The sequence below is a fragment of the Mytilus trossulus genome, chromosome 3 (genome assembly GCF_036588685.1).
Source record: "Mytilus trossulus isolate FHL-02 chromosome 3, PNRI_Mtr1.1.1.hap1, whole genome shotgun sequence".
NCBI lineage: Eukaryota > Metazoa > Mollusca > Bivalvia > Mytilida > Mytilidae > Mytilus > Mytilus trossulus.
The window spans coordinates 71478827-71539774 of record NC_086375.1 but is presented as its reverse complement, the minus strand read 5'-3'; the positions used below and the strand labels follow the sequence as shown (position 1 = coordinate 71539774).

At 31.2% G+C, this 60948-nt stretch overlaps 3 protein-coding genes across 4 annotated transcripts in view; 2 read left to right on the top strand and 1 right to left on the bottom strand.

Moving 5' to 3' along the window:
* Positions 1 to 16706: 16706 nt before the first annotated feature.
* On the top strand, positions 16707 to 20146 carry LOC134709691 (putative ankyrin repeat protein RF_0381). Of its 2 annotated transcripts, none has more exons than XM_063569840.1 (4): positions 16707 to 16859; positions 17855 to 18425; positions 18812 to 19124; positions 19687 to 20146. In XM_063569840.1, exons 2-4 carry the CDS (start codon positions 17871 to 17873, stop codon positions 20124 to 20126), a joined length of 1308 nt encoding a protein of 435 aa, XP_063425910.1. In that variant the 5' UTR covers positions 16707 to 16859; positions 17855 to 17870; the 3' UTR covers positions 20127 to 20146. The 2 variants fall into 2 exon arrangements, with proteins under 2 accessions (XP_063425910.1, XP_063425911.1); XM_063569841.1 differs by lacking the exon at positions 16707 to 16859 and adding an exon at positions 16955 to 17017.
* Positions 20147 to 21773: 1627 nt separating this feature from the next.
* On the top strand, positions 21774 to 38907 carry LOC134712300 (oxalate:formate antiporter-like). Its single transcript, XM_063573713.1, has 11 exons — positions 21774 to 21915; positions 23275 to 23464; positions 30986 to 31112; positions 31778 to 31917; positions 32217 to 32337; positions 32949 to 33004; positions 33614 to 33734; positions 34339 to 34461; positions 35928 to 36137; positions 36887 to 36986; positions 38776 to 38907. The coding sequence occupies exons 1-11, from the start codon at positions 21834 to 21836 to the stop codon at positions 38829 to 38831; spliced, it is 1326 nt and encodes a 441-aa protein (XP_063429783.1). The 5' UTR covers positions 21774 to 21833; the 3' UTR covers positions 38832 to 38907.
* Positions 38908 to 54912: 16005 nt separating this feature from the next.
* Positions 54913 to 60948, bottom strand: part of LOC134712299 (very long-chain specific acyl-CoA dehydrogenase, mitochondrial-like) — an 18799-nt gene continuing 12763 nt past the window's right edge. Inside the window, exons 15-20 of the mRNA XM_063573711.1 lie at positions 60363 to 60464; positions 59854 to 59951; positions 58931 to 59003; positions 58350 to 58422; positions 57346 to 57494; positions 54913 to 56991 (exon numbers count right to left, since the gene is read on the bottom strand). Coding sequence (XP_063429781.1) covers positions 56854 to 56991; positions 57346 to 57494; positions 58350 to 58422; positions 58931 to 59003; positions 59854 to 59951; positions 60363 to 60464 — 633 coding nt within the window. The 3' untranslated portion in view covers positions 54913 to 56853. The remainder of the gene's footprint in view (positions 56992 to 57345; positions 57495 to 58349; positions 58423 to 58930; positions 59004 to 59853; positions 59952 to 60362; positions 60465 to 60948) is intronic.

Here is a 60948-nt window from a genome sequence, read left to right as displayed (position 1 = left end):
ATCGCAGGTGCTAGAGTATAGAATCATAAAAGTAAAACAATTGGAACATCAAACTCAAAATCAAGCAAGACCCAATGTGTCGACTTGCAAATTCATATTACATATCAAGCATGTCCTGGCACACAACAATGACTCAATGATAAAGAGTTGGTTCTATTTTTAGTGAATGTTGGGTTACCCATTTCGGCAAATAATTTGTTACTACATGGTATGGTTTATTAGTGTTGTTTCTACTTGTATTTTTGATATCCATTTGATCAGGACTTTCCTGTACGAATTTTCCGCGTATTTTCTCATATGTCCCTTTTGACTACTGATGGACTTTGAAAGATTAATTAAAATTGAGAATGGAAATGGGGAATGTGTCAAAGAGACAACAACCCGACCAAATAAAAAACAACAGCAGAAGGTCACCAACAGGTCTTCAATGTAGCGAGAAATTCCCGCACCCGGAGGCGTCCTTCAGCTGGTCCCTTAACAAATATATACTAGTTCAGTGATAATGAACGCCATACTAATTTCCAAATTGTACACAAGAAACTAATATAAAAATAATACAAGACTAACAAAGGCCAGAGGCTCCTGACTTGGGACAGGCGCAAAAATGCGGCGGGGTTAAACATGTTTGTGAGATCTCAACCCTCCCCCTATACCTCTAACCAATGTAGAAAAATAAACGCATAACAATACGCACATTAAAATTCAGTTCAAGAGAAGTCCGAGTCTGATGTCAGAAGATGTAACTAAAGAAAATAAACAAAATGACCATAATACATAAATAACAACAGACTACTAGCAGTTAACTGACATGCCAGCTCCAGACTGTTTAAATTATTAAGCTTAAGTCCACCACCTGTTGTCCAGGCAGTCTCTTGAAAGTCAGAAGCATCGTCAGTTGGCTTTTTTCTAATCATCTTCATTTCACGTGTTGTTTTTTATTTATTTATCTGAAAGACTTTACTTCATTCATATTTTTGGATTGATGTTGATATTGGACCAAATTTTGGTTCTAGACTATAAGCAGACGTTTATCTCAGCAGTTTTGATTTTGTCATCTATAAGAAATAGGTGGTCATGTCAACATGGAAATCCTACAGGCACCCGTCTCTGGACCATGACTCATTTTATTTTTAAAGTATATAGGAACAAAGATTTCAAGAATAAGCGCCTAAGGTAAATCATAAAGGTAGACGCATGTACCTGACAGTCTGTGATACTGTTAATTTTATGTTAAGATTGAAAGACAGACCTTTTGAAAATGTCCCTGGTGTGAAAAACATCGAGGGCAATTGGTTCATTATATTATGCTTTTAATATTCATAAAAATGTAGCCTTTGTATTCACACATGAATATATCAAATAGATACAGTAACGATAGCACATCATAACATATAGATTGTGTTAATCCTATGCTTACCTTTGAATCACATTCTTTTGAAGGATGTTTAATAGTTGTAACAAAATAGTGGCGCATACATCTGTTTTCTCGTTTTACAGTTTCAACTGTTACAAATCCAATGTAAAACATAGTCCATACAAATATTAGTCCATTTTCCATCTGGCGATATACCATGATATGTCATCTGCATAAATAAAAATATATGTTTAATGACAATTGTGTGTAAATATTCGTGGTCATTTGAAAAATTCCACACCACGTGAAATATTTATCTTAATAGTTTGCATGAAAGTTTTAGATAAATTGACAAAAATGTTTTAAATGCTAGAATTTGTTTAATCTATTAGTGGGGAGTTGAATTAACCATTTATTATAATACAACAAGTGTTTTACCGTGTGAAATACTTGTTGCTGATAAGGTTAACATTGTTTACAGAAATTTGTAGCTGACAGGTATATAAATTAATAATTCTTAAAACACATTAGCGACGGATAGAACACTTAAAATGTGTCAGAACTATGACAATTCTAAATATTATGTTATCGATAACTTCAAACTTTCACTGATCAAAAACTTTGTTGAAAAACTACTAAATGATGTAACGAAATATTTGACGTTTCAATTACCCCTTTGAATAAGCTACTGTACAGCTCGAGAATACGGTTGACTTATTTTTCGCGGAATCAATGCCCTTGGACGAAAATAATACTGTCCATTTTTTTTTAAAGTGCCTTACGATCTGCATTATTTTGGTTCAATGGGGGTATAATGATGACTTACACATGTTACAGGTCATGTTTGCGGTTCGCTCTGGCTGACCGATATTTATGGAATTTCGTTTTTGTGAATTAACATTGTTCAGAAAATCAACTTTAGCCTTCAAGTTTTTTTTCTAGAAACTATATATCCTTGACAAGACTTTTTAACAACTAACTAATATGTAGAAATATTGTTATCAATGGACTTCTCTCGACAATTAAACCCTTAGGGAGATAACTCTTGAAATCAGCAAATTTACATGTGTAAAAGACAAGTTTTTATTAGCTCACCTGGCCTAAAAGGCCATGTGAGCTTTTCTCATCACTTGGCGTCCGTCGTCGTCGTCGTCGTCGTCATCGTCTGTCGTCGTTAACAATTTTTCAAACATCTTCTCCTCTGAAAATACTGAATGGATTTGAATGAAACTTAGCATGATTGTTCCTTAGTATATCCTGCACAAAGTGTGCGCTTCGATTTTTGATCCGTCAAAAAACATGGCTGCCGTTACTTAAAATAGAACATAGGGATCAAATGCAGTTTTTGGCTTATATCTAAAAAACGAAAGCATTTAGAGCAAATCTGACATAGATTAAAAATGTTCATTACATCAAGATCTATCAGCCCTGAAATTTTCAGATGAATCAAACAAACCATTGTTGGGTTGCTGCCACTTAATTGGTAATTTTAAGGAAATTTTTCAGTTTTTGGTCATTATCTTGAATATTATTATAGATAAAGATAAACTGTAAACAGCAAAAATGATCAGCAAAGTAAGATCTACAAATAAGTTAACATGACCAAAATTGTCAATTGACCCCTTAAGGGGTTATTGTCCTTTAATGACAATTTTTCACAATTTGTTCATCATATTTGCTAACTTTAAAAAATCTTCTCCTCTGAAACTACTGAATGGATTTGAATGAAACTTAGCATGATTGTTCCTTAGTATATCCTGCACAAAGTGTGCGTTTCGATTTTTGATCCGTCAAAAAACATGGCCGCCGTTACTTAAAATAGAACATAGGGGTCAAATGCAGTTTTTGGCTTATATCTCAAAAACGAAAGCATTTAGAGCAAATCTGACAAAGATTAAAAATGTTTATTAGATCAAGATGTATCAGCCCTGAAATTTTCAGATGAATCAAACAAACCATTGTTGGGTTGCTGCCACTTAATTGGTAATTTTAAGGAAATTTTGCAGTTTTTGGTCATTATCTTTAATATTATTATAGATAAAGATAAACTGTAAACAGCAAAAATGATCAGCAAAGTAAGATCTACAAATAAGTTAAATGACCAAAATTGTCAATTGACCCCTTAAGGGGTTATTGTCCTTTAATGACAATTTTTCACAATTTGTTCATCATATTTGCTAACTTTAAAAAAATCTTCTCCTCTGAAACTACTGAATGGATTTGGTTGAAACTTAGCATGATTGTTCCTTAGATTATCCTGCACAAAGTATGTGCTTCGATTTTTGATCCGTCAAAAAACATGGCCGCCGTTACTTAAAATAGAACATAGGGGTCAAATGCAGTTTTTGGCTTATATCTCAAAAACAAAAGCATTTAGATTGAATCTGACATGGGGTAAAAATGTTCATTAGGTCAATATCTATCAGCCCTGAAATTTTCAGATGAATCAAACAACCCATTGTTGGGTTGCTGCCACTTAATTGGTAATTTAAAGGAAATTTTGCAGTTTTTGGTCATTATCTTGAATATTATTATAGATACAATTAAACTGTTAAAGCAAAAATGTTAAGCAAAGTTAGATCTACAAATAAGTTAATTTGACCAAAATTGTCAATTAACCTCTTAAGGAGTTATTGCCCTTTAAAGATTTTTTTCACAATTTGTTCATCATGTTGACTTACTTTAAAAAATCTTCTCCTTTGAAACTGCTGTATCAATTTCAGCCAAACTTGAGCAAGGCTAAACGAGATTCAGAGTTTCAGAGTATCTAGTATAAATTTTATATTTCATTTCCTTGTATGTCAAGAAACATAGCTCCTATGGCTAAAATAGAACATAGGAGAAAATGATTTTTTTTTTGCTTTTGAAGAAAATAGGACGATTCAAAGAACATTTAAATAAATTGAAAAGCCAAAATAATCATTGATGAGAGATTAAACCAAAAAAATTCAGGTGAGCGATTCAGGCTCTTGAGAGCCTCTTGTTTTGGGAAGCAGGGCCGACAGATGGTATAAAAATTAAGCTAGCTAAAGTAGTCGACTCGTGGTTGTTAGTCAATGTCTGACAGCTTAATCCACAAGTGAACATCAGTTTCTTGTTTCAATGTCTCGTGTTGTGTGTTGTGGACTGTTATTTGCTTCTTTGTCTTCCTTACGTCTTGTCTGTCATTCATCGTGTTATTTTTTTGTGAGTGCCCTTGATATCGATATTAATGCTTTTTATGACATCTATAAAGTCCATATCTTTCAAACTATGTCTGATATATTATCGTTTTAAAGGACTTCTTGACAAATTCGAAATAACCAATATCAAAATAAATTTGTAAGCGCACAATATTTATATTATTCGGCTACATGAATAGGAAAATATCTTTCTTTTAAACATGTTTCAATTATCTGATGCTTTATTAAGTTTGGTGCACTAATTTTACTTCAAGACGATATTGGAATTATGTATGTAATATATTCACACGGATTAATACCTGACAATCTACAGATAGCCACTTGACAACTTAATCCACTACACTTGATAAACAGTCAACTGTGGTTTAAACAAAATTACCCTATGTACGTAAGCATGTGTTAAAAGTTAACTTAAATTGCTTTAGAAGAAAAACATTGGACATTCTCTCTTTTGTATTCATCATTTATACATTATTAAAAGTCGTAACGTCCAATGACCGGTATCACAGATAGTTTAATTATATATACCTGGATAAAAAAAAACTTCAAATATCGGCCACTTTAAATATAACCGACTGATAAATTTGCTCAATAGTTCATGTTGAAGTTGAAACATTACTATAGTATTGCATCCCCTTTCATTTACATATCATAATTTGGGTAGAAACTTTGGTCACTTATGACTAGGCACAGAATATTCATTTTAAAATCAAGAACAACAAAATTAAATTAAAGATTCACTTTAGTATACGGTAAACATCATTCGTTTATTCCCTTCTGCACTCTTTGAATGTCTATGCAATAATAAGTCACGCTCAAGCGTATACTAACTTCTGTCCCCCAGAGAGAAGGCCAGTGCTTTCATGTAGGCTTGTTCCTATGGTTAAGTATATACAAAACAAAATATAAATTTACATACCAGAAACTATAGAACCTCTTCTTTAAAATAAGTTTCCTAAAATGTAAATCCTTTCCCTTTTTTCTCGAATTCATTTCTTTTGTAAAATTATAAACCTGTTTAATTTCACTTTTTTAATTCTATAAATTGAAAATCATGGTATATCAGTATGGCAACTATTTTTCTTCGCAAGTCACTAAAATTATATTCTGTTGCAAACTAAATGCTAATTATATTCGTCTTTTAAGAAAGATTAAGTGAGTTAAGCCGTATATTTATCTTGCTATTTAAAATAATTCTACTAAATTTATCTTTTTTCTATTAGATTTATATTGGGAATCTTATTACTTTTGTCGTCACATGACTGATAGAGATTCAACCACTTCTCAACCAGTTAAATTTGCCGTGGTAATTGCAAAACACATGCAGTGCTTTACGCCTTTAATTTCTCTTCACAGCACGCGCATCAAAAGGATTTATCATGACCTCACGCATCAAGAGTATTTTTGTTTTTCACGGAAAATATAATAATTTATTAATGAACTCCAATGAAGTCTAGACAACGTCGAATTACAGCGAAATAAATTCAATAATGAATTTAACAAACTTTTATAAGACCTGCAAATTCTAATGATTTGGCTCGTTAATGATGTTACATCAAAAGATTATACAGATCTTGTAGACTTTCTGCTTCTCAAAAATATCATACCTATAAATTAACAAAATTGCAAGAGTCATCGGAAATCTGAAGACGCCTTCTTATTCTGTAATCGTGTAACCTCAATAATACAGATTACAGCCGATTGCATTGAGTGTGTGGGCAAAGTTAATATCATTGGTAAGCTTGCTTTCTAGCTGAACCGTGAAGTCATTATTAGGTAAGGTAAAGTACCCTCCATTAAGAGTGATTGGTTCAAAAGATTTATACAATTTATCTGTCTGTTGGACTAAGCTACTTCGAAAGGAGGGTAGCATACTTGACATATTAATGACTTCACGGTTCAGCTAGCAAGCAAGCTAACCAAATATACAACATTTGCATACACACTCGTTGAAATCGGCTGTAACTGCTTAAATTATTTAATGACATCGTTTTATTGTCTAGCTTGACGGAGTCAAAAAGCGAGACAGGTATGCTGTTTCCGACGTCGAGACGACGACGGCGGCGTCAACAATGTATAAGTTTGTTATTAGGTCTTGTGTATGGTAAACCACTAATGGTAGGTCCATGGTATTTGGTATGCAGTTGTATTAGTTTTGGCACATTTCATTACCATGGAGATTATTTGGCCCCGCCCTTTAGTTATGGTGTATTGACTTTGAAACTTTTGCTTAGTTTTCATGTATTGGTTTGTGATAAGGTCTAGTTTATGGTGAACCGCTAGTGGTAGGTCAATGATATTTGGTTTGCAGTTGTATTAGTACTGGCACATTTCATTACCATGGAAATTATTTGGCCCTGCCCCCTCAGTTATGGTTTATTAACTTTGAAACTTTTACTTAGTTTTCATGTATTCATTTGTGATTAGGTCGAGTTTATGATGAACCACTAGTGGTAGGTCAATGTTATTTGGTATGCAGTTTGGTTACATCTTCTGACATCAGACTCGAACTTCTCTTGAAATGAATTTTAATTTGCGTATTGTTATGCATTTACTTTTCTACATTGGCTAGAGGTATAGGGGGAGGGTTACAAACATGTTTAACCCCGCCGCATTTTTGCGCCTGTCCCAAGTCAGGAGCCTCTGGCCTTTGTTAGTCTTGTATTATTTTATTTTAGTTCCTTGTGTACAATTTGGAAATTAGTATGGCGTTCATTATCACTGAACTAGTATACATTTGTTTAGGGGCCAGCTGAAGGACGCCTCCGGGTGCGGGAATTTCTCGCTACATCGAAGACCTGTTGGTGACCTTCTGCTGTTTTTTTTTTCTATTGTTGGGTTGTTGTCTCTTTGACATATTCCCCATTTCAATTCACAATTTTAGTTGTATTAGTACGGGGCGCCGAATGGAACTCTTGTGGTTTTGTACAAAATTCAATTATGTCATAACAGAATCATTTTTGTCTTACAAAACTATGTGATACAGATTTGTTTTAAGAGAACTTCAAGTTTGTGATGACAAAATTCATTTTTGTTATGACAAAATTGATTTTTGTCATGAATAGGTATGCATATATAAACTTACTTGAATACAAAATTTACTTTTGTGTTGAATTTTCACTTCTGTTTTAACAAAACGCAATTTTGTCTACACAAAAAATAAACAAAAACATGAATTTTGTCTACAAAAATTAATTTTGTGTCACAAAAGTCAATTTTGTAAACATAAAAACTAAACAAAAAATTGAATTATGTGTTTATTTTTGTGTAGTCAAAATTGACTTTTGTGAAAAAATATCAGTTTTGTATGCAAATTAGTTAACAGAATCCAAACTAAACTAATTTGCATACAAAATTGACTTTTGTCGCCCAATTTTCAAATTTGGTAACAATAGTCAAGTCTATGTAACAAAAATGAATTTTGTTATGTGACAAACTGACTTTTGTCCACTGAAAGATAATTTTGCATGACAAAATTTTAAATTTGTAGTATGCTAAAAATTTTGTTAAACTGAACTCATTTTTGTTGACCAAAAGTCACTTTTGTCCGTACAAAATTGAATTTCGAGTACAAAACCACAAGAGTCCCATTCGGCGCACCGTACTACCGTTGTCATATTTTAAATATTAAACCAGCTCAGATCGGTCAGAACTTTTTATTGGGACTGTATTTCCACGCATTTGTTTAACATCTCAACTGTCACCAACTTTTGTGAATTTAATTCCTATTTTTATTTTGGCATATCTTTGTAGTCTTTGTGCCGTGTTCGGGAATTTTAAAATTGCACCAGCGTTCTCTTAAATTGTATGAATTTCAAGATTTTGATAGTCTTAATTTGAATTGACATGATTCATTTGACATCGTGCAATTACCGAGGAAGGATATCTGTTATCCGAAATATCTAACATATTGTTCGTTTTATAGTGTTTTTTGGTGATGTTGTACCCTTTAAGACTTGTTAATGAAATGTTGATCGGAGTTCAGTATTTTTGTGATTTTTTATAGCCTATCATGAATTCTGTGAAAGACTGTTGCTGCACTCAAGAAATCTTTTAAACAAAGACAAAGGTGTTTTAATCAGACAGAGAGTAACAAAGGGAGGAATTTCAAAATAAATGAATTAAATGAAAGAATATGAGAATAACACATTGATAGTATAAAAGGTTGATTCTATATTATGTTAATACAAGAATACAAAAAATTGTTATTGTAAATTATGATGCCCGATAATTTGAGCAGTACATTTAAGTTTAATTTCATACAAGTGATTACATATTGATTATACTATGATTATTTAACCATTGAACAAAATCAAAGCAGAATAATCTCAACAGGAATCGTATGTATAGTTGTACAATATAATGTAGATGGACAATCTGCCGGTGACTAAATTGCTTCTAGAATTAAATTTCTCTCTTTGAATGAGTTAACAATATTAAACTTTTTTTTAAATATAACTCCTCAGATTAACCATATTAATTTTGATTTATTTACGAGGCTTTTAAAGTTTCTGTTAACTTCATTTAAGTAATTTACATATTCAGATCTTTTATTTTTTAAAACAAGGCAGCGAAGAAGAAAATGAATTTCATCTCCAACTTCAGTGTTGCATAATTAACATATTCTATCCTCCACCTAAAGCCCCACATATCTGCCTCTTTCAATTTCTAATTTATGTGCAATGACTCTGAACTTAGTGAGCAGTCGTCTTTCATCCTCATCGGAAATTAGTAAGTATTTTTTAACATAACATACAAGTCTGCAGTTACAGTTTTTAAAACATCGATTAGATTTATTACTATGATCCTGGATTTTACCAAATTTGGACAGAAGCTTCTTACAATAAAAAAATAGTATCGAGAGGAATGTATTCATTTTCCCCCTCATTTCAAGTAATAAAATGGAGTTATCCCTGCGAAAGTTTTAAAGTTTTAAAACGACGTGGTTTTACTGGCTTGTTCACTGTCATGCATATACAATATGTGCCCAGGAAAAACATGCATCAATTGTCAAAACACGCTCTTATCAGCGATATCATCAAACGAGACTTGTCACCATATTTGTATTTACCATAAAGACCATTGCGGATACCAATAGCACGGTGGGTATGGTTGTCCTGCGAGAGAACGTACTGTGCTGGTGATTCGGTCCTGACGGGTGCTGGTGGGTTCTGATTCTGTGCTGGTGGGTTCGTTTACATTGTATCAGAACGGCAATAAAACGTCTGTTTTGTTGCTTAATTTTTCTCTGATGCCTCATAAGTACCATGCAAAGTATATTACAACAATATTATATGCAAAAGTCGTGCAAGTTCGTTTAACGGAATTGTCCTGACGCGGTGCTGGTGATAAGAAAAACGGTCCTGGTTCTGTGCTTTGATGTCCTGGTTCTGTGCCTTTATATTTTAGTTAAAAGTGGCATATATTCAAGATCATTGATGCTGTTCTGTTATTGATTAATTAACTGTTGCCTGCTTTCTTGAAATTGACATTGTTTTGAATCCGTTTACTGTTATTATGCAAGAAGAAATACCCCAATTTTTTTAAATTTTTTTTTAAATTAACTTTTCTGTAATCTTATTTATTGGCCTGTTAATGGAACCCTTCTTGTCCCCTTTTAAGATAATAAAATATGTTTACGATTTTCGGGATTACGATCATTTTGCAAGATCACCAAAATACGTTGTAATTTATACAATACTTATATAAAGCAGATGATGTGGTATGTTTGTTGTCAATGGACAAGTTTCCTTAAGAAACCAAAGGAAGTATGTGTTAATAACCATACGTCATCGTAATACCTTGAACAATAACCCATTAAGGGACGACATCAAAAGTTCAATGAAGGATAAAAAAAAAATATTCACATAGTTTTTTCACTGACCCCCCTACCCGGATAACCAAATCTTGCAGCACTTCAACCCCCCACCCCCAAACTAGTTGAATTAAGTTTTTTTTTTTTTTTTTATCTTACATTGATCTTTTGATGTCGTCCCTAAATAAAAATGTAAAAGGATACCGTTTTGCATAAACATGGAGAGAAAAAATATAGAACAAAGAACTTTCTGAGCGTTTGATACATATGTCTTAAGCAGCTTAAATCACATTTTTTTGTGCACAATTGAGTGCTGACTATAAGAATGACAATAGTATTGCGTTTTTTTTGTTTTGTTTTTTTGGGGTGGGGGGATGGGGATAAGTAAGAGCGAGGTTGCAGTAAAAGTTTTAAGCTTGGAATAATTTCCCGTAAGATTAAAAATGTGTATTTTAAAAGAAAAATGTATCTTATAGCCATTAAGAATCGCTTGCTGTATCTGTAAGATTTTTTCAAAATAACTTTTTTGTGTGAACGGTTATCAGTTTTTTTTTTTCGAAAGTTCGATAGAACACTAAAACAAATCACTAAAGGGCAGACTAGAATATGTCAGAGAATGAAGACGAGATAACCTAGAGACCAATATAAACAAAACTAAGATTTCTTAGCTTTTTCATTTCAAAATTCCAAAATAAATAAATATTTTTGATAAAGAATTACGGGGGAGGAAGTGAACAATGTGTCCTACTTTACTATATTTAAATATTTTTATGAATAAAAATCAAATGTGCCTTAATTATAATTGAAAATAAGTAAATGGAAAAATACCTAACTAAAATACACTTTTATTTTAATATTGGTAATATCACTAAGCTTTTAAGTTTTGTGTGTCAAACACACCATCTCTGTAGTAATGACTCCATACTAATTTTTTCACTTCATCCATATTTTTCTGCATTTTTTTATATTGTGAATTCTTAGTATTATTATATTTAAATGTAGCCTTAATTTATATTTAAAAAAACCGAATCTAAAGCCAGATATATCAAACATTTTTGTTTCCATCTATCCGTTTTTATGACAGTAACAATCAACGTAAACACGCCTGGAAAGTAAAATGCGTAAAAAGGGTACATTATCCTTAAAAATCTATTTAAAAGTATTTGAAACTAACGTTTGCTTTGTTAATTGCGCATTTCAAAATTCCCCAAGGGTTACTGGGAAATAGAAATATGGTCACTTGGTCTTCTCCTGACCGGCAGTAAAACGCTTGCCGAAGTGGGGCGTCCGTTTGGCTGTGCGGGATGTATCAAGTTCGCAGTCTCGTCCTTTCAGAATGGAGACGTTAAATCCGATGTCTCGTGTAAAGAGAGTGCAACGCTTTTTGCACGTTAATAACCCTTGCAGCAACTCTTTGAGGGGTCCGTAGGTGGCCTGCTGCAAGGCAAAATTTCTGTTCCTATCCAATACATCCTCATTTTACAGTGGCAGTCCAAAATTCCACGACTATTGGCCTCTTTTATGACAAGACCTACCTATTGTATTTATTGTGAACTTGTTCTCGTCCTGAATATGCATGAAATATTTGCCACTGGACGTTAAGCAACCAACAATCAATCAATCAATAGCTTCATACTCCCAATTGAGTTTAAAAATGAAATTCTTAGATTAAACACCTACATTTAACTTTAAAAGGTCATAACAGTTTGAAACAATACAAATCTACACACACACACACACACACACTGGCTTAATTTCAAATGGTTATCAACCTAAATCGCTATAAGATCATATATAAGCTCGAGGGGTCGTGTGAGGTTCATGTATTGTCTTGGCGTCCGCAATTACAAAAAGATCTTTTCTGAAATTACTTGACCAAATGTTACCAAATGATTTTTCAAGAGCGAATCTAAGAAAAATAATATTCATCAACAAACATGACCACTGTCTGTTAAAATGTATTCCAGTTTTTAGTTACAGCCGATTCCATCGAGTATATAGGCAAACATAATATCTTTGGTTAGCTTGCTTGTTAGCTAAACCGTACCCTCCTTTCGAAGTAGCCTGGTCCTACAGACAGAAAGATGAGTCATTTGTCGGACTAGTATACTCTTAAAGTAGGGTAGTTTACATAACCTAACAATGACTTTTCTGTTCATCAAGCAATATAACCAAAGATATTCCCTATGTCTTCACACTCATTGAAAACGGCTTTAATATTGCAAAAGTTCAAGCAATTAGGGCAAAACTTTCCGAGTAAAAAAAAATCAAAATGTCTTTCCACCTTGCACATTTCAGATCATTCAGATCAGATAACGAAACTGGGTCCAGCAACATTTATAAGCAATTTAAGATTTTGACCCTCACAGTTTCCATTCACCTTCCATTCATGATCATTAAATTGAACTGTAAAACATTTCTTGGTACCTTCTTAATTCCTTTATAAGTCTCATGTAAACATAATTATGACAATAACTGTTGTGAGCACAAGATTCAATGCACACTTTAAAGTTCTGCTTCATCAAGCATTCAAATGTGAACTTAAGTTTTGAGACTTTTAATCGACACGATTGAGATTTTTGTATATGAGAACATGGTTTATCTATTAGTTGAAAATGCTGCTTTGAACTAGCTTTCAGTACCTGCGAGCATTCGTTGTTCAATAATGTGTGGCTTTGTGTAATTATTTAATGTGATAAATTGTTGTGTTGGTACACAACTGTAACAATGAAGGAGGAAATGAGGAGGGTTGGTTGGGTGGAAGTGGGGAGGGGTATGCGGAGCGCTGACAAACATGTCTATGCGGCATGGGCTTTGATCATTGTTGAGGCATCAATGTAAGGGGCATTTAATATCTTAATAAAACTATTCTTATTTTAGATACTATATATTGTTCTCTGATATTAGACGAAAGATGTTGCCCTTTTATGTAATTATGTTATACAAGTTACGATCATTTGAAAACACTTATTAAACAGCCAAATGGATGCACAAGAGCTAAATAGGAGTAATAGATCCTATTGACAACAATTATCTGCCCAATTTTATTGATTTTGTAACATTTGTTTCAAATATGACCAACTTCTAATCCAAAATCACCAGCACCGTATCAGGACCCACCAGCACAATGACAGGACCCACCAGCACAGTATCAGGACATGAGTAAATTGAGAAAATGCAAAATTTTTATAAATTGCAATGTTTTTTTACAAAATAGTTTTGTCGTGTGGATTGCGGTATAGAAAGCGGACTCTATGAGCATTTTTGTTTTATTTTTTCAGTTCGAGATTTTCTGAAAATGAGCATTTTTGTGTTACGCTTACTGAAACAGTTTAGAGGGTTAACTTTTCAATGGTTTATATATGAACCCATAAGAAACAAAATTGAAAAATCTCAACTGTTTTCTTCCATTTTTTATTAGTGAAAACGTCAAAAATCATCATTTTCGTCTTTGTTTACATTTTTTCATTGATCACCAGCACCCGTCAGGACCGAATCACCAGCACAGTACGTTCTCTCGCAGGACAACCATACCCACCGTGAATAGTGTATCATCGTCTGCTTACCCTACCGGATCACCTGAGATCACCCCAGGTTTTATGCGATTCTTTTTCTGTGTTGTGCTTTATACACTTGATTGCCTTTTCGTCGTCTTTCAACTAATTTGTTTTTCAAGGGTATCATTGTCAAGTTTCCCTATGCATTATGAGTTTTGCATATCGCCTTGGCACTTAACTGATTCCTTCTTTTTTTAAAATGAGAGGGGTGATTCTTATGCTATTTGCAAAAGCTGTTTATTATAGTCGCAAACTAGAAAAGTTTTCTTACTATTGCTTGTGGACTTTTGATAATGTTTTTGAATAAACTTACTTACTTTGTGTTATTATGTTGCTACACAAGTTACACACAAACCCAATTGGTCGGTATAAAGGACAGAGAGCATCGAATATCAGTTAGTACGCAATGATTACACAAAACTAATATGCGTTGTTTTCACTGTTTAATTATTCAACTATTCAACTGAAGGAATTATCATAATGGTTAAATAGGCGAATATGATAAGTAACAATTAACTTTTGTTTCTCCTTTTGGAATATAATTATAAAACATAAATAGGAAATTAACAGTACGGAAAGTAAGCAGCGCAGAATTGACGAAATATTTATGACTGAAATTTTAATAATCAATTTTAAGACTTAACTTTGATTTAACTACCCTGTTGTAATATTACAATACATATGTACGTTCACCCATGCAATCACAATCGCATGCATATAAAAAGTAAAATCACAAAAATACTGAACTCAGAGGAAAATCAATTTGGAAAGTCCATAATCACATGGCAAAATCAAAAAACAAAACGCATCAAAAACGAATGGACAAGAACTGTCATATTCCTGACTTGGTACAGGCATTTTCAAATGTAGAAAATGGTGGATTAAACCTGGTTCTATAGCGCTAACCCTCTCACTTTAATAACAGTCTCATCAAATTCCGTTACATTTACATGATGCGTTAAATAAACAGTCACAATCAATAAAATAGTCAAAATATGGGAACATCAGTCATCATCGTATAACAATTTAACAGGACACAACAACATCTACTATCTACGAACACATGGATCTACTTGAGTGTCCGACGTCAGAAAAATTATATACGTCACATAAATTTGTCGTTCAATGTGCATACAAACAATTTTAAAATTTACATAGGCAATGTACGCATACAGGGTTAAAAAATCAAAAGTATGTAAGAATAAATTACAGAAATAGACCGAGATTCAAACTAGTCCAAAAATTATACATAGAATATATGAGAATCCAAAACTTTTTAAAGGGAACAATTTAACAGGACACAATAACATCTACTGTCTAAGAACACATGGATTGATTTGAGTGTCTGACGTTAGAAAAATTATATACGTCACATAAATTTGTTGTTCAATGTGCATACAAACAATTTTAAATTTTTTTCATAGGCAATGTACGCATACAGAGTTAAAAAATCAAAAGTATGTAAGAATAAATTACAGAAATAGACCGAGATTCAAACCAGTTCAAAAGTTATACATAGAATTTATGAGAATCCAAAAATTGTCAATTCCACTACGCCATTGATTGATTTTGACGTTTGTGGTTCAACGTATATAGTAATTCATAATAGAAATATATCATAATGACATATTATAGACAAATATCATACTGACGGGATCTTTTAAAGTACAGAGTCATGTGTAAGTGTCATGGTATATGATTGATTGATTGATTGTTGATTGCTTAACGTCCAGTGGCAAATATTACATGCATGTTCAGGACGAGAACAAGTTAACAATAAATACAATAAGTAGGTTTTGTAATTGAGGTTCTCCGGGATGATGGTTGGCAAAATTTGGACTGCCACTGGAAAAGGAGGGTACTTAGTATATTGAATAACTTTGACTTGCAACAGACCAACTCCGGATCCCTCAAAGAGTTGTTGCAAGTATTCTTAACGTGCAAATAGTGTGGTACTGTCTCTTTATACTAGGCATCGGTTTTAACGTCCCCATTCTGACCGGACGGGTCTATGGTATAAACCACCCTTCAGCATAATATGATTTAATTCAACTAGATCATGTAGAAAAATCCTTGATTTTGATTTATATGAATATAAGTTTATTGCCTAGTTTGTAAAAAGAAAGCTATTAGTAAGATAGTGTTGTAGAATTTCGAAAAAAAATATAACAAAAGTACTGAACACCGAGAAAAATTCAAAACAGAAAGTTCCTAATCAAATGGTAAAATGAATACACAACAACTGTCATATTCCTGACTTGATACAGGCAATATCAAATGTAGATGGATGAATTGAACCTGATTTTATAGCGCTTAACCTCTCAACTGTATGACAGTCACATCAAATTCCATTATATTTACATCAATGCGTGAACAAAACAGACATAAAAGGTAAAATAGTCAAAATATGGGTACAGCAGTCAACACTATGTCACAATTTCAAAACAAACAAATATTTAATAAAAAAAAAAAAAAATCTATAAAATTTAAAACCACAATCATTGTTTCACGTAATTGAAGTCAGAAACTGTAAACGTCACAAAGGGAGAAATATAAAATAATGTTGTCGTTCAAAGTATTTTGAAAAAAATATACATTTTCACATGGGGAATTAATTTACAGATTCGAATTGTTTCCAATAATAATATGGAATTGAAAGTTAATTTACATAACCCGGGCTTAATGTTGAATAATAAAAAAAGTAAATCAGTCATTTTCTTGGCAAAAAACCAAGACCGAAAGTATGGTCAAGAACTATTATTATTATTTTTAGACAGCTTGGGGGAATCCTCCTAGGATTGATCATTCCAACACTCTCTGATTCGTTTACTCGAAAGAAATGGAAGTAATTTAAAAAAAGAAAGAAGTAATGTAGGGTAAAGGATTAATGAAACGACATAGACAATGCTTAGTGGAGATTCTCAAAATGTGTGATTTCAAATTCAAACGCAGTAAGTAAAAGTAATTATGAACTCTCTGTATTTTAGCATAGAAATCTACTAAGCAGTATAATTTTAACTGCATAGTAAGTTATTATGAACTCTCTGTATTTTAGCATAGGAATCTACCAAGCTGTTTAATTTATGACAGCACTAAAATGACTGATACGGTAATTAACGTTCACCCTCTGAATTCTTTATAAATCTTAAATTTCACGGTCAGTAAAATATTAACAGATGATATTGAAAATAGAAATAGATATTGTTTCTTAGTTTGATGATATTAATAGAAAAACACACAAATATACATACTGTACACTCTTAATCAGTGACGAGGGGTTCTTTGAGGGGAGATTAGTTTTTATAATTAACAGGGCAATTATTGTATTTCTTATTTTGTAAATTAGAAGATACCATTTTTTTTTTATATGTGATACGCATGTTATATTATTATCTTATTTACAAAACATGCAAAATGAGGTTAAATCTGAAAAAAGAATGATTGATTCAAACATTGTTTTGTATTAGCTATATATGTAAACCAAAGAAGCACATACGTGTGTTTGATTATTGGCATTTGCATATCGTATACGATAGCATGTTTATTATGTGATACGAAAATATTATGCATTGTAGCATAGACATATGTTCAAACCTGAAACCGACGATCGAGATAACCATAATAACATGGCAACAGTCTGAATGAAGACACTTGTATATAGAACTACTAGCGTACTCTCACTGAGCCGACCTGTTTTAATTTACTGTTACTAAAAAGCAGCGTGATAAACAAAGAATCAACATAAAAAAGGAAAGAAATAAAATCCAGGACCTCACTTTTTTTAACTTGACTACATCAATTGTAAAACTAAAAAAAACAACAGTTTACCCAAATTAAAAGTAAAATAACAAAATGAGATTTAAAAAATACTTATTTCAAGTTGTTTTAATCAAATATGAAACTTTTATTTCTGTTCTGTTATTATCTATGATTATTATCATTGCAGTGTTTGTATAAACAAAATGGAAGATCTATCAAGTCGATTGTACTATTCTGTGGTCGATGACAATGCTAATGAACTTCGGAGACTTATAGAAAATGGAGCCGATGTGAATCAGATTTTCGAAGATTCTGATAGAATCAGTACAAAAACTATTTTACATATCGCAAGTGAAAAAGGGAGACTAGATTGTGTGAAAGTTCTTCTGGAAAATGGTGCCTCGGTTAATGTTCGAGATCCATGGGGTAGTACGCCACTTAGATTCTGCATAAACGCAGAAAATGAAAAAATAGCTGAACTTTTGATTAGACAAGACAATGACATTGCCGATTCCAAGGACAAATATGGAAAATCGGTTTTACATGCTGCAGTAGAAGAAGGGTCAGAAAAGTTTGTGAATCTGTTTCTTCGCAATGGCGCTGATGTTGATATAACCACAGACGTCGGGGTAACTCCTCTGATGACATTGATGACGACGAAAGGACTTGATAATTACTTTGTCATCATGAAAATACTAGTTAATGCAGGTGCTGATATCCATGCTCATGATTTTAGAGATAGAAGAACAGCATTGCATGTAAGATTATTTAAACAATTATACATGACAACACACGCGGAATATGCATGTGAAGACAAAGGAAAGACTTACTAGTAAATAAATTACTAAACACAAATACCCAGAGAGAAAAAAAATACTAGTACATATCTTGCGGCTTCATGTGGATTGCCATGAAACGTTTTTAGAGCATGGTAGTCTTCCTTTTATTTAAACATAAACGGTGAAATACGGCTTTATTTCATACTCCAAAGTAATTGCTATTTCATTTTTCAATCCACTACCTTCACAAGATAATCATTTAAACTACTAGAAGATATTAAATTGATATTGACATGTTTAAAGTGTGCTCCTCACCACCAATTCTTCATCGATTCTGAATTTATATCAACTATTTGTCGTTTCAGCTAGCTGCTATCACAAAGAAGGTAGATGCGGTCGAACTGTTGCTTAATCTCAAAGCTGATCCAAATGAACTGGATAAAGGTTTAAAAAGCCCACTAACCAACTTAATGTGTCATCATATTTCACTGAGAGGTCGAACAATTGCGGACATACAAGATGACGTCATGACTATAGTTGTTCTCTTGACTCAAGCAGGATCCAATTTGAACAATAATAAGACAGAATTCGCAAGTCCTTTGATAGTAGCAGTTTATCTGAAATGTTCACAATTGGTACGCTTTTTTCTTGATAGTGGTGCAAATGTCGATCTCAAATGTAAGTAAAAATTATAAAACAGTATGCGGAAAGTGTCACTAGGTTAAGCTTGTAACGTTTTTACAAATGATGTTTTAAATAGTATCATCTATTTGCTTTCAAAAATGCTAGTAATGTCATTCGGTGTCAATGTATTTGCGGTTGAAAACAAGGAGATATGGGAGTTGACGCAAATAAGACAGCAATACAATGCCGCAAAAATACATATGGAAATAAACTATCTTTTCGCCTTTAAAAATGATAATACCGGTAACTTAATAAATGAAAGACAAAAGCCAATGTTATCAAAATATGCTTTGTTTGTGTATTAAGCAAGAGAGAGGTGGAAAAGTTATATTCATAAGTCGAAGACAAATTGTGCAACGCAAATCTCACCAGGGTGGATTTCGTGTGCCTCGGACGAGTAAGTAGATCATGCTACGCGTGTGGTACCCGTCGTGTTGCTTATGTAAGTTCGTTTCCTTCCAAATCAAATACAATATTATAATAGATTTTATGTATTCTAAATGTTTATCATAACAGTTATATTCAATATTATCAATCAAGTGTTTCGCTATTCTAGTGCCTTTTTCTGGAGTGACGCCACTTTTGATTGCTGTAAAGCAAAACGACATCGATTCTATAAAAGCGTTGATAGATTGGAATTGCCGACTTGATATCGTTGGAAGATGTCGTATTCGTGGAGATGACCATGAACTTGATCCATTTGAACTTGCCATCGACCAAGCATGTTGGGATATTGTTGAAATGCTGTTGTTGGCTGGATATAATACGTCTAAACATTTGTATCTTCGAGATTTCGATTCTGATGCTGTTAGTCCATGTACTTTGAAAGATAATCCTGATATGTTGAATGTATTACGGTTGACTGCTTCGAAAACCAACACGTTAATGAAATGTTGCGCATTAGCGATTAACAAAGCTTTAAAATCAAACATTTCATGCAAAATAGATGCACTACCTCTGCCTATTAGTATAAGAGATTACCTAAAAAATCAATGATAACTACATATATATATATGATATTATATTGTACATACTCCATTTTCCTTTTCTTTATTGTGTAAGATTATATTTTCGTTAATTTCTTTAATTTTCGATACCAATTCTACCATAGTTATGTGATTGCTATAGTGATGATGCATTCCACAGGAAGATAACCATTCGGATTGTTCCGTATTATTTTAAATAAAGTTCGATCGTCAATTATCTTGTTATAATCAGAAAATAGCAAACCCCTGAATTAAAGTTATTTAAGTAATATCGTTATTCTTTCGTCGCTTTCATTTACACTTAACAAGAAACTACGGATTGCATTTTAAAATCATAATTTATAATATGAACAACAGTTTTAATATTAACCCTGCCCAGTAAATGTGCATGATGGGTTTTCAGTATTCATAATCTTTCGAATTTTTCTGGTATATAGAATTTAGTAAGTACTGCGAATACATGTCGCTAGTGAGTTTGTACATAAATACATCTTATCGATCAACCAGTTCGTGATGGTGACTGTAAACTTGCAACGCGTGGATTTCAGCCATTCTTCTTCGTAATTCTTTCGGATCAGGTTTTGCGTAGGAAGCGTAATTCCAAAACACTTAGGTATTTGTTGGGTAGTTATTTTTTTTCGTATTTAAATTGGAGATGTCTGTATTATAACATATTTTTTTGGCTAAACATTTATTTAATTTTCCATACATTTAGCAACAGGATTAGAAACGTCCAGGCGCAATGTGCCTCGCTCTCTGCAGCACGTTGAAACCCTAATTAATTTGAAAGATCTTTAGATGGCTTTTTGAAAATTCAACACGCTCAGCTTTTCATTGGTAAAAAGATAATATGACGTAATGAATGAGATGGCAATCCAGGTTTTCTGCCTTTCGGGTCTGTAAGTTTTTTTCGAGAATGCCTATTAAATAAATGTAACTTTTTTTTCGTCGATTTTGAATAGGCATGAACGATTACCACTGGACGCTAGGCAAATAAACTTTTAAGTCATTTTCACCGTTTCAGTGCTGTATTGATAAGCTAAAGTAACACATGTGAGAAACAGCTATATCAGAAAGGTTTGTTCTATTAAAATTCTATTATATTTTTTACACCGTTCATGAGCAGGTAATTCCTCTAATAAATACAGTAAAGTAAAGTCTCATTAAAACTTAAATAGCTTGTTGTTACATTTTTACAAGTACTGTAACTGTACTATTAAGTAAAAAAATTTGTTACATGTAATTGATCAGTGAAATACTATTTAATTCATGTCAAACAATGTAAGTTACACCAAGATTAAGAGTTATTTCATGATAAATCGATTGGTAATTAATCATGTCTTATTTGTGAACCTCAAATATTGGCTACTGAACTTTCAAATAGATGTTATAATGAATTTTTAATTGATGTAAAAGTAATGTTGTGCTATTGTTTTACTGAAAGATAAAACAGATATTAATTAACTAAGTATTTACAATTAATTTGTTCTGTCCTCCTTCAACCAATAAGGAGTATGGTATAATGAAAGAAAAAAAACGTTAAATGAAGATAGAAAGATGGGATTATATTCGGTTAATGTCTAACTAGTAACCTATTTTAGGTATTTGATATTTATCTAGTATTGACTGATAAGAGTCACGTGACTTTGGTAATGTGACTGTCATAAACAAAATTATTTATTTTTACATTTGATACAATCACATACTGCTATCTAAAATGACTGCCAAGTGGAGAGGGTTTTCTGTTGTGGTGGCCGGAATAATCGTACATTTAACATTAGGAACTATCTACACATTTGGTAAGTACTTTTTATATTTAGCCTAGGTCTGTGACAAGGACTAACCATGTGGTTGTTGATTTTACCAAAGGTACATATGTTTATTAATAATGTGGATTAGTGATGTGTTGTACACAGTACAGCCCTAAGGTACGCGGAATATACTGTCATACTTTTAAAATAATCATATTATGATCGTCTACCTTTAATCAAATATAAATCACTTGTAACTAATAATATTTTTATAAAAAAAAAAGTGATAGCCAGTAGATAGAGGAATCAGTAATGATATAAATGATAAACTGTTGATACAATATTATATAAAAAAAGAGACATTATAAGTATCAAAATTAGTTTAACTTGCAAAAATTGTTTAAGACTTTAGTATACAGCATGGTGTATATTGTTCTCAAGCCATCAATTTGTCGGCTTTCAGCATGATATATTTTGAATTTTGTATAACATATTTGGGTACGAGTTCAAATTTCCTACATTCTTACCAAATCTACAACAAGAAAACTATCAAATAATCTTATTTGGTATTCTTGTCATCTATCTGCGTATGAGCCAAAATATGAGTCTTTTGACACAAAAAGAGATCGTATAGATGTGTATGGGCAAATTAAGGAGACAGCAGTTAGCCGATGTTAATTTCACGTACAAGTAAATCGACAAGAAAGACACAAAATGGTAACTAACAGAAACTGAGGGAACCACAAAATGTTCTAATACCTGATTTGGAAATAACATAAAAAAAAACCAATTGAACTAAAAACAAACAATTAAGAAAATAAAAATAAAAAACTTCACAGACATTATTATCAACTTGGGGAGAGGACTGACGTTACTTTTATAGACTTTAAAGTAACTCCACGAAAGAGTGGTTCCATTTGCCCAAGCAGTTTCCGATACGATTTAGAAAATTGTGTAACCAACCAGGTACATTTTTGTATGGTTTGGAACCTGACATTATTAATTTGACATGATCATCAGTCAAATTCATCCCAAAATGTAGTCAGTTTCAAGAACAAGTGTTTTCAGAGACATCAGTATTGGCCCAGGATTGCAGAATATTTTAATTAAAAGACTTTCGTGATTGTCGGTACAATAGTAGACAACAGAAGATTTATTTTAAAATTCAGGCTGAAACGCAACCATGCATCTCCTTCAATCTAGATCAGACAGTGCGACCTTGGTTTGATTTCTTTGTGAATTTTTACTACCACCCATCTTCTTTGTGCACTGATGTCCATGTAAAGCAGGTAATAACTGTTACATTGACCCTGTGAATTCTGAAATATTGAAATTCATAACTTTTTTCTGGAAACTTTTCGTGTTTGAATGATGAAATACTAAGAAGAAGTTATTTTCACATTTTAGGCAACATGACACCTTATATAACGTCGTATCTACGTCAAAAGGATATCGATAACGATTTGACGTACTCCAGAAGTATTTGGATATTTTCCTCAGCAGCCATGGGTCAAGGAGCATCTATGTTCATCGGAGGATTCATGTATGAGAAGATAGGACCACGATGGACTACCTTGATCGGGTCATGGATATCCAGGTAATTTACACAAAAGTATAGACTATGCTATGTATGTTGGTGTTTGATTTTGTTGCACGATAGTGTTTCTGTTGTTTTCCACTTATAGTTGATGACTTTTTGTGTTTCCCTCAATATAAGTTTCTAACCTGGATTTATTTTCTCTCTCTCACTTAATGACTTTGAACAGCGACAAACTCATATACTACTGTTGCCTTTATTTACATCCATAGATTACTGATGCTATTTGCATGCATTATCAAAATACAGAATACTTCTTTTTTTTTTAAAATTTATCATATTTTAATGAAATCTGTACATTTGTTAGTTTAAAACATCAAGTACCGGTACCTTATCCCGGCCTCGTTAACATTAGTAAATATCATATTTATACAGTTGTTAGTATTTGTTAGTAATATATATTCAATTTTCAATATTTGAAAGAAAAAAAGAAAGAAAAATAAACAGAACGAAGTTTACTAATGAGATTTTCAAATACAATTATTTGTATAACAAATGCACAGGTTTTGAAAAATATATATACTGTTTTCTATATTAAATTTCTCTTTTCCTTATTTGCACATGAACATAATAAGTTACACACATTTGTATGCATAATAGTTATATACACTAAAAAATAGTTTGATACATTGCAGATAATGATTTTAAGACAGAGGCTGTTTGGATATGAAATATATACACTATATGTGAAGTCTATTTGGTTTTTGGTTTTTTTGTTTTTATGATAGTAAAGGAGTCCAGGGGTTCCAGCAGTTTTCTGCCCTACTGAGTAATTTATTTTTATAGAATATATTTTTTTCTATCAATAAGTTTTCCTTCAAATAATTTTTAAGTGCTATTATATTGGTTTGTTCCATAGCTAATTTGCTTCTATAGATGTAGAATTTTGTTAGCAGAAGTATTATGTTTCTTATATCATTTTTATCTGTTTTTGTTAAAATACCAAATAAAACCAAATCAATATTTAAAGTTAGTTCTATTTCTGTCTTCTCAAATATCCAGAAGTTAAGGTCTTCCCATAATTTTGATATATATGGGCACGTCCAGAATATATGTTCTATTGTTTCGACCCCTCCGCACCCAAAACTGCAAATATTTGTATCTTTAATTTTAATTTTAAGGAGGGGTTCATTTGTGCCTAAGATTCGATGTATTATTCTGTATTGAAACCACTGTAATTTTGAATTTTTTGTTATATGAAAGGGCAGTACATGAATATTTTTCCAATTGAAGTTTGCATTGAGAATTAATGACCATTTTTGTTCACATTTTTGTTTAGGATTTGATTTGTTACCATTCAAAATGTTATACATATCTTTTGAACCTTTCTGGGATTTAAAAAAAACCTTTAACACTGAGGGCAAAACAGGACCGTTTTCTCTCTTTAAGTCATTTGGACATATTTGATATTCTTTTAAATACTTTTTGATTGACGAAATTAGGCCTTGATATGTGAGAAAATTAGTTTTAATATTGTATACCTTATTAAAGTGATCAAAAGTCATAAAATTTCCATCTTCCTGTAACAAGTCATTGATCAGCCAAACCCCTTTTTTTGTCCAATCTTTATATAGTACTGGATTGTTACCAATCTTTATTCTATCATTCTTCCATAAAGGGCATGTTTTAATTTGACAGTTATTTTGTACATTTTGTAGATCTTGCCAAGCGTCAAATACTTCTTTCCAAAATGGATTATTCAACTTTTTATAAGGACCAAGAAATTGCATTTCCAAAAAATTCTTCTGAAAAGAGGAATAGTTTTACTAGTTTTGAATTATTTCTATTAATTCTTCTTATCCAGGTTAATTTAAGACCTTTTATATAGTTTTCAATATTTATCATTTTTAGTCCTCCTAAACAGTGCGGTTTGGATAAAGTGTCTCTATTGACTTTATCTGGTTTGTTATCCCAAATAAAGGAAAATTATTTTTTCAGTAAAATGTTTCAGCTTTGTGCTATTTGGACTAGGTATGGATAGGAATAGATGGTTTAATTTTGATATTATAAGTGTTTTTATCACTGTAATTTTTCCAATTGGTGAGAGTATTTGATTAGTCCAAGTTTTTATAATGTTTTCAATTTCTTTTAACCTTGGGTTATAGTTTAAATTTTCAATTTCACTAATATCCACTGAGAAATTTATCCCAAGAAGTGTAAATCTGCTGGAACCCCATTCCAATCCCCACTTGACACACATAGTTTCTTGGCTAAACCTTTTCTTCCCAATCCAAACAACCTTGGTCTTGTCTAAGTTTATATTGAGACCTGATAAATCTGCATATTTATCTAGAGTACGGAGAGATGCATCCAAAGATTCAGGTGATCCATCAAGTATAAGAGAGGTATCATCTGCATATTGTGATATGAGATATTCTGAGTCATCTATAGTGATTCCTTTAACCTTGTCATTATTTCGTATAAGTATACTCAGTATTTCTGCACATAGTAAAAATATATAAGGTGATAGGGGATCCCCTTGTCGGCAGCCCCTCTGAATCTCAAAAAAATCTGAGAGATGGCAATTTTGAGTTACTGCAGATTGAATCTTAGTATAAAAAGTAGTGATCCAATGTTTAATAGAAGGCCCAAAATTAAAAAAGTCTAATACACTTTCAATAAAACTCCAAGAAATTGAATCAAACGCCTTTTCAAAATCAATTAGGAGGAGAATACCAGGTATATCATGTTCTTCTGTATACAATAAAATATCATAAATTAGTCTAGTATTTTCACCAATATATCTACCAGGAATGAACCCTGTTTGATCATTATTTATGAGAAGTGATAAAATAGACTTCAAACGCTCTGCGATACAGCTAGACCCTAGTTTATATATTGTGTTTAAAAGACTTATTGGTCGCCAGTTTTTCATATATTGTCTTGGTTTATCTCCCTTTGGTATACAAGTAATTATCCCTCTTTTTTGGGATACTGACATTTCACCCATATTATACCCATAGTTGATTGATCTAAGAACAAATTTACCTAAATCTATCCAAAAGAATTTAAAAAACTCACTGGTGTATCCATCAGATCCTGGGCTTTTGTTACTTTTCATTCTTTTAATAGCAGATGTTAATTCTGAATAGGAGATTTTTCCCTCAAGGGTATCCCTTATTTCATTTGTTAACTTGGGAACGTCTAAAAATGGAATTTCCTTATTGAGATCAACACTATTTATTGTATCTTTCTTTGAATATAAATTTTTATAGAAGTTTTTAGCTTCCAATAAAATATGTTCTTGTTTGTTTATTAAACAGCCTTCATTATTGACTAGTTTTGGAATTGTTTTATTAACAAAGTTCTTAGTTTCTAAGTTGAGAAAATATTTTGAGGATCTTTCTCCTTCTTCTACCCATTGCATTTTTGAGCGAACATAGTGACCACGCATTTTTTCTTGTCTTAAAATTTGTAATTCAGATTTCTTTTGGTTGAGATCTTCAAGAGCTTCTGTGGTTTGTATATTTTCTTCTAATTTTTGAATTTCATGTATTAAAGCATTTTCCAATTTATTTTTTTCTTTCTTTTTATATGATGCAAAGGAAATTGTTTTACCCCTAATTTCTGTCATTAATGTTTCTAAGAACAGCTGATCATTTATTGTAAATTGAATATCTAAGCAATCAATCTGGTCCAGTGAGTCTCTATTGTATACTAAAGTTGCATATTGATCTTTTACTTGTTTTATTTTTTCTTTAACAGATTTAACATATTCCATATCGTACAATAAACTATTATTAAACTTCCACAAACCCTTCCCAATATTGAAATCACTTATTTTAAAGTGTAGAACTATAGGTGAATGGTCAGATCTATAGCTGTGTTGAATTTCTACTTCTTTTACATTTTGATAGAAACTTCGAGATATAAGAAAAAAGTCAAGCCTAGCTTGCTTCAGAGGATGAGTTTTTCTCCATGTAAATCGTTTCTTGTCTGGGTAGTATTCTCGAAAGGGATCAATTAGATCATAAGTTTCAATAAGTTCAAAGATTTTTTCTCTTGCTCTTGGATTATTTATATTAAGATAGTTGTATGTATCTAATGCCTGATTTTGAACTAAGTTAAAATCCCCTGTCAGAATAACTTGTTGGTAATTAAAGTTTTCTATTATTTCATTAACTTTATTATAAAAAGATGGTGAGTCATTATTTGGTCCATATAAATTAACAAGTGTTATATTTTTACCTTCAATTGAAATATCTACACCAAGAAAATTTCCATTATCATCTTTCTTTATCTTATTTATTTTAAAATCAACAGATTATTTGCAAATAAAATGGCAACTCCTCTTTGATTTGAAGCAAAAGAATTAAAAATGCATTCTCCTCCCCATTGGTTTCTTATAAATGATTCATCTTTTTCAGTAAAGTGTGTGTCTTGAAGACAGTAAATATGACAGAGCTTTGATTTTAAGTATTCGAATACATCTCTCCGCTTCTCTCTAGAATTTAAACCTTGACAGTTGTATGAGAAAATTTTTAAAGAATCCTTAGTCATTTAAATAGCTAGATATATATAGCATAAACATTCCATTTATAATTTTTATTCCTTTTATCACACTTTGACTCATACAACTGTCTATGAAAATACAAAACTGTAATATTATATATGAATAAACAAGTTGGTATATAAATCTATCTTCATGCATAAATAAATCTTTATAAAACATTGTGCAAACATCATAAGAATTGAAATAAATAAAAAAAGCAAGAGTAACAACAATCATGATTGTAATATTGTGATATGTTTTCTGATTTTTTTTAAATAAAAACAAATTTTGGATTACCTGTTTCCAAAGAAAGGGGTTACTGGAGAAAAAAACTAACAAATGTATACCCATTCAAGCTAAATTTCAACAATCAAAGAGAGATAATCCAAAATATTTTCTCCCCTTAATTGTAAGATTGCAAACATGTATATTTTAGTCAAGATTTTAGTCAGCATAGTAATTCTATGGCTATTATCAAAGTCTTAATTTGAATGTTATATAATTGTTCTTGTTATTCCTAGGGTATTATTTTTCACAATTGTCCAAAGAAAGACCTTGGTCTCATAACCATAAAATGGACACATATTTTGATACTTTAAAATGTTTTCCTTTTTCGAGCAACGAGTCATGTATGTTGGTTATTTAAAACGAGGATGCAAATTTCTTATACATAATGTACTGCAATACCAAACCAATTGAACAAAGCAGCACAAAAAAAAACCAATTTAGCATAAAGTAGCATGCACTTTCATATAAATGAAAACAAGCAATTGCAAACATGTTTCAACAGTTACAAAAGTAAGCATGTCAAGCCTAAAGCAAATAAAATAAAATGGCTGTAGTCAATAAATACAACTTGGATTCAACCCTAGACTATAACTTTTCCTCCGAAATAATTTATCAATTAAGACATTAAACATTTCAGCCCGTCGTTAAATATCCACATGAAAAATAAATATATAAGTGCATATTTAGAAAGCTGTCTGAAAAAAGAGAACTGATTCCCTTTTCCCTTTTTTTTTACCTTTTTTTTTTTCAATTTTGTTCATTGATTCCTGGATATTTAATTATTTTTTAAAAGTAAAAAGAGCAAGATATTTTATATTTTTGATTATTTAAATGAGAGTAACATGTAGGTTTATAGTTTTAAGTTTGAATCCATTGCTCATTTGCATAATTATTAACAGATGCCAGCTCATAACTAAAAGCACATAGAAGCACATGTAAGAACAATTCAACACACATATACTTACACTCATTGTAGTATTCTAAAATGTATAAAAGAAATAATAAATACATCAGAAATGGTAGAGATATCTACAAATATGCTAGCAAAGTATATGCTTTTTTTACTGAAGACAAAGAAGCAGATATATGAATCAAAGTTAATAACTTATCAATAGTACTGATGTATGTGACGGAGTATATGAAAGGTCTATGCAAGTTAGCAACAACGGAATTGCTTGCGAATATGCCACTGGTCTCTTGAGCTAGTGCGTGTTTCAAGGATTACAGTGACTCCTAAGTGACGAATGCGAGTTTTTAGTTTTTCTTCTGACCTAATCTTGTATGCGATTTTTGCAAGTTCATTTCGGGCTTCCTTCATGCATGGAGGCAGATCATCTACCATGCGTATATTCTTACCGGCTAAAAGTGACCCAAGTGATAAAAATAGCTCTTTATCTGCATAGTGTATAAATCTAATTATTATCGGATTTGGTCGTTTTTTCTCTCCTGAATTCTGCCTAGCTGGTATTCTATGAGCATTTGCAAATGGGAAGCTTTCTGCTTTAGCTTTTTCCATTTTTAAATAATTCATCATTAGGTCATCAATGACTTTCCAGATGTTTTCATCCCTCTTTTCAGGCATGCCATACACTAAAATATTATATTTGCGGTCGTGTTTTTCAAGGAGTACCTGCTTCTCTTTTAAATTTTTGAGGTCAGTCTCAAAGCTCTGCCTCATTGACTCTAACTTCTCTACCTCTAGAGATTGCATATTGAGTTCCATAGCCTCAACCCCTCTTTGCAATTCATCGTGATCATGCCTTAATTCTTTTAATGCTTGACCTGTTTCTGAGACCTCTAACTTTACTTTATTGACATCCTCTTTTACCTCCTGCACTAGATTTGAAAATTTATTTTCAATTGTATCTAATTTCTCATTAAATTTTTCTACTTTTGAGTCAACTGCCAAAATAAGGGTTTTCAGATCTTCCATAGTTGTATTTGAAGGGCTTGCCATGATGATACCAGTATATAGTGTGTCAATTTCAATGTTGCCTTAATGATTGACATGTACATGTATGACGTAACATGTAAATAAAAATATCAACGATGAAGCGATGAAACTATGTCACAATATTTCGATTGAAAATTGCGTTATAAATGTCCTGTACTAATTAAGACCTCTAGACGATGTTTTGTTTATGATATTTGCAATCTTTTAAGTATTTCTATTACATATTCATTGAGTATTTTGTTGTTTTCCCCGGACTTCAAAAAATTACATGGTGGCTGCCATCACAGGGGAGGTAATCCCTACAGAATACTTCTACTAGAACATGAACTTGAAAAAAAAGAAATTCTTTCGTTCAATTGGAATAAAGAAAAGCGAGCATCTTTTACATAGAAAAGTTCAATAAAGATTGTTGATGCAAAACAAACAAAAACACCGTTAACCTTAATAATGATGCACATTAACTTTATGGTCAATACATGTCATGCGTCCTATGAACTACTACGTTTTAAATCATTAAATCAATGTCTGACCATTTAAGATATATTGTAATAGACGTAAACGGTATCTACCTCAAAGTTCTTCTGTTGTCATGGATGATATTCTATTCGACTAATTGATTGCTGCTAAAAAGCTCATTACGACCAATTATTTTGTCTTTTAAATGAAATTATCGTCAAAGAATCAATTCTGACGGAATTGTTGAAAAAGTAAGGATTTAACCATGCAGCTCACTAACATTATTTTGTTTATTTTCTCTGTGAAGAATTAATCTATCGCACTTTTTTAGTGGCGGAGTCGCCCTGACTTATTTTTCCGTCCAGAAATCTTTCGAGCTTGTCGTGGTAACGTATGGTTTAATGTTTGGATTAGGTGTTGGAATTGCCTACGCTGTGCCTATCAATTGTGGACACAGGGTGAGACCTAACAGCTTTATTGTGTCCTTATTTGGAGTACCATGCATGTGGTATTCAATTTCTAAAAAATATTAAATATACATACGCATCTTGAGCAGAAACAACCTCAATCAAAAAGGCTAAATGTGGACTTTTTTTTACTAGAGGCAAGAGATTGCTTACTGCACACATTTCAAGTACAAAATATCATTACAGAAATTTTGTAGTAATCAGACATCCCATAGTAATAATTTTGATGTCGTAGTTCTGTTTTGTTCAATGATATAAATATATTTTAATGTGATGTTTGGTTAAAGTAAATCTTATCAAAGTCTTAACCTATTGCATTGTTTTACATAATATATTTATACTAATATGCATAAACAATTGTAAAGTTATACAAAAATGAGGCGAAAGATACCAGAGGGGCAATCAAAATTCGTAAATAGATGAGAAACCAACAAAACCACCGCAAAAATAAAATACGACTAAAAGAACCAAAAGTATAGTCAACAAAATGCTATGTGTTGCAGCTAAATATTGAGTAACACGCCTCCCCAACAAGAAACAAAGTTTTGTTTTCTAATGTGCTCCGGTAGGGCCGTTCCTACTTCACATGTGTTGGTTTACAAATGTTACAGTATCTATGTGGCTTTATCTGATATTAATATGATTTATTCATGTAGTGGTTTCCTACACATAAAGGACTTGTAAGCGGGTTAGTTGTAGCGGGCTTTGGTAGTGGAGCATTTATATTTGACCAAATACAAACAGCTTTTCTTAATCCAGAAAATAAAGAAGCAGATCTGAAAGTTGGGGGAGACAAGTAAGTTATAATAATTTAACACCAATTCATCCTATCTGTTACTTGGAACTATATTCGAAATCATTATTGACCACATAAAAACAAATGTGGTCTCACAGAAGGTTTTATGTTTAGGATTTGCACTTTTTTCGCGTCTGCCCAGAACATTCACAAGGATGCCGGACACGAGTCTTAGTTTAAACAAAACATTATCCTTTTATCAGTACGTAACAAATTGCGTTCATTTCCTTTTTGTCCTACACAATTATATAAAAAATATTTTGTCCTCAAGACTATCTCATATCAATATATGTTTGTAGATATTTTACAGAAAATGCAGTATTGAAAAAAGTACCAAGTTGTTTCCTTCTATTAGGAGGATGTTATGCTGCTTTGCAGTTAATTGGATGTTTAATGTTAGCTGATCCTTCTCCTCATCAAGTAAGAATTTGACCTCATTCTTATATCGATAAGAATAAAGCGGAATAAAATGGAAAATGGAAATGGAGAATATGTCAAAGCGATAACAACCCGACAAACATGCGGCGGGGTTAAAGTACTACTTTTGTCTTGACATAAATTATCATTGATATAGTGATGGTTGTAAATAAACTGTTTATAAAACTAAAGCTTTTCTTACTCAGAAAAGGGTCCCCAATGCTCTTTAACTTTTTTTATGTACTTGTTTGGCTTTATAACTATTTTGATTTGAGCCTAACTTATGAGTCTTATGTAGACAAAACGCACGTATAGCGTATTAAATTATAATCCTGGTACCTTTGATAACTATCTACCTTTAGCCATACATTTATTTGGCATTTTTGGACCTCAATGCTCTTCAACTTCGTAATAAAATTAGAATTTTTGACATTTTTATTTGAGAGTGACTGTTGAGTCTTTTGTAGACGAAACAAGCCTCAAGCAAAAATATAAAATTTTAATCCTGTTATCAATGATGAGTTTATTTAAATAATAAATTATATTTCCTAACTTTCATGAGTGTTTAATAATACGTAGGCCTCTTATATCTGTTATTTTCTCAATTTATTAAGTATCAGAAGTTACAACAGAATATTGATGTCGAAGAAGACGAAGGTGTAGTTCAAAAGTATGTTGAATAATATATGCTATCCATTGTTTTCTGAGTGTCGTACGCCAACCTCTTGCAAACACGTTGATGTTTGTAATGAAGTTATCTTCTTATGACCAGAATAATCTCTCAATGATTAAAATATACATATAATAATGTCATGTTTTATTTTTTTAGTTCCATGTGCAAAATAAATACTATTTTTACCATCACGATTCTAGAATAATCTTTAGTTTGTATTCTGTAAAATCAAGTTCTTGTTGGCAAGATAGATCAAATGTTTAAAAGAAAGAATATCATAACAAACATAAACTTTCAAATGTATTAGATTATCTTAGCTAAGGAAGTTGCAATTTTTGTTTCGCAGTGCAGAGTTTGTGAACTGAAACTTCAAGATATGAATTAATAAATTGAATAATGCACTGACTATTAGTACCTACTAGCCCGTATAAAAACTATTTTACATACTTCCCTGTGCTTGACCAGTGTTTATAGAACATTCTATGATAGGGATGAATAGACTAAAGTCTATACGATTGCATCTGGTATTTAGTTTCTATACACTAGTACTGTTGGTAAACCTTTTAACTGAGGTTTCATAGCAACCTGTCCTTTTTTATATTGCAGTCCAGAACATGAGCCCGATTTTACATGGAGAGAAGCAATTAAGAAAACTGCCTTCTACCAATTATGGTTTATATACTTGTTTAATGGACAAGGTATACAGTTTGTGTCGGGATTATATAAGGTAATGCAATTAAAAATACTTCTATATATGTTTTGGATTATACAGGATTTACGAAAGAATAAAATTTATAAATGACCTGCTATATGTATATAGATCTTCAAAATATTATTATTTGATATAATCTTTTCATTTCTACAGTTCATAGTCATTTACTGTAAATTCAGAAATTATTGCGTACATTTATTATTACGATTTTTGCCATTTTAGACTTACATCACTGTGAATGCGATTTAATGTTTTACGATTTTGAGAAAAATACTGTTTACATTTGTAATTCACATAAAATATTTCATAATGCGAGTTTTAATTATTGCGTTTACAAGTCTGTCGCATTTTTCGCAATAATAAAAATCTCGTAATAATATCTGAATTTACAGTATGCATTGGACAAAATAATCATGCATATAACACATTGATATCAATTGATCAAATGAGCTGTTAACTATATAACTTTCTATTGTGTGGTTAAATTGTTCTCTCAATACATTCCAAATTTGTTTTTTTTTTTCATTTATTAACTTGCTATTTTATATGGACATTATCAATTTTTTTAATTATTACCATGATTATTATTAATGTATTTGTTATACATTCCTTTAAACAGGCCTACGGACAAAGTTTTATAAAAGATGACCACTTTTTAGCTATAGTGGGATCTTTGGCAGCAGTATGTAATGGTTCTGGAAGGATTATGTGGGGGCATTTAGCTGACAAATACTCATTTAGGGTAATGCAATAAAACCAACTTATTAATGTCCCTGAGTATTGGAGCTCAACTTGGTTCATATTTCTAAATGTCTCTAGTTAGTTTAAACATTATTATTTATATTGGATAATAAACAAGTTATTGCAACTGATTTATCCCTTTTCCCTTTGCTGGTACGAGTGCTGACTTGTAGTGGCATAGACCTGTTCTTTTCGAACTCTACGAATGTTTATTTTACACACAAGATATGTTGTTCTATCTTAACACGGGCCAGCAATGTATCGTCCCTTTCCAAATGACTATCATTGCTTTGCTCGACCAAAATTGCAAATGGTGTCTAGACAGGGCCAAACTAGGACCGAACCAGTAACCTTTTGTTTGTATTAGTGCTAACAACTACACTACGGCTCTCTATCATTATCCGGTTAGTGTTTTGTGAACGTTGTTCCTCAGTTTATAAAAATATAAAGATAATGTGGCATGATTGAGAATAACACAAATCTCGGCCAGAGGCACAATGACGTAGACAATACAACCAACAAATGGAAGTTTTTAACGACCGTGATTGGTTATACAGCCCTCGCACGGTCGGTAATACAACATATAGGTCATCGTACAGACTTCAACGATAAAAATAATAATGCAAAAAAATCAAACGATACAACTGAATGCATGATTAAGGAAAAAATAATAACTACAGGGCATTACTGTCTTCATATTCATTTGGCCATGGTGTCGGTCTGTCTTCGTATGTTGGTTTTTGTCTGCCGCCTAAGTATATCTCCCATTTCACCCCAAATTTTATTGGTACAATTTTCAATACATATGACAATTTTCGGCAGCACCGTTTAGATAGAGACTTACCCCAATTTTCAACGAGTTAATAGACTTTCATTGTTTAGTTTACGTTAGACTCAATATATACATTCCACTTTTGAGTAAAATGTGTTTCTACAATGCATTTAAAGAGTTAGGTCTTATGATACTTCTACCATGTTCATTTGCAATGCTAAAGATAATAATGTAACTGTGTTTTTGACCTTAATCAGATAGAAAATGTCTTTAAGCAAAAATATAAGCAGAACACTTATGTACACACACCTATATCATGTTGTATACATTTGATAAAAAAAAATAGACAAAATTGGTGCAAACCAGGTATTCGGCATTTATTTTACGGCGAGTGAAAAATAAATGCAACAGTTGTATACCGCTGTTCGAAAGTCATAAATCGATTGAAAAAAAGCAAATCCGGGTTACAAACTAAAACTGGGAAACACATCAAATATAAGAGGAAACAAAACAACAGAAACACTAAATAGTTATCGAAGGTACCAGGACTATAATTCAGTACGCCAGTGCAACAACAAAAAAACGACAATGCAACACACACAGAAACGAACCATAAGATAACAATTGCCATTTTCCTGACTATACATTTATCTTTATGCTTTTAGCAAATAATGCTGTTGTTTCTCTACTTGCAGCTTGCTATGATGTTGTCCTGTGGAAGTTTTGCTGCATTAACTCTATCATTTGGATTAACAAGTTTATCTGGGAAGGGATTATATCTCATTTATGTTTGTTTATTATTTTTATGTTTTTCGGGAAATTTTTCACTGCTACCCACAGCAACGTCGAAAGCTTTTGGTCAAAAAGATTATCCAATAATATATGGATTAGTATTTACTGCATCTGTAAGTATATCACACATACTACACATTAACATGAAAATAAAATAACAACAATTTCCGATTTTATTCCTCAGTTTCATTTCATTAAAAAATATTCATTTGAATTCGATTTCTATTTTATGTCCGTGTAATTCACATTACCGTTCGATGATATATATCAGCATTGTGTGTATAGTGTAGTCTATATTGAAGGTCACCATCTAATTTATCATCGACATGTCCTCCGAAGACTAACGACTATCATATAACTTGATATAAACATTTAAATAGACAAAATAGATAGCGAACCAGTTCAATTTAATTTTTCCATGTCTGTTGGATTTCATATTATGGGTATAAAATATATGTTAATCAATGTTTTTACCTGAATAAGTATCGATTTTAGTGCATTGTATTTGTCATTCAAATTGTATACCATTTTTTTACTTTACAATGTTGACTTTTCCCTTTTAATAGCTGAACACGCATACTTCATAGGTAATCAATCTTTAACTTATGGATTAAACTGAAGGTCGCATGGATACGGATTCAATGACTTCATACTCACTTGCAACCAAACTTGCTGCTTAAAACCAATTATTATTTCACTTTCACTAATAACACAAGAAAATCATATTTTATTTCATATTATTCACGCGAAGTTAATACATTTTTGTTTTATGGACAAAGGAAATAAAAGTCCGTCGCATTTTGAACAGATGAATTTAGATATCAGTATGGATACACAGTAATGGATTTATCCTTTCTTGTAGGTGATAACCTCTCCAATTGGGGCTATTTTATCCGATAATTTGAAATCTGTGATAGGGTGGTACGGGATGTTTATGATGTGTGCTGCATTTTCCATGATTAGTAAGTATTTCAGTATAAAATGAACAATGTTAATAAAGTGTAGCTTTCAATCCCAATTGTGAGATTTAACGGCAGATAATTAATAATTTCCTCTACTCATTTGTGAATATTGCAGTATTTTATAAAATATTGACTATGCGCATTTTTCTGATAATCCACTCTTCTTCATATAAAAAACCTTTATTGGAATATTAAAAATAGTTGACATATAATGTGATGTGCGCGATCGTTTTCCTTTTATGGTGTTTGTCTTTATTCATATTGTCGTAATCATTGTGATATGAGCTGTCCCTTGAATTATTATATTTTACCCCCTGATATTACCTTTTTGTTCCAATCTTTTGTTCAGTGGGGGAATAGGTTTACTCAAGTTATACTTACAAGGGTCAGTAACTTACTAATTTATAAGGATAATTGGTCATCATATGTCATCATATTCTCATATCCATATTTTACTGTGATTTAGATTTTAAGACTTTTGCATGAGTTACGGATAGTAAAATTGGGTATTTTCTCTGGGTCGTTTAAATCACTCGAAACTAGGTGAGACACGCACAGAAGTGATAGATATGTATTATAAATATAGAAAATTGAATATTTTAATAAAAAAAAAAAAAAAAAAAAAATCTGTATCATAGACCCAAGCGCCTGTGGTATATAGTCCAGTCAAACTAAGATTTAACCTCAAACTAATTGCAACAGAAAATGTTTTAGTTCTAATCTATAGCATTATGCCCTTTATATACACAGAAAAAAGTCCCATGAAATCTAACTTGAGGAAAACTCAAAATCAGCATTTTTAATTTCCTACGGAAATTAACATTGGAAGGAGAGATAACTCTTGCAAAAATGAGGTTTTTTTTGTCAGTTTTTGGTTGTTTTTCTTGAACTTTATGTAAAGCATGATACTTTGATGGGGTTATAAGTTTGTATTTGACTGAATCTTATAATCTTCTGCTCACGAAATGTTCAAAACCCAAGTGTTATGGATAGTTTTATTTTTTTCGTGCATTATTCATTGAAGAAATTGCAAATTTGGAGCTTTGTAACCATTTTGATAAAATAATGTTAAAATTTGGTATTGTTTATATCTGTATATCATATTTTTTCAGCAACTTACTTATCTTAAGAAACTTTAAACCACAAAAAGAAGAATACTTGCTTAATTATTTTTATTAAATTTGAGATTCTTTACCTTGACATGTTGAAAAATTCAATAAATGGTCAACTGATGAATTATGAAATCTAGATTATAGCTTGATAAAATATATGAAAACACCTTTAGAGATGTTTGTTATTCTCTAAAGATCCCTAAAAAATCAATAATCAATACATTCTGATGAATAGAAGCGGTAAAGTTATAATTTTTTATCAATTTTTATTGATATTTCAGCCTTTTTTGCAAGAGTTATCTCCCTTTTCAATGCAAATCTCCAGAGGAATTTTAAATGGTGATTTTTTTAGTCTTCCTCAAGTTAGATTTTATGTGACTTTTTTCTGTGTATATAGGGGATATAATGCTAAAGATTAAAACTTAAAAATCTTCTGTTGCAATTACTTTCAGGTTAGGGTCAAATTTATGCTAGATTGACTGGACTAATATACTAGTAATTAATTTCTTTACGAAAAATTAAAATCACAAAAATACTGAACTTAGAGGAAAATCTAATGGAAATGTCCATAATCATATGAAAAAATCAAATAACAAAACACCTTCTCCCGCCAAATACTGAACACTGTATATAAAGGATGTCGATATATGTTTAACAATTGTTTTCTTTCTTTGCAGGTGTGATTATTTCGTTCAAGTTTAATGTACGGAAGTCCAATGGTCAGCATATCTAAATGTGCAATTAATATATTTTTTGTTGTAAAGGCTTTTAAGATATTTGTTATATTTTTATAAATACGTTTTGTTGTCTATTGTTTTTTAATGCTCGTAATACTATGACAGAGAAATATTCAATCCTGTAGTAGATTACTACAAAGGAGGACGAAAGATACCAAAGGGACAGTCAAACTCCTATATCGAAAATAAACTGACAACGCTTGGCTAAAAAAGAAGACACAACATAGAAAAATAAGGACTAAGCAACACGAACCCCACAAGAAACAAGGGATGATATCATGTAATCCGGAAGGGTAGGCAGATCCTGATCCACATGTGGAACCCGTCGTGTTGCTTATGTTATTACAAATCCGATAAATACTAATAGTATAATTCGGTAGGTCACATTAAAAACGCTAAATTGTCATACCAATGCGCTTAAATGTGCTCAATGGACTCCACACCTCACACTTGGTTAGTTTAAATTTGGCTGTCGACTGCGTGTTAAATTCTATCGATAGAATTGGCATATGCAGCTCCATGCATTTACTAACAATTTTGATTCATTGAGCAAATTCTGACATAATGGATTAATAAACCAAAACTGTGCACCAGGTTTTATGTCTATTTACTGTTTGTAATTTGAAAACAGTTTATTACAATAAATAAACTTATCATAGATACCAGAATTTTACACTTACGCCAGACGCGCGTTTCGTCATCAAAGAATTTTGCCATGCTTTAGATGACTCATATGTTGGTAAATAGCCAGCTCATCGAGTTCTTTAAACTCAATATTTTTAACGATGTCTTTACACACATAAAGCTATCTTTTGTCGCATCTTATTTCCGTGGAATTCAAATAAGGCACTGAAAAGATGTATTGGTCTGGTATAGAAAAGAAAACAGATGACTCATAATTAGTTTAGCTCAATTATGATACAGAACGCACAAAACAACTTTTTATAATGCCTCATGATCTTAACTCACTGAAGTCCTAAAATTTCTGTCTAAGATGAGTTAATATAGAACTTACACGACGCATGTTGTCAGAAATAACGTTGATTTAATAACAAATTATATATACATATGGATGATTCTAAACCTTGTGATGCGACATTGTTTCGGCTTGAATGGAATTCATTTATTTCTATCTGTTTTCCTCTCGCAATTGTCTGTTCGAACTATATAAATCTATTTGATAACCTATATTACCGTCATATCTGCCGTGCAACTAGTTAAAAACGAAGATGCCGAACTCATCCATAAAAATAAATCTTGTTATATAACAAAATAAATGTAAAAACAAATGTGCAGTAATTCTGTTACAGTTATTATAATTGATCAAAGGGGCTTAGGGTAATTTAGGAATCTGCATGCTGGCATCCATTACAAATTTAAGTTTTAAATGTTTGTTGTTTAAAATTTATATATTATTGATCCAACATAATATTAAGATAAATTTACTGTAAAACGTCAGCAAAAACATTATCCACGCTTAGAATTTGGTACAGAAGATGCGCGTGTAGTCTACATAGAATATAAGGAAAAATCAATACGAAGTATTGGAACAAGGCAAACCAAACATTTAAAAATGATGTATCAAATACGACTTAATTTAAGCTAGAGGTAGAAAAGTCTAAGTATCGAATAATGTTTACATTTTATATTTTACAAACAATAAAGTTTTGATAATGATATACAAAAAAATATGTCACGTAAATGCCAAAATTCTATCTACTGGACGGTTGATTGCCACGGTAGCAAAAGGTCCACTTCAAGTGGCGTCGACCCAGTGGTTGTCAAATACTTACCAAAGACAGCAGACTTATAATTCAGCATGCCATACATTTTATTATTCATTATGGTTTTTTTTTCAAAAATGTTTATGCCAAAACATAGGCAGAAAAGAATTATTTAAAAGATTTTGATGACAATCAAATAAACTTATCATAGAAACCAGGATTCAAATTTTGTATTTGCGCCTGACGCGCGTTTTTGTCTAGAAAAGACTTACCGGTAACGCTCGAAAAAAAGGTTAAATGGGTCAAATAAAGAACGAAGTAGTACAGCATTAAGGACCAAAATTTCATAAAAGTTTTGCCAAATACAGCTAGGTAATATATTCTTGATGTAGAAAAGCTTTGGTATTTAAAAAGAAATACATGCTTTGCGAACAGTTGAACTATATTAATGATGACCATATCAACTATATTTCATGTCATCACAGAAGTGCTTACTTTTGGGTAAGTGTTACCCTCGGGGGAATAAAATGTTCACCAAATTTTCATAATATGTTGATAACCCTTAACATGTGTTGAACAAAAATCTATTAAGTACATTACAAACATAAAAAAACTTTCAAAAAACCTGAAGAGTCGAAGAGCATTGAAAACCTAAAACTCCGAAATGTTTTTGCCACATGCCGCTCAAATAATCTGTTTCCAGGTTTAAAAAGTTTATAAACAGTTACATGTAGGCGTTGGTTATGTAATATGACGAAAATTAAAAATAAACTCCCCCCCCCCTTCCACACTTTGTTGATATGTTTTCAAAATTGTCCCCAAAACTAGTAACGTATCAGTGAAAAATTTAAAGTTTTGATAAAATAATTGCTGGTGAAGCAGTTTATCAGTAGCATTCTAAAGCTTCTAAAATTGCTTATATTCGTCCATAAAATCCGACAAATGCATTCTAGTTTAACCTCTTTTGATTTGTTAATGCCAGTACAGATTTCATGTAACTTTTGATTTTCGCTATTTTTCTCGTAACATTAGCTGTATGAAGGATAACAGATTAGACGTGAATAATAAATGGAAAAAAATATGTAATTCCGACAGAGACCAAATGAAGTTTATATAGGCTTCTCTCTTTTGGGTTGTGGATATTTAGTATGTTTCTTGTAAGGCGTCCAATTCTGAGCTATTGACAAACGTTTTAAGTTTCCACTTGACACTCTTATCTTAGGATTTTAAATATGAGTACTTACTTATGTATGTACACTTGTCTCTAGATGAAAGTGTGGCAATAATAGTAATAAGGAAGATGATGAGTCTTTTATGTAGTACTGTTTGAGTGCTATCAAATTAAAACAAAAATGCCCTATTTATCTTTTTATAGAGAATTAAAAGGCTGAATCAGTTATTTCAATGCGTAAATATTAGGTGGCGTATCTTGGTTTGTTTCTGGTTGCATCGTTAGGTATTTAGATACATCTGTGAATGAAAAATACATCATTCAAATAATCACGACATTTGTACAGATATCAAACATTTCTAAACATGATTCCAGGTTCAAATAAACTCTAGACATATTACACACCTCGATACTTCAAAAGAAAGCATAAATAGTCCATGAGTACGGGTGGATAAAACGTTGATGTTAAATGTTATGTGCGGGTTTTTTTTTAATAAGATATTTCGTACAACTATGATTTATGAAGACAAGAGTGATTGTGATACTTGAGTAATACCTGTTCTGCTGACCGTCATTACAAGAGAATATTGGCGTTTGATCTATTTACGTAAAGAAATAGAAATCGAAAAAGTGTATTGTATTTAAACTCGTCATAGATACAAGGCTTACAATTTTGGTCGATAGATGCGCTTTTCGTTTTCAAAAGACTCGATCAACAATGGCGCTCGATTAAAATAGTTGAAAGAGCAAAAAAAAAGGACAAAGATATAGAAGCCAAAACCCGTAAGGTTTTACGAAACATATCTAAGTTAATTTATTCATGGGGAAGAAGATTTATGGTATTTAAAAGTATCTTTTATACTGAGCTTACACAATGATATTAAAATTCATGAATATCATTTAAATTGTCATTTTTATGAATGATCTGAGCGTCACTGGTGAGTCCTATGTTGACTAAACAAGCGTATTACATCATAAGCCTTTACCTTGATAACTACTAACTAATGGGCATGAACCAATTATATTGAAGACAAACATGATAATCCTGGGTAGGTGAAATGATCTGAAAGTTCTTATCTTATTGTTATCAAGGTTGATGTGTTTTCAACTCAAATGTGTTGATTCGAGCTCTTTTGATTGGTTTGTAACTGTTATGTCAAGCAGCTATTTTGACATACATGTTACGGTAGAAGACAACACTATGGTGTTGACATAAATATCAATAATGTGGTCATATTTATAAATTTTCTGTTTACAAAACTTAGAATTTTTCGAAAAACTAAGGACTTTCTTATCCCATGCATAAATTACATTAGCCGTATTTGGTACAACGTTTTGGAATGTTTGATCCTCAATGCTCTTCAACTTTGTAATTGTTTGGCTTTTTAAATTTGTTTATGTGAGCGTCACTCATGAGTCTTATGTAGACGGAACGCGCGTCTGGCGTACTAAATTATAATCCTGGTACCTATTTACGGATATGATAACGAAAACGGTTGAGTCGAATTTTGAAGCACTTACTTACATGTTATTCTGACCCCAACCTGAAATAAACTCAGTTTTCTGCTTCCTACCTGTTGCGTGTTTAGCGATGAAACAATATTTAAATGTACAAGTTAACGTCTTTAATTTTACAAGACAATGAGCGAACAAACGTCATTCTGCGCTCTAGGTTAACACGGTACACTCTACTAAAAGATAATAGAGGCGGTTATGTTTAACATCTATATTGACATGCATTTATCAATTCTAATAAATATTTGTATGGCCTCGCAACGAGGTTGTCGGTGCCATATAGTTTTACCCTTGTCCGAAACTCCGTCTTTCCGTCTTTCCGTCATTCCGTCATTCTGCAACAAACCATTATACGGAGGTTTTTTCTAAACGCCTTCAGATATTGGGCTGGTGTTTGGTATGTGAGTTAGACATGATGAGTTACAGATCAAGTTTAAGTTTCGATCCGCTCCACATTTTTTTGGAGAAATTACGAGCTTAAGACTTTGAGAAATTGTTGAAATTCACAGTTATACGGACTTTTTTTCTAAACGCTCTCAGATATTGGGCTCATTTTTGGTATATGAGTTAACCATGATGAGTTACAGATCAAGTTCTAGTAACGTTCCGCTCCACATTTTTTTGGCGAAATTACGAGCTTTGGACTTTGAAAAATTGTTGAAATTCACAGTTATACGGACTTTTTTTCTAAACGCTCTCAGATATTGGGCTCATTTTTTATATGTGAGCTAACCATGATGAGCTATAGATCAAGTTTAAGTTTCGTTCCGCTCCACTAATTTTTGCCGATATTACGGGCTTTGGACTTTGAGAAATTGTTGAAAATCACAGTTATACGGACTTTTTTTCTAAACGCTCTGAGATATTGGGCTCATTTTTGGTACATGAGTTAACCATGGTGAGTTACAGATCAAGTTCTAGTTTCGTCCCGCTCCGCTTATTTTCGCCGTAATTACGGGCTTTGGACTTTGATAACTTATTGAAAATCACAGTTATACGGATTTTTTTCTCTATTTCCCTCCAGATTTTGAGCTGATATTTGATATATGAGACTACCATCATGTTTGTGTCCACATGTGTATATATTGAAATAACAGACTTTTCAACTTTTTAGGACGGGGCAATTCGTGTCGCTTTGACAGATCTAGTTTTTATCAAATGTAACCTATGAAATCTTTCTACTGTGCTCGAAGGTAATTCACTATCTACAACTTTACAGATGGTTTAAAATCTGTATTCTAATATAATTATAAGTGGTTGTAAAGAAGGAATATTTATACTACTTTGCCATGTAAAATAATGTTCATGACCAAAAGGGAAGTACTTAATGAAACACGCACGGAAACAAAAACTTAACAACACTTGAAGCATCACTTTTGGACTATGAAGCCAAGCAAAATACACTGTAGACATTAAACAAAACATTAAAGGAACCTTTAACACATAACCACAAACAGCGCTAAAATATAAAATGTTGTTTATGCTATATGCTCGAATTCCGTTTTGGATCAATACAATAACAGGGCCAACTCTGGCATACATGTCTATAGTGATGAATGTTGTTGTATTTGTTGCATTGTTCAATAAGAAAATAGTATCACCAGCAACTGTTTTTATGCAAGGACTTGCATTGGCAGATTGTTTAGCAGCATTTTGTACGTATGGCTTGGAGCCATTGTTCATGCTCTTCTATGACAAAATAGGACATTCGGACAATAAAGACGTGGTTGGAAATAATACGAGTAATATTTTTATTGAAGAAACCAAAAGTCTAGTCAGTTTGGGATTTCCTTATTGCTTAATGCATTTTTTGTTATCAAACCTTGCTGACATGTTTCACCTTGTATCGATTTTATTGACGGCAAGTCTTGGATTGCAGAAATTTCTGGCTGTAGCTTGTCCAATATGGAGCAAATTAAACATGTCTAGAAGCAAGTCGGCAGTCATTAGTACTGTCTGCTTTTTGTTTTCGATAAGTATTTCTATGCCGAGAATGTTTGTAGTAAGCATGAATCGTGGACAAAATAATACTTGTTTAGTATCCAATCCACATGAAATCGTAGAAAAGTATGTTCTCACGTTTCATCCAATTATATACGCTAGTGTGATGGCAATTGCGATAGGAGTAATGATTGTATCAACGTTTGTAATCGTCTATACTTTATGTCGACGGAAGATTATAAGAGGACATACTACGGTATCTAAAAGCGAAGGGAGATCCTGCATTTTGATCATATGCATTATGATAGTTTTCTTATTATCAGAAGTACCACGAATTTACATTAACTCAGTAATATTTAAAACGTTTAAATCTGATTTAGATAGGAGGAATATAGCCGAGTACAAAGTTAAAAGACAACTCGAACCAAAAATGATAGCTTGCTACGGTAATATCTTTGATGAAACAAAACAGGACACAATAAGTATGTTTAACATAACGGAAGATGATACGTGTACAGATGACCGTCAGCTTCTACCTAATTTTACAGTCACAGATTTTATGCGATTATTAAAGAAGACACTATCGAACCTATCGGCTCAATTTTATACTGATTTGAAAACAAAACCGATTTTGTCTAGGAATTCTCACAATATCAATATGATATCCGACTCACTCTTAAGGTTTTCTATTGATTTTCTTGTAAACCGTCATATGAATTTCGTCCGATTATTTATCTGCAGAGATAACCCAACTAAAATTGTTCTTTGGTACATAAAGGAGTACGCCGTGAGACAAGCTAAACAAGACGAAAAGTGTTCCCATCAACTGGGTGCTTCCATTGAGAGTTATTTGCCTTTTTTGATTTTAGGAGGTACACCCTATAGTGAGCCAATGAACTACATACTCAACATTATCTGGGGGAATGTCGATATGAGCTTGGAACATTTGAAATGGCTGATGGAGATTCTTAAACTCACCATGGTAGCAGGATGCGCGTCAAACTTTGTAATTTACATTGTAATGAGTAAAGGTATCAGAGGAGCTTTTGCTGAACTAATTGTGTGTTGGAAAAGAAAGAAAAGAGGGTCCGACATTGAAATGCACAGGCGATAATTAGGTTCCAAAAAAATCTAACGTTTTTTTAAGTCGAATTGCATGTAGAATAAATATGAACCGATTTATACAGTTTTTATTTATCCTATAGCTATATGATTAACATTTTGTTCATAAGGTATATTTTTATAAATGCATTTTATATTTACTGTGGCAAGATGAAATACTGTAGTAATTAAAAATAATACAACTATTTTTATTTAAATATGTATTCAAAAAGTAGAAGCACAAAAAAACTGAACTCCGAGGAAAATTCAAAATGAAAACTCCCTAATCAAATTGCAAAATCAAAAGCTCAAACACATCAAACGAATGGATAACAACTGTCATATTCCTGACTTCGTACAGGTATTTCCGTATGTAGAAAATGATGTAGTGAACCTGGTTTTATAGCCATCTAAATCTTTTACTTGTATGAAAGTCGCATCAAACTCCATAATGTTGACAACGATTTGTGAACAAAACAGACATAATTGGTAAAAATGTCAAAAATGGAGGTAAGTTATAATATTATAAATATTTTTAAAAAACTCGAAGGTTTTGCGTTGAGCCAGACTTTAGGTAATAATCCAGTGTCTTTTTGGTGTTTTGAAGATGGCAGTTAGTCTTGATGCTATTTATGTTGCTTATTCTTATAGTATTTGTTTCGTATACCGTCTGGTCCAGATGCTTTTGGTTGACTCTCATCTCTGACTAGATTTTCGGGACCTTTAGTAGTTATTAGAAATTCATGTTCGGCTTCTTCGATGTTTTTTTTGTGTTTTAGATATCGATGTTGATTTGTCAATTGTGAATACTGATCTAAATTGTGGAATTAAAATATCAGCCTTCCATTAGCTGTTACTGGTCAGCTTAACTTTGATTTTGAGAGGTGATACTTAATGTTACCTGTTTTCCTGAATTTGATGTACTTCGAGCAGATTGTCAGAGGACACCATAACGAATTTTGGTCTATGAGTAAAAAGTCAAATAACAAAAATACAGTACTCCGAGGAAAATTTAAAACGGAAAGTCCCTGATCAAATGGCAAAATCGAAAGCTCAAACAAATCAAACGAGTGAATAACAACTGTCATATTCCTAATTTGGTACAGGCATTTTCGTATTTATGTTGGATTAAACTTTTTATGGCTAGTTAAACCACTCACTTATATGACAGTCGCATAAAATTCGATTATTGACAACAGTATGTGAACAAAATAAAAAGATATGATAGGCGAAAACGACAAAAGTAGGGTCACAACAGTTAAGATTGTGTTATAATTCCTTTTTATTGTTTTGTGATGTGTTATGCAACGTTCTATTTTCTTTTCATGTATGCCATCAATCAAATTGGGGTATAAGTGTGTCTTATTTTAATTAACTCATACAATCTTAATCAGTAAAAAAAACAAACAAATATGTCAACAAAGACAAATAAAAACGCAAATTATCAAAAACGAAAGACAAGAATACAAAAATTTACCATACCACAATGACGGGACGTACAAGTACTGAGCCACGTCACATGGGTATTACCAAATAAAAACTGAACAGAAGAAGTAATAGTTTACAAACACAAATAAATGAACCCTTTTGCACGATATTAAGATAGCAAACATCGTTAGTACCTAGAATCTATACTTCAAGACCATCGAGTATTATTTGTGATCTTGAAACGGAATAATTGTCAACAAGGTTTTGGCATCTTCCAATAAAAAAAAATCAGAAAAGGACGAGAGGTTATTTGACTTAACTCTGGTTCATCAACTTTCTTATCAGACACTGGTGACGTTTCTCAAATCTGGGTAGCAGCTGCCAGCTCTTGAATATGGAATGAGTTGGGAAATGTATATCCCATATGCAGGTGACTTTGGTATATTGCTACTAAGGTGGGGGGAATTGGTGATTTCACAATTAGAATCGTTTCGTTTGTCATCGATTCTGGTATTGAGATGTCTGTTTAATGAAAAATTTGTAAGGGTTCCGCGGAACCCAGCGTCTCGCCTACTTTTGCTGTCAATCGCAGGCTCAACAAAAATGAGGCAAAAAATCAATAAAAATATTCCTCTTGATACAATCTTATTTAATGTAAGAAGCTTCTGTCCAAGTTTGGTAAAAATCTTGAATAGTTAATGAATCTAATAAATGTTGTGAAAATTTTAACTGCAGACTGTAGGTAATGTTAACTGGAAGAAAATCTAAGTCCATTTAAAAGTAAAATACAGAAAAAATGGAGTTATCTTATTAGAAAATTTACTGCTGGATACTATCTTATGATCATAAATAAGCTTCTGTCCAAGTTTGGTACAAACCCAGGATAGTTTAAGAAAGTTATTAAAATTTTAAAAACTTTAACCACAGGGTGAATGTAATGTTTCCACGCAGAAAAAACTAAGTCCATTTATAAGTAAAATACGGAAAAAATGGAATTTTATTTTTACAAAATTTACTTCTGGATACTATCTTATGATCATAAACAAGCTTCTGTCCAAGTTTGGTAAAAATCCAGTATAGTTTAAGAAAGTTATTAAAATTTCAAAAACTTTAACCACAGAGTGAATATTTGTGGACGCCGCCGCCGACGACGACGACGACGGAATGTAGGATCGCTTAGTCTCGCTTTTTCGACTAAAGTCGAAGGCTCGACAAAAATCACGGAATAAGTCTAAAATTGAGGCAGGGGAATGCGTTTTTTTATTGCTAGTTCTGGGGGGTATATTAATGAAACCTGATCAGAAAAGTTCAATTTGTTTAAGTACATCATCAATGTATCTGAATGGGAAATTAAATGTTCTGGCTTTTCTATCTTCTTGCTTTTGACAAATGTCTGAATAAAATCCGACTCATGAAAATAAGAAGAGGATCGCACAGTTCGTTCCCATAGGAATACCGACAATTTGTTGAAAAGTCTACCTCCAAATTCAACATATATTTTGTCAATAGGAAACTTCAGCAATGAGCATACTGATCAGTTATTCTTCTGTGTAGAATATTTTACCTTTTGTTCATTATTCACAAAATATGCTGTATGGTATCACAAACTTTTTAGTTTATATCATATGCCAACATTTTATATGTTACCTATTCCTTGGGTTTATTCCCGATTGTCCCACTTTTTAAAATTTTAGAGTTCTGATTGTCCCACATGAAAAGTTCTGATTGTCCCACATTATTTTATGTAGTAAAATGTTCTTAGATAAACAAGGTAACTGTTGTTTGTTTTGCTAAATAAACAAGAATTAATTATTGCACATTTGATATTAATTTTATAAAAGTATAAAAAAAATGTTTTTTAAATCATTAGATTGATACACTTTTGATTAAAAAAATATAATATTTCTGATTTATGAAATAGATCTTTTAAGGTCTTGAATTATACTTTTTTTCTAAACCTGATTTTTTGGTTTATACACATGTATGACTCTAGAAAAATAATTGGTGACGAAAATCATATGGTGGTGCACTTATTTTTTCCACAGCTATTTGAAAGTACCCAATTCTGATGATTTTCTCAGTTTTCATCAAATGTTATCCATTTTTGGGCTATTATCATGAAAAAAATCACAGTTTTACAATTAAACTTTTTTTTTCTTCATACTTTCAATAAAGATAGAGTAGACCAATCTTAATACATATAACTTTTAAAAAATATAGAAGTAGTTAATATAAGAAAGTTTTATAAAATTTTATTGCTTTTTTGTGTCAGATTGACCATTCTGTCAATTTGTCAATTTTGGAATGTTCTCTTTTTCTAGAACACAAATCTTATTACTTCAACTTTTATGTTATAATTGATTGAAAAAATACATATTTTAGAAATTTGAAAGAATTTTTTTATATGGGATGCACATGCTACTGGTAGCCAGACTTCCATAAGAAATAAGAAGATGTGGTATGATTGTCAATGAGACAACTCTCCCAAAGAGACCAAATGACTCAGAAATTAACAACTATAGGTCACCATACGGCCTTCAACAATGACCAAATCCCATACCACATAGCTACAAAAGGCCCCAAAATGACTAGTGTAAAACGAGAAAACTAATGGCATAATTCATGTACAAAATAATGAACGAAAAACAAACAAACGACAACCACTGACTTACAGGCTCCTGGCTTGGGACATCACCACAACAAATACACTAAGTACAGATCTAAGAGTACTCGCAGTACTGACTGCTAGTTCAAAGCCAATAAAAAATAATTTTAAAAAATATGCATCTTAGACTAAAAAAAAATTTTTTTTTTTTAAAAGACTTCATATTATATTATATGATACTTCAATTGTACCTACTATGAGCAAAATAAAATATGTAAATTTTATTATTTGTTCTTATTTTGTTCATATTTTATAAGTTAAATTGATTAGTAACCTTTGATTAACTGCAACACGCTATAAAAACAAATTAATCATTATAAAAACAGTTCCCAATTGTCCCACATTTAAACTTCCCAATTGTCCCACATTTAAACTTCCCAATTGTCCCACAAACATATTCCCGATTGTCCCACAAAATTTCATTACCTTTTTACCTGTAATTTCAAAAAGTGGGACAATCGGGAAGACACCTGAATGCCAACAAAAATATTTCAATAGATGTTTATGTAAGAACAATAGGTGTTTTTATTACTGTCTAAATCATTTTAGAAGTATTTAAATGTTAAAGATAATTATTGAATTTAATAAAATTGCAACATTTTATCACAGAAAAATTGTAGATTTTTGGGTTAAAATTATTATGAATTATAAAGTAATAAAGAAATTAAAACATTTTTATAACTTTTGATTAAAAAATTATTTTGGGAATGGAACATAACACAAGACATATCATAAACATTAAAGGAATTCTAGTTAAAAACATTTATTTCAAACTAAAAGAAAAAAAAGATAGAGATTTATCCAATTCCATATCAATTTGAATATTTTATTATTTAATATGAACTTTTCAAATGAACAATTAATTAAACTTTACACTAATAATACACTCATGATACTGTTGAATGTGAAAATTGCTTGAATAAAATATATAAGTAGTGCTTTTTGTCAATCTTAATTTGTTTGCTTATGTTATGATATATGTATTGTTTTCTGTGTGCTCTGTCTACAAACGAATAATATGCTATTCAAAATTAACAAAAATCACAAACACCTGAACAAAATAGTATGAATCACTTACAATAATAAGGGTGTAATATTATAACTAAGAAAATTACCCTGAACAACTGAACAAAATAAAATAGTGTAATCTTACACGATATTCAAAGTTTCGAGAAATATGGGAGAATATTACGGCACACACAACTATAGAAATATTGAAAAGATACATCAAAGTCCAAAGAGTCTATTGTAGAATTTGTGCAACCCGGAATTCCTGACAAAAGGCACTTTGTGATGCAACAATCAAAATATAATTCAAAGTTTTATGTTAGGAGATGATCATATTGGTTCAAGCAGTAACAGCAAAAAGTGTTCAACAACTTGACAAACATGAAATAGATTCAGCTACCTGGAATTTACCGGTGTTTGATTAGTATGATTGTTTTCATAAGCATGCACTTTTGTTGTGTTCCCTTCTTGCAACTATTCCTCGAATGCCAACATAATTTTACAGGTAAATTGTTGGAAGATCAAAGGATGTTGGCATTCAAGGAATAAACCCTATTAACATGATTAATATGTTGAAAGCATTGTGGATTATTTCAATTGAATATGGGGAATGGTGGTATACAGGGTTAACAAAATCAAAAGCTTTGATAGAACTTATCTCAAATGTCACCAACATTGAAGTGATTATAAAAAAATATTAATTATTAAATATTAATAAAAAAAAAAAGTAGGTTATAAATCAGAACAAAATTAGAGACATATTTTTCCCGAAAAAAAACCTGCTGACTAATATTTATCACAAAGAATACATCCAATGAAAGGTGACCTTTGAAATAATATAAATAAATGAAATCATTAACTTTAACATAAAATTATGCAGACCATTTCAAAAAGAATGAGTTCACCATTATAATAAGTTGTTTTTTCCTGGTTCTGTCAAGAAGGTGTATAAGAACATTGACCTGTTTAAACAAGGTCAATTACATGAATAATATTTTAATTCTCTTTCAACAATGTTTGAGCGTTTTATGATTAAAATTAAACAGTTAAAAAAAATTAAGAATTAAAGTCATAAGAAACCTCAAATTAAAAAAAAAGATGCATATGTTTTTTATAACTAAATGGATAGTTTTCATTATACAACTTATGTACATATACTTTTTTCTGAGGAAAATTCTTCAATTTGTACCACATTTAGAAGAAGTTTACTTATTTTTAATTGCTTGCTTCCAGGAAGCAATTCGCCGACATATTTTCCGTATGCATAGTGACCCGAGCGTAACCCTCCTCGTAAAAATCCGGTGACCACAATACGCATGGATCTGTCATTGAAATAAACAAATATCTGATTATACATGTTAAACACGTGCTCACTACCCATGCTTTTTGTGATTTGTTTACTATAAGGTGACAATCGGTAAAACTCGGTTTCAAAACACGGCATTTAATGAGCAGCCATATTTGTTAAATCATAACAAACAGAGAGAAATAAAATTGACGATTATATGATATTTTTGCGAAAATGATAAAATCGTGCACAGAGGACTAAGTTTGTGATGTATACATGCATTGGTTCAAGAATTGGACAAACATTATTTTTCACCACTCACTCGTTTCATATGACTTTAAGTTTGTTCTAGCCATTCAAGGTTTAAAAGGTGTTATTGCGGCACATGTTGTTGCTAAGAATTTCCTACATTCTGAAATTTCAGATTAGTATATAGAAGGTTTTAGTGAATTTCGATTTTTTTTTAACTTAACGTAAATTCGAATTTACAAAAAAAACATATTATTTGCACACATTGTTTTACAAATACTAAAATGTCAATTTGTTAAGTATTAAAAACAAGATATGACAATATTATGTAAAACATGTTCGCCAAAACAATGTTATTAAAAGAGGGGGGCACAGGTCTGGCATCTAACGATTCAACCCTTGATTTTAAATAAATACAAAACACTTGACGAACATTTTCTCCTTAAAGCATCACTTTTATTGTTTTTGGTAATAGTCTGAAAATTCTAAATACTTTAAACAGATCTATATTCTTGTACACCTTCTTGATAGCAGACTTAATAGATAACTTATTTTGATGGTAAACTCATACTTATTGAAAATATTTTTATCAAATTTACAATATATCTAATGGTTAATTTTTTTTGTAGATGATTTTTGGTTTATTCATATTATAAATTCAGATGTCACCTTTTCGGTGGATACTTCATGGTAAATAAGAACAACTTTCAGATCTGGTATTCCCAGATTAAAAAAAGTCTCAAATTTACAAAGCAATGCAGCCCTTAATTTAAAATAAATACAATGCACTTAAAGAACAGCTTCTCTTTAATAAAGCATTACTAAATAATAGTTTACTGAAATTCATTCATGACTCTACTGAAATAAGCAGTCTTGGTCCACTATTAAATATGTATCTACAGTGTATTTTTTACAGCTACATCATTACCTGAGCATTTACTAAAAGCTCTGTTTATGCTTCTAAAATGTATATTTCAGTATTGAATACAGGAAAGTAATTTAATATGTATGTTGTAAATCTTTCAGTGGATCACTATTTACCCAAAAATATAGAACAAGAGAGCACACATTAAAATGTATTGCCTGTACTGAATTCATGTCGATAGCCTGCAACATTAAAATCTTTATTACAAGTATCACAGAAATCTGTCAATGTTCTATCATGTGGTTCATAGTCAGATGAACCATGCTAGTCCAACTTACAAACATTTCATACGCCTAATGTAGTATTTGAGATATGTGGTTAAACAGTATTAAACTTAATCACATATCCATGAAATGAAGTTGGGGTAAGGTGAACTTTAACGGACAGACCATGAAAAATTTCAAGCAACCAAATTTTGATTTACAAGAAAATGAGGTCAAGAATAATAAACATATGACAGATGGAAACTTTGTGACATAAGGCATGAAGCATCCAGGTCTTCCAACTTCTGAAAAATAAAGCTTTGAACAAATAGTTTAAGCATCGCCAGTACCTCCATCAGATTGTAATCAATATGTCTTACATTCTGTTAATTTCTTCACAGGCAAGACAGACACTTTTCATTACTGTGTATTTAAACAATAATAAAACTAGACTAGAAAGCAGACAGAAACCCATCATAGATGTATCATTCAATACAATGGTTGGACAGAAACAAATGAAGTTTACTGATGTAAAAATGTTAACAATGCAGCTGGCAGAAGGTTATAAAAGAATGTGAAGAATATAAATTACTTTGATTTTATGTTCTAATAGAACCCCTAAATTGCTGTTGTTCAAATATCATACATTGAAAAAGAATGACAAGTGTGATGCCATTGACAGTATCTAAATAAAAGGAGACATTCTTATTCGGCCAACATTATCTTAAATGTCTATATTAATGCAAATTGTTAAGACATGAGTTATACCAATATTCCCTTTGATGAATTTTAGGATATTATTACTATTTTCCTTTTAATTGCAGTGGTTAAGGCTTATGGCAATATAAACGATAAAATAGTTGGTAATTTCTTTTAATTCATGATAGAACTAAAGTAACATGTATGTTGAATTCATTACCGTTAGGTTTAATCATACTTAATTTCCTGCACAAATAAATGATTATTCATTGGTCCTGAGTTATTTCAAGTAAATCAAAATTCAGTATAATCAAAACAAAACATATATAACTAATCTAAATCCAGTAAAAAATAGAATAATGATTTGTCACATAATAAATGAGTGCAATTTTTTAATCTAAATACTAAAATGACATTTGTGTTAGATTTTTTACATTGTTGATTAATATACATAATACACAAGAGAATCAGTAACACATTTCATTTTTATCACATTTAAACACACTAAAAAGTAAACCATCTTCCCAATCTTTAAATAATTGTATTTACACTTGCATTGATAGGCATCGCTTAATAACTACATTTACAAACAAAAAAAATCAATGCAGCATTTTTTTCATATTTACTCTATTTACAAACTGAGATTCACATGTTTATATATTTCTAATCAGCAAACAAAGAAATATATTGGTTTATTTTTTAAGCAAACTTAAAAACAGAAATTTGTAAGATGCAACATAACTTGATGTATAGCGGTTTCAATAAAATCATTTACAAGTCATGAATTTTATTCTAAAAATATCTTTTGTAGCAGATTATTTTCATTGTTGGGTAGTAGATCTACGGCCATGATTAAACAAAGTTAATGAATAGTTTGTATATAAAAGTTAACCGTTTTCTTTTTACTATTAAGCATTGCTCTGTTCGGCTGCAGTATGTAAAACAGCATACTTTCTAACTAGGATTCCTACAATTTAGAGATTAACATTTTGTGTGACAATCATGAATGTATAGTTCTTGTTCAATATTGCTTAACTGTGTCATTTTCAATAATAATGAAGACTAAAAACAAGTAAAGATGTTAAAAGATGAAATAATGATTTCAGAAAATTACTACCAATAACTTGTGGCAAGTTTTAAAAGAACTTTAACACATTATACAAAAAGTTCTATAAAAACACATAAAAAATGTCCTTTTGAAAGACATAGGTACATAAATATATTACATAAATATTACAGTGGTTTCAAATCACTAAAATGTGTCATAATTATAAGAGAAATAATCAAACTCTCTCAGAATTTCATGTGTATGATCAAATCTGGTTAATGATCCAACTCTAGTAAGTACATGGTTCTATCTGATGAAAACTTCATTACAAAAAATATTTTGCCATGTTTTTTTCTACTTTCTTAAAGATAATCATTGATGAAAACCTTATCACTATTTTTTTATTAGACATTCATATAGTATTTTCCTTAAAAACCCATTTTTCAAATATTTGTTTCTAAAATTCCTTTGCATAAAAAAAAACATATCACTATCTAACTTCATGTCAAGTATGAATGTTGCACTCTTATGCATAACCATCAGTTTGTAAACATTTTGTATAATAAATTTTGTAAAAATCCTTTGGTTCTATTCCTTTGGTTTAATTTCTCCCTGATGAAGCTTTTTGTACCTTATCATCTATTTTATAAATAACACAAATTTGCAAATCCCTCCTTTGTTTAAAATGAAAATTAAAAGATGCCAAAAATATATTGATTAGCAGTTTTTTTTTATTAAAAAGATTGCTCTATCATTTATTGAATATATGAGGGCAATAATTTGTGAACTATTGTCACATTTTTTATCTTGTTTCATCTTTTTAAATTTTGAATATACTTATTCAATTTTAATATACATAAGAATGAAGAAATGTTTAATTTATTTTAATTTTCTACTTTGATTTTTTTTTTTATTAAAACATAAATAATTGACAAAGCATGAATACATCAATCTGACCACACTTTTTAGAACACTATGTTTTACTAACAATTATCTAAGATGTTTTTAATGCCTATTGGTTGTTTGTTCATTGAAATCCTAGTTACTCCTACATTAAAATCCTAAAGGATGTTCCTGAATAGTGCCATTGTTTTCCATCACATCTGTAGAAATTTGAGCTAATTGTTTATAGTTCTTCAATGATCCAGCAGAATGTGTAAGTTTTAAATTCTTCTCAATTTTCTGTGAAGCCTGCAATGAGAATGATAACTCTTTAATTGTGTTACGTTTTTCAAGAAATAAATGATTTAAATAAAATGATCACCTTTGGTTTGTTAATGGTAAAAAAAATACAATATTTTACTTATTCAGTTATAAAAAATGTGAAAAGAAATGGTAAATTTTTGTATATTTTCCAAATCAGAACTCCAAAAAACAATAATAAAATGTGTAGCAACCATCTGGAAATACTCAACAATAAGTGTCTTCTGTTTACTTTAAATCTATAATTCTATTTTGTTTTATTTTCAAAGAGTGTCATAATTCAGCCCTTTAAAAATGATTAACTAAATAAACTCATTCAACCATTTGAGTTAGTTATCTTACCTCATCACAAAAGACCTGACAAATAGTGCTTTCATGCTTGGCTGATTCTAAACCATTGGACAGTGATCTGGATGCTCTGGACAAGACACAAACCATGGCATAGATATCAATAGCGGAATCAGAAACTCGGTTCAATATATATTGTTCATCTGCAAAGTAAATAAGTTTCATAAGACTTAATGTTCCTTAGATACAAACGAGATAATAAATGAATGAATACTTCTTTACTTTATAGAGTCTTGGCACAAATCTTTTTCTGAATTTCTGTTTAAAATGTATCCATTTATTTAATAAAATACATAAGGTTATCACCATCATAAGATTATTATTTTTTTCTTTGTAATATAAGACTAACCAGATTTATGGCTTAAAATTATCACAGGGAAGAAAACAAGTTTTTTTCTGTACGTATACTAATTAAAAGAGCAAATAATAAGAAGGCTAATTTTCTTCTTTATGATTACAATTTCTTACATGAAATCTTAAATATTAGATTTTCATGTAATTCTAAAACAATAGTATGACTTTCTGAGATATCACCTTAATTATTCATACCATACAGATAAATATATTAAAAGCTAACATTAAAGATTTATCAACATACAACTTTTCTAAAATACTCTTGTAGAAAAATATCAGCCAGTAAAACTTAGCGGAATTATCTAGCAAGTTTGTTCAATAGTACCACAATAGGACCATAGTTAAAGTCTATTAACAAGGTGTTTAAATTGCTACTGGCATATGATTATTGGAATTTCTTATTATTCATAGAAATATAACATCTCACTTATTAAGGAACCTGGTTTAAAACTTTAACCCTGTCTTAAAACTTTTATCCCACAAATTTACATGATTACAGTTCTACAATTTTTTACTGATGTTACTATCATTCATATGGTATTTTTATCAAAGTGTTACTGCTAAGCAGCTAAAGCTATTCAAAGTCATTATAATTTGAAATAACTTCTGGACAAATACATTGTTAATATCTATTTAAATCATACTTATAATGTTCTTTTTGTATTTCGTTAGAAGGTCTTCAACAGTAAACCCAAAACTTTCTATGGCTTTAGCAGTCTGTAAAAGAAAAGTAAAATACATGTAAATTAATGAACATTAAATTTGTAAAAAATTGTTTTATTACTGCTGTTTTATTCTAGCTACTATGTCACAGAGAAACAAACAAGGAGTCCTGTAATTTGATGAAACTGAATACATTGTACAGGTTAACAATGCTACTTAAAACTACTTCACTATATACTAAAGCAATTGGTATAATCCAGAATCTAATACATTGTGTGTAATTACAATGTATGTGTTTTGTTATTTCATGTCTTCCATCTAAGACATTCATTTAAAAATCTAATAACTTTACATTGATTTTACTTTACAGGTTAACACTACCATGCTGTGATCCAATTATAAATTACCCATGCTTAACTTTTCAAATGTATAAAAGTATTTAACTGTACTGCTCTTTCATTTTTTCATTTGTGTGTGCTTGATTGTTCTCTTGTGACAATATTACAGTACTACATTCATTTTTACATATATTAATTATTAGACACTATACAAGGTGTAGTACCTGATCAGCTGATGCTGTGAGATCTTTATGGACATACTGTGTTAATGATAAACCTGTACTCATACCAGCCATTCTGAAAAAGATAATAAGGTTGAATATAGTTAAAGCTTTCTACAGTGATAACTGCCTAAACACTACTTGAAACAAAACTGAGTAATTCATTCCCTCTCCTACTTGCAATGGCCTTAATTCCTACAACCCTAAAAACTCTTCATGAATCTAGGATTTGGGTTGGTGCCTGTGGAGAAGTGACCGATTAGCATTCCGCTCAATTTAATTGAGTTAGGTAAATCCTGAGCTAGTTCGGAATAAAGAATTGATGACTGTTCATTGTCTATGCCAACAGGCCTAAATGTAGTCGTCCTTTTTTTAAGGTTGTATCAAACACCTTGACTAATATAAATTTGGCTCATTTAATTTTCATTAATTTTGACATTATGTTGACTTTGACCCTTTGACAAAAACATTTTAAATTTCAAAAAATTTGAACCCACCACATTATCAAAAAAATTTCATTGGTTATATAGCAGTTTGACAAACATCAATTTTGATCATTGAGAAGCTTCATGTTTTCTTAACAAAACAATGTGATTAAAACTTCTAGCTGATTTTTACAGAGTTATCTCCCTGTATTATTTGGTAACACCTTAGAAAAATTTATAAAGCTTTTTTTTTTCAAAACAAACGAGCTAAATTCACAGAAAACAAAATATGTTCATCTAAATACAAGAGCAGCAAAAGATACTAGAGGGACAGTCAAACTGTAATAATGTGCACAACTGTGTGAAATTTTATTGGCCTCTTAACTATACATTAAACATTTTTGTGCCTACAAAAGACATTTCCCCAAATATGTGATTATTTTTGAAAATGGGAAATATTTAATGAGTTGAAGTTTACATGATGACTTTTTTATTCTATACCTTTTAGCCCTAGTTCCAGCAGCACCAAACAAAGTTCCAACATTTGACAAAGGATTTTCTAAAGCTTTTTGTAGTTGTCGTAAATGTTCTCCAGCATGCTAAAATAGATAAAAGTTTATCAGAACCAGGCATGGATATAGTAAAAAATAAGTCTTTTATATAAACCTAGTATAGTTAGTAATTCTGAGATAATATGATTAACTTTAAATCTCATAAATTCATTTTTGTTTTATATAATGCAATGCAAAGTTATTCCTTTTATTAAAAAAAAAGAAAATTCTTTTACTTTCCTTATTAAACAGTAGCTACAACTATAAATAAAGGCTCCCTTGTAGTAAGAATTGACTGTTGTTTGCAGAACTTTTTAATCAAATACTCAGTCAATGTAAATTCAGTCTGAACTAACGATTGACCAATATTTTTTTATGGGAAGACTAAAGGAGATCAACCACCATTTCAGTTTTGATAAAATATGAAAAGTATGAAATGAAAAACATTGTGATACTTACATTCATGCCTGTCAAAGCCACAAGCAATCGAAGAATTTCATTGGTTCCTTCAAAGATTCTAAAGATCCTCAAATCTCTCATTACTCTCTCTAATCCACAATCCTACAGGAAAAAATATTAATAGTTAAAAAATAATTCCTCAGATTAAGATTACATTATTTGAAATAAACAACTCAAAAATATGAATTTGAATTTAATTCGAATTAAATTCTGCAAAGTAAACGTCCATACAAACTATTATTAACAAATGATTTTGACTTCCTATATCAATATTTTTATAGATTTTCATGATTTGTGATGACTATATACAAGTATTAACCTGAATTGTTCATTTGTAGCTTCTTATGTACAAAACCAAAGAAAGACATAGAAGTAACTGATCTTGAAGTACAAACATAGCCTAAAATCTATAATCTAATTGAACAAGTTGTTAGTTAGTATCCTCTATCCTGTTCTTCTTATTTTTCTTTTGATCTTTTGCTAGTAAGTGGGATTATGTCTTTTACATTCAGAGATTTGTTTCTAATGAAGAATAAACTCAGCTAGAGTAGACTAAAAGAAAAGGTGAAGAAAATGCATGATTTAC

Bases quoted from the DNA above. Each gene is read 5' to 3' on its own strand.
- LOC134709691 (XM_063569840.1), top strand. From the start codon at position 17,871: ATGGAAGATCTATCAAGTCGATTGTACTATTCTGTGGTCGATGACAAT. The intron at 18,426-18,811 runs GTAAGATTATTT...TTGTCGTTTCAG, and splicing joins ATAGAAGAACAGCATTGCAT to CTAGCTGCTATCACAAAGAA. The intron at 19,125-19,686 runs GTAAGTAAAAAT...TCGCTATTCTAG, and splicing joins TGCAAATGTCGATCTCAAAT to TGCCTTTTTCTGGAGTGACG.
- LOC134712300 (XM_063573713.1), top strand. From the start codon at position 21,834: ATGACTGCCAAGTGGAGAGGGTTTTCTGTTGTGGTGGCCGGAATAATC. The intron at 23,465-30,985 runs GTAATTTACACA...GCACTTTTTTAG, and splicing joins ATCGGGTCATGGATATCCAG to TGGCGGAGTCGCCCTGACTT. The intron at 31,113-31,777 runs GTGAGACCTAAC...TTATTCATGTAG, and splicing joins CTATCAATTGTGGACACAGG to TGGTTTCCTACACATAAAGG.